This window comes from Enhydra lutris, unplaced genomic scaffold (assembly GCF_002288905.1).
Source record: "Enhydra lutris kenyoni isolate GAN:26980312 unplaced genomic scaffold, ASM228890v2 scaffoldscaffold1, whole genome shotgun sequence".
In the NCBI taxonomy this organism is placed as follows: domain Eukaryota; kingdom Metazoa; phylum Chordata; class Mammalia; order Carnivora; family Mustelidae; genus Enhydra; species Enhydra lutris.
Window position 1 is genome coordinate 79,473,259 of NW_019154085.1, and position 71,103 is coordinate 79,544,361.

General features: G+C 36.6%; 1 pseudogene; it reads right to left on the reverse strand.

Moving 5' to 3' along the window:
• Window positions 1–18,487: 18,487 nt before the first annotated feature.
• Window positions 18,488–19,115, reverse strand: LOC111145639 (annotated as a pseudogene).
• Between the last annotated feature and the right edge of the window lie 51,988 nt (window positions 19,116–71,103).

Here is a 71,103-nt window from a genome sequence, read left to right on the forward strand (position 1 = left end):
TGTTCTTTTTTTTGTGGTGAATTTTTCCACCTTGTCATTTTGTCTGGATAAAAGTATATGAAGGAGCAAGTAAAATACTAGAAGGGTGGCAACAACCCCAGGAAAATATGCTTTAACCAAATCAGAAGAGATCCCAAATCATGAGCGGGGAGAAAGGGGATAAAAAGAGGTTCAGAAAGAAGAAAAAAAAAGATGAAACAATCAAAAGAAGAAAACGAATAAAGAAAAAATATAAAAAAGAAAAAAATTATATATTTAATAAACTAGTTAAAAACGTTAAAAAAGTAAAGGGTAAAAGTTAAAAATATTTAGCAGAAGAAGAGAAAAAAATTGAAAAAGAAAAAATATTAAATTAACTGCAAGGCTAAAGAATCATGGGGAGAACGCTATGAGCTCCATGCTTTGCTTTCTCCTCCTCTGGAATTCCGCTGCTCTCCTTGGTATTAAAACTGCACTCCTTGGTAGGTGAACTTGGTCCTGGCTGGATTTCTTGTTGGTCTTCTGGGGGAGGGGCCTGTTGTAGTGATTCTCAAGTGTCTTTGCCCCAGGTGGAGTTGCACCGCCCTTACTAGGGGCCGGGCTGAGTAATCCACTCGGGTTTGCTTTTGGGAGCTTTTGTTCCCTGAGCGCTTTCCATAGAGTTCTGGAGGACAGGAGTGAAGATTATGGCCTCCCAGTCTCTGGCCCGAAGGAGCCAAGAGCCCAGAGCCCCACTCCTCAGTGCGCCCTCAGAGAATAGCGCCCAATTATTCCTGTCACCCTGGCCTTCGGCCGTGTTCCGAGCTGACCGAGCCTGCGACTGGTTCAAGGTAACCCTGAGTTTAGAGCTCACTCCTCGGCTCTGTCTCTGTAGCTGGCTTCCCTGTTCTAATACCTGTAAGCTCTGCGACACTCAGACACCCCCGAACCTTCTGTGACTCTGCAGGACCTGAGACCACGCTGACCCCGTGTGGGCTTCTCCCCAGTTAAGCCTCTGGAGCGATATCCCTCAGCAGAACAGACTTTTAAATGTCCTGATTTTGTGCTCTGTTGCTCTGCCGCTTGCCGGGAGCCAGCCCCTCCCCCCGTGGTCTATCTTCCCGTCGCTTTGGATTCACTTCTCCGCCAGTCCTACCTTTCAGAAAGTGGTTGATTTTCTGTTTCTAGAATTGTTGTTCTTCTTCTCTTTGATCTCCCGTTGGATTTGTAGGTGTTTGCAATCTTTAGATAAGCTATCTAGCTGATCTTCCGCTACCTGAAGTAGTTTCAGCCTGCTACTTCTCTGCCATCTTGACTCCTCTCCTTTGGGGTCTCTTCTGATTTGGTTAGTGCACATTTTTCTGTGGTCTTTGCCAGCCTTTTAGTATTTTGCTCGCTTGTTCATATATTCTTATCTGGATAAAAGGCAGAAAAACTCACCACAAAAAAGAACAAGAGGCAGTACCAGCTGCTAGGGACCTAATCAATATGGTCATTGGTAATATTGCAGATCGAGAGTTCAGAATATTGATTCTCAAGGTGCTAGCTGGTCTCGAAAAAGGCATGGAAGGTATTAGAGAAACACTGTCTGGAGAAATAAAAGCCCTTTATGGAGAAATAAAAGAACTAAAATCTAACCAAGCTGACATCAAAAAAGGTATTAATGAGGTGCAATCAAGAATGGAGGCTCTTACCACTAGGAGAAATGAGGCAGAAGAGAGAATTAGTGATATAGAAGACCAAATGATGGGGAATAAAGAAGTTGAGCAAAAGAGAGACAAACAACTACTCCACCATGAGGGAAGAATTCGAGAGATAAGTGATACCATAAGACAAAACAATATTAGAATAATTGAGATTCCAGAAGAATAAGAAAGAGAGAGGGGAGCAGAAGGTATATTGGAGCAATTTATTGTAGAGAATTTCCCTAATATCGCAAAGGGAACAAGCATCAAAATCCAGGAGGCACAGAGAACCTGCCTCAAAATCAATAAGAATAAGCCCACACCCCGTCATCTAATAGTAAAACTTACAAGTCTTAGCGACAAAGAGAAAATCCTGAAAGCAACTTGGGATAAGATGTTGGTAATATGCACTGATAGAAATATTAGATTGGCAGTAGACTTATCCACAGAGACCTGCCAAGACAGGAAGAGTGGGCATGATGTATTCAGAGCACTAATGAGAAAAATGTGCAGCCAAGAATACTATATCCAGCTAGGCTAACATTGAAAATAGAAGGAGAGATAAAAAGCTGCCAGGGCAAAGAAAAATTAAAAGAAATTCCAAACACCAAAAAAGCCCTACAGGAAATATTGAAAGGGGTCCTCTAAGCAAAGAGAGACCCTAAAAGTAGTAGAGATATAACAGAGACATTTTACAGTAAGTGTCATGTTACAGACAACACTATGGCACTAAAATTCATATCTTTCAATAGTTACCCTGAATGTGAATGGACTAAATCCCCCAATCAAAAGACACAGGGTATCAGAATGGATAAAAACAAACAAACAAAACAAAAAGAAAAACAAAAACAAAACCCATCATTATATTGCCTACAAGAAACTCATTTTAGACCCAAAGACACCTCCAGATTTAAAGTGAGGGGGTGGAAAACAATTTGCCATGCTGATGGACATCAAAAGAAAGCTGGGGTGGCAATCCTTATATCAGATCAATTAGATTTTAAGCCAAAGACTATAATAAGAGATGAGGAAGGACACTATATCATACTCAAAGGGTATGTCCAACAAGAAGCTCTAATAATTTTAAATATCTATGACCCTAACATGGGAGCAGCCAACTATATAAACCAGTTAATAACAAAATCAAAGATACACATTAACAATAATACAATAATAGTAGGGGACTTTAACACTCCCCTCACTGAAATGGAGAGATAATCCAAGCAAAAGATCAACAAGGAAATAAAGGCCTTAAATGACACACTAGACCAGTTGGACATCACAGATATATTCAGAACTTTCCATTCCAAAGGAACAGAATACACATTCTTCTCTATTGCACATGGAACATACTCTAGAATAAATCCCATCGTGGGTCATAATCAGGTCTCAACTGGTACCCAAAGATTGGGATTATTCCCTGCATATTTCAGACCACAGTGCTCTGAAGCTAGAACTCAATCACAAGAGGAAACTTAGAAAACACTCAAATACATGGAGGCCAAAGAGCATCCTACTCATGAATGAAAGGGTCAACCAGGAAATTAGAAAGAGTTGAAAAAAAAATCATGGAAACAAATGATAATGAAAACACAACTGTTCAAAGTCTGTGGGACACAGCAAAGGTGATCCTGAGAGGAAAATATATAGCGATACAAGCATTTCTTAAGAAACAAAAAGGACTCAAGTACACAACCTAACTCTATACCTAAAGGAGCTGAAAAAAGAACAGCAAAGAAATCCTAAAACCAGAAGGAAATGATAAATAATAAAGATCGGAGCAGAAATCAATGAATTAGAAACCAAAAGAACAGTAGAACAAATCAATGAAACTAGGAGCTGGTTCTTTGAAAGAATTAATAAGATTGATAACCTCTGGCCAGACTTATCAAAAATAAAAGAGAAGACACCCAAATAAATAAAATCATGACTGAAAGAGGAGAGATCACAACCAACACCAAAGAAATACAAACAATTATAAGAACGTATTATGAGCAACTATATGCCAGCAAATTTGACAATCTGGAAGAAATGGAGCATTCCTAGAGACTTATGAGCTACCAAAACTGAATGAGAAAGAAATAGAAAACCTGAACAAGACCTGTAACCAGTAAGTAGATTGAAGCAGTCATCAAAAATCTCCCAACAAACAAGAGCCCAGGGCCAGATGGCTTTCCAGGGGTATTCTACCAAACATTTAAAGAAGAATTAATTCCTATTCTCCTGAAACTGTTCCAAAAAATAGAAATGGAAGGAAAACTGCCAAACTCATTTTATGAGGCCAGTATCACCTTGATTCCCAAACCAGACAAGGATCCCATCAAAAAAGAGGATTACAGACCAATATCCTTGATGAACACAGATGTAAAAATTCTCACCAAAATACTAGCCAATAGGATCCAACAGTACATTAAAAGGATTATTCACCATGACCAAGTGGGATTTTTTCCTGAGCTGCAAGGTTGGTTCAACATCTGTAAATCAATGTGATACAAAACATTAATAAAAGAAAGAACAAGAACCATATGATACTCTCAATAGATGCTAAAAAACATTTGACAAAGTACAGTATCCTTTTGTGATCAAAGTTCTTCAAAGTGTAGGATAGAAGGTACGTACCTCAATGTCATCAAAGCATTTATTAAAAAAACACATGAATATCATTCTCAATGGGGAAAAACTGAGAGCTTTTTCTCTAAGATCAGGAACATCACTAAGATCTTTCGCTAAGATCAGGAACATGGCAGGGCTGTCCACTATCACCACTGCTATTCAACATAGTACTAGAAGTCCTAGCCTTGGCAATCAGACAACAAAAAGAAATAAAAGGCATCCGAATTGGCAAAGAAGTCAAACTCTCACTCTTAGCACATGATATGATACTTTATGTGGAAAACCTGAAAGACTCCACTCCAAAACTGGTAGAACTTTTATAGGAATTCAGTAAAGTGTGAGGATATAAAATCAATGCACAGAAGTCAGTTGCATTTCTATACACCAACAACAACACAGAAAAAAGAGAAATTGCGGAGTCTGTCCCATTTACAATTACACCCAAAACCATAAGATACCTAGGAATAAACCTAACCAAAGAGGCAAAGAATCCGTACTCAGAAAACTATAAGGTACTCATGAAGGAAATTAACAAGACACAAAAAATGAAAAAAATATTCCATGCTCATGGATTAGAAGAACAAATATTGTGAAAATGTCTATGTTACCTAAAGCAATCTACCCATTTAATGCAACCCCATCAAAATATCTTTTTTTTTTTTTTTCAAAGAAATGGAACAAATAACCCTAAAATTTATATGGAACCAGAAAAGACCCCAAATAGCCTCAGGAATGTTGAAAAAGAAAGCCAAAGTTGGTGCCATCACAATTCCAGACTTCAAGCTCTATTACAAAGCTGTCTTCATCAAGACAGTATGGTACTGGCACAATAACACACCCATAGATCAATGGAACAGAATAGAGAGCCCAGAAATAGACCCTCAACTCTATGGTCAACTAATCTCTGACAAAGCAGGAAAGAATGTCAAAAGGAAAAAAGACAATCTCTTGGGATTGGGAAAATCAGATAACCACATGCAGAAAAATGAAACTGGACCATTTCCTTACACCACACACAAAAAACAGACTCAAAATGGAGAAAGACCTCAATGTGAGAAAGGAATCCATCAAAATCCTTGAGGACAACATAATAGCAACCTCTTCTAATTTGTTGCAGCAACTTCTTCCTAGGAATATCACCAAAGGCAAGGGAAGCAAGGGCAAAAATGAACTATTGGGACTTCATCAAAATCAAAAGCTTTAGCACAGCAAAGGAAACAGTTAACAAAACTAAAAGACAACTGATAGAATGGGAGAAGATATATGCAAACGACTTATCAGATAAAAGGCTAGTATCCAAAATCTATAAAGAACTTACCAAACTCAACACCCAAGGAACAAATAATCCAATCAAGAAATGGGCAGAGGACACGAATAGACATTTCTGCAAAGAAGACCTCTAGATGGCCAACAGACACATGAAAAAGTGCTCAACATCACTCGGCATCAGGGAAATACAAATCAAAACCACAATGAGATATCACCTCACAACAGTTAGAATGGCTAAAATTAAGTGGTATGGAATTTACCGGTGTTGGTGAGGATGTTTAAAAAAATGGAACCCTCCTTCACTGTTGGTGGGAATGCAAGCTGGTGCAGCCACTCTGGAAAACAGTATGGAGATTCTTCAAAAAGTTGAAAATAGAGCTACCCTACAACCCAGCAGTTACACTACTGGGTATTTACCCTAAAGATACAAATGTAGTGATCTGAAGGGGCACATGCACCCGAATGTTTATAGCAGCAATGTCCACAATAGCCAAACTATGGAAAGAACCTAGACTTCCATCAACAGATGAATGGATAAAGACGATGTGAGATATATATATATATATATTTTTTTTTTTTTTAAAGATTTTATTTATTTATTTAACAGACAGAGATCACAAGTAGGCAGAGAGGCAAGCGGAGAGAGAGGGGGAGGCAGGCTCCCTGCTGAGCAGAGAGCCCGATGTGGGGCTCGATCCCAGGACCCTGAGACCATGACCTGAGCCGAAGGCAGAGGCTTTAACCCACTGAGCCACCAAGGTGCCCCGATGTGATATATATATGTCAGTCAGAGAAAGACAATTTTCATATGATCTCCCTGATATGAGGAATTTGAGAGGCAGAGTTGGGGGTTTGGGGGATGGGGGAAGGAAAAAATGAAACAAGATAGGATCGGGAGGGAGAAAAACCATAAGAGATCTTAATCTCATAAAACAAACTGAGGGTTGTTTGGGGAAAGGGGGTATGGAGAGGGTGGCTGGGTTACGGACATTGGGGAGGGTATGTGCTATGGTGAATGCTGTGAAGAGTGTAAACTTGACGATTGAGAGACCTGTACCCCTGGGGCAAATAATACATTATATGTTAATAAAAATAATTAATAAAGAAACCATGATCAACTTCATAATACTCACAGAAAGGCAAATTAAAATAAGAATGAGATAACATTTTATCTGGAAGATTGTTAATCTATTAAAATATTTGAAAACATAAATGTTGACAGACATTAGAAAAAATAATCTTACAAATCCGAATGTGAATTGGTATAACCGTTTTTGGAAGACAATCTGTTAGTATATATTATGATTTTTTTTTTTTAAATTTTATTTATGTGTCAGAGAGAGTGAGCACAGCAGACTAAGAGTGGCAGGCAGAGACAGAGGGAGAAGCAGACTCCCTGCTGAGCAAGGAGCCTGATGCGGGACTCGATCCCAGGATGCCGGGATCATGACCTGAGCCGAAAGCAGCCACTTAACCAACTGAGCCACCCAGGCGTCCCAGGATATATTATGATTTAAATGTCATAGTTTTTGACTCAAAATTGAGAAATTGCATCCACAGACTTACTTATATAAGAATGTATGCGCTCGTCTGCTTTTGCCATTTTCTTGATTCCTGATGGTTCATTCCTGCAAAGAATAGGTTTTGAGATGTTGGTGGTATGAGAAAAGGGTTAGGTCTAAGGATGGAAGTAGAGATCCTAGGGAGGGATTTATTTGGCCTTCTAATTTTACAGTTTATTAGGACACCTCTTTCAAGTAACACACATAGCTTTGTTTTGATGTATTTTTAGGGGGAGGGGATGTGTTCCAGAATGATCTTTCCACCACACCGGTAACTGCCAGTGCCCTAAGATCCGGAAGACAGGATAGCCAGTCTCAGAGACTCCCTTTGTAAATGGCAGGTTTCTTTTTAGATAACTTGTTTTTCCTTTCTGCACTCTGTTGTCCATCTTCCACTTTACCTGCTCATTGTTATGTAAGAGATCTTATAGGCCATAGTATTTGATTATGATTCTAAAAAAAACAAAAACAAAAATTACAACTATGAAAAAGATATATTTAAGAAAAGTCTTCTTGAAACAATACCTATTACCATTTATTCTATCCAGGATTTTCCTAGAGTTTCCAGTCAGTAAAGTGAGGCATGACAAAGGAATAAAAGTTTGTAACTTGAAGAAAATGAAAAACAAACAAACAAACAAACCTGTCATTATTTGTGTGTGACATGACTGCATATGTAAAAATTTCAAAAAACTATAGCAAAACTATAGCCATTATTGATGTATTAAGTGTACAAAGATATATAAAACTCATATTCTTAAGTAGGGCCAACAAAGTATAAGAAATGAGAAGGTATCTTTTGCCATAGCATCAAAATATATAAAATACCTAAGAATAAAAATAATTAAACATAGGCAATACCTCTAACCTGAAAACTACAAAATACTATTTATTTATTTAAAGATTTTGTTTTATTTTATTTTACTTTTAAAGATGTTATTTATTTATTTGACAGAGAGATCACAAGTAGGCAGAGAGGCAGGCAGAGAGAGAGGAGGAAGTAGGCTCCCTGCTAAGCAGAGAGCCCGATGTGGGGCTCGATCCCAGGACCCCGAGATCATGACCTGAGCTGAAGGCAGAGGTTTAACCCACTGAGCCACCCAGGTGCCCCAAGGATTTTATTTTTTTGACAGAGAGAACCACAGCAAGAGAGAGAACACAAGCAGGAGGAGCTAGAGAGAGAGACGCAGGCTTCCCTCTGAGCAGGGAGCCCAATGCAGGGCTTACTCCCAGGACCTTGGGATTAGGGTCTGAGCCAAAGGCAGATGCTTAATGACTGAGCCACCCAGGTGCCCCTAGAAAACATTTTTTTAAGGAGTAAATATAGGAAAGTATCTTGATGATCTTCGGATTAAAAAATATATATTTCTTAAATAGAACAGAGAATCAGTAACCCTGGAGGAAAAGAAAATTATAATCTGCATGAAAATTCTAAACTTAACACTTATTGGAAGGTACTTAAAAAGTGGAAAGGCAAGCAAGGGAGTAAAGGAAAATATATATAACACATAGATCCAGTGAGGGAGGTCTTATATCCAATGGAGAAAGTATAGATTGCTCCCACATGTAATTTTAAAAAGACAACCCAGTAGAAAAAGCTTTAATAGCATGTAAGATGATGTGGGGAGCACTTTTACTGTACACCAAAGTATGATCATTGTTTCAAGGAAAAATCCTCATCTGATGAGTTGTGAGCTGAGCCAGATACTTTCTCCATGAAACACCATCTCATTTGAAAAATGACAAACTGTAATTATTTTGGTTTGGATATTTGGTATTACTTTTCTTGAAAAAATTTTATTGTCAATCATAGAATTCAAACTTTCAAGACTAAATGAAAATTTTGGTAAAATTGCCTCTGCCACTATTAGCTTAAAAGCTCATGCTATTTTAGAGATATCTAATGAGATACTAACAAACATGTGGTTTTTTTTTTTTTTTTAATGTTATATAATACATGTGCCAAAATTTGGAAGATCTAGCCGACTCAGTAAACTGGAAATTGGAGAGCTGTGAAATGAAGAGAGAATCTGAGGGGCGTACCGTGGAGTCCTGAGACATTGGAAACTGACAGAGAGAAACAAGAGTTCTGAGGCTGGCAAAACACTGGGATGCTGGGCTTTTTGGTCTTGTTTATATTTGAGTGCCAGGACAGATTTCCATGACTGACTGCTCACTGCAGAGAACCTTTCCATATGTTTCACAAGCAATGATAAGTAAAAAAGCAATGATCATTTATTTAAAGCAACCAACAACTGCTCTAAACATGGAATCATGCTCCTTTCCCACCTGAATCTCTTCAGTGGCTCCTTGGTCACTGCTTAATACCAGATTTCCTGGGGTGGCACAAGGGCTCCTTTTTGTCTGTTCAGTCACATCTGCTTCCACTGCCCCTTTACATGTTATTTTTCACCAATTTATTTCTGTTACTCAAATACTTTTCACTTTATCATGTGTTCTTTAGTATCCTTTTTCTTCTGCTTGAACTTTCATTCATGTTTTTTTTTTCAATGAAAAGCCCAGATTCACCTGAAGCATCTCTTCTTTCTCTGTTATCTTTGCATATTATGTATTCCTCCAACATAACATTTACCTTAATAAATCTTATTTATCTTTACCTGTGGACTATAAGAATCTCACAGGGGTAGTTCATTTTTTATTATCACTCCTAGCATTTAACATTATTCTTGGTATCTGTAAGGAATAAACATAAATGAATAAGCTGGTTGTCGCAGATAAAAGGAGGAACATAATTACATTAAGCTTTGGGATTCACTGTTGTCCAAAGAGTCTACTAAGGAATGCGGTATGGAGAGTTGGGATAGAAATTATAAGTTGAATTTTATCACCTTTCTACACATATTCAACAACATCTAGTGGAATCAGGGATAATGAAATACTTGATTTAACAACATCTAGTAGAATCAGGGATAATGAAATACTTGATTTAACAGAGAGATCCTGCTGTCAAGTTAAGATAACAGAGCAAATTGAATAAAGGAGGGAAAATTGGCATGCTATTAACAAACTGTTCCATCTGAATTACAAAGTCAGATGAGTCTGCAAAAAGTAATACAGAGGTTATCAAAGTCTCTTCTCTAGAATTTAAGTTTATTTGGTATCTCCCCCCAACCCCCACTCCATGGAATTTTCATTTTAAGTATTCATAAAACTAAATTATATTTTTTAAATGCTTAGATGTAATTTTATACTATTTCTCTGATTTGTGATTTGTTTTTACGTTTTTCTCTCACTAAATTCCCTCTACCCCTTTCTTGATCTTTGCTTTTTCCTATTATAGGCCTCTATGACATTTTTATTCTTATACGAACCTTCTTTTTGGCTACTTCCCTAGCTCTTTTCCGTTTGATACCTTTGGCAATCTCAAGATTCCACCAATGGAGATGTAATTGGTATGGAACTAGGCATTATCATCTCTCATCCAGAGTTCTGTAGTAAGTTTCTAAATAATCCCCCTTCTTTTTCTCTCCCATATTTTGGAGAATTATATTTTGATTCCAAATATTTGCATGCCTTTCTTTTGGATTTGCCCCTAGTTGTGGGAGGTCTTGATGTCAGATTTGACTCCATGACTTGCTGTGGTCAATAAAATGTGATTAGAAGTAACACAGGACACTTTTGTGTGGAAACTTTGAGTCCGCTCCTGGTCCAGCCTGTCTTTTTTCCTTTGATGTGAGACCAGCATTGTCTTAGATAGCACTGTCCTATCAGAAAAAAAGGTAACATGGAACAGAGCCACAGCTGACCCACAATGGCTTTGTGATGTGAGGGGAAAAAACCCTTATTTTTCTTTGCTTTTTAAGTGTCTGAAATTTTAGTGTTGCCTGCTACCATAGTGGAATTTAGTCAACACTTATTCATGGTTTTTCCCTGTACCCAGTCTCAACACAGTAGCCAGAGTGAGTTTTTAAAATTGTAATTCAGTTTGCCCAATTTACCTCATTTGAACTCAGAAATGCTTCTCCATTCCATAGGAGTAAGAGTTCTGCAATGACTGAAGAGACCTGGCTGGATGGGCCACCTCACTTCCACCTTAGCTTTGTGAATGCAACATTGACTAATCCCTTCTTGATCATGGAGCATCAAATATTCAGGCCCTCTTGTTACTCCTTGAATAAGCTCCTATATCAGGAATTTTGCATAGAATACTTCCTCTTCCTTCTGGCTCATTCACTTACCTGCTTCCTGTCTTTGCTCAGACGTTACTTTCTCAATGAGGCCTACTGTGTGTGATCACGCAATTTAAAATAGCAACCTGTTAATTAACCCCTCCCCCCACCCACGGCACATGCCATATCTGCTTTAGCCTGATTTACGTTCTTTTTCCCTATTACATTTATTATTTATTGTCTGTTACCACTCTATAGAACCTAAGCTTTGTGAGGTCAGGAATCTTGTTCTGTCTTGTTCACATCATAGTGAACTATGATAGTACCTGATCTATTCAGTAGGCACTTTTTGGTGATAAGCATTGGGACAGAAAAGAAGAAGTCTAGTTATTTACTACTTATTTCATGTTTATCTCAGCTGATCTGGGAAGTGCTAATCTATGCATCTTTATTAAAACCAATTTGCCAGAGAGGAGACTGTGTATAAAGCCAGAATATATGACACACACATATATTTTATATTCAGCGACCTGAAGCCTGCTGTTAAGACAAGAGCCCTAGAAAAAAATGTTGAGACAAGTGAAATTTGTATTTGGTTTTTCATCTCCTTCTTGGGACTCTTTATTTTTATTTGAATAAAAAAGGGAAGAGTTATAATTATTGAGGTGATGAAATATGATATTTTTATTTGTTTTATATATGACAGAATAAAGGGACCAGAAACACTAAGTGACTTTCATCTTGTTCTTTCCTTCCATCTTTCCTTCGCTCTAACCCAAAGTTCAGCAAAATGAGTCAGGGAGAAGGGTGAGAAGAACAGACTGTGGAAACAGTGGAAATCCAATCATGCCCCTTCTCATATTAAGATTTCCCATCCTAACATAGGCTGAAGCGGAGAAAGCAAGAAAGTTTAGAAGTAAATGAAAAATTAAGCCTTGATATTAGGCCAGACTGAATTTTTATTTCTAGAAAAAAATAATTTGGCAGATCTAGATTAAAGTCTGTGGTTAAAAAAAAAAAAGATCAAATTATTGTCCTTGAATGCTGTTGATTCCAGCATTCACTAATTTAATTATATTATTTAAAAAATTATTTAAAAATTTACTCTATTTTATTTAATGATGACTTTCTAATTGGTCTTTGCAAGTTAATCTCTCATTGAATCTTCCTTTTACAGACCATTTTAGTAACAAATGTATCTGTAGAGGCTGCTTTTAGGCAACCAACTTGAACACTGGAAACGTGAGTGGGGTAGAAGTGCCCACAGTGCCCCCACCCCACCTGGCTGAATGCAAACCAACCCATTAGGTGACTCACTTCAAATATCCATAAGCCCTAGGTGACCAATAGTTTACTTCCTCTCAGACACAGTTATCAGGAAAAGAAAATTCCATGTTTCCATACTTTCTCACCTTCCCCCTTAACTATAGGCCCCCCTACCACTGTTCCTAGTAGACAGCCTCTCCTAGGCTGACCTACCTGCTGGTTCCTTGAAATGTATTCAATAAACTTCTATCTCCTTTGTTTTGCCTCAGGTAATTCTTTTACTGCCATGTCACTGGCTTTTACCTGATAGGGTCATGCCACAGTATCCTGTTTTAATTAAAACCTCCTATAATTATAGGGTTGTATTAATTTTGCTTGACTTTTGATAATCCTATGGGAATCATTAATATGATTCCTGGCTGAGAGGAAGTGGAGGTGCAGCTGTCTTCAGTCATCCTGAATCTGGGTTCATCCGACATCATCTGCCTCTACTATGCTTCCCAAGTTCAAACCCAATGAGATCGAAGTGTATACCTGAGATGCACTGGTGACCAAGTCAGTGCCACGTCTACCCTGGCCCTGGAGAGTGGCCAGCTGGGTCTGTCTTCAAAAAGGTTTGCTTATGACTTCACCAAGGTGACCAGTGATTGGAACGGTCTGAGGATTACAGTGAAACTGACTATTCAGGACAGGTCCAGATTGAAGTGTTCTTTCTGCCTCTGCCCAGATTATCAAAGCCCTCAAGGAACTGCCAAGAGACAGGAGGAAACAGAAAACGTTAAGCACAGTGGAAATACCACTTTCGATGAGCTTTTCAACATTGCCTGACAGATGTGGCGCCACTCTTCAGTCAGAGAACTCTCTGGCACCATTAAAGAGATCCTGGGGACTCCCAGTCTATGGGCTGCAATATTGATGGCCGCCAACCTCATGACATCATAGATGGCATCAGTAGTGGTGCAGTTAGTTAAGAATTATAAAGCAAAATATTTCAATAAAGGATCATTTGACAATCAAAAAAAAAGAAAATATCTAAATTTTCTTTCTTTTATCGTGTTGCATCCTGTTCATTTTACTGTTACTTTTGGTGAGTAATCTCTCAGATTATTTTAAAATCCTGGAGCTTGTTATGTGTTAGACTTTCCTTCATACAGATGTATTTCACAGTATCAATTGCCACAGTAGCTCCCAATGTCTCTAAGATCATTTTTTAAGATTAAGGAAATGTCTCTGAAAAAATAAAGTTTGACTTAAAAAGATGAATGTGCAATTATAAAATTATAGGGGCATCAGGGTGACTTAATCAGTTAAGCACCTGACTCTTGATTTTGGCTCAGGTCATGATCTCAGGGTGTGAGATCAAGCTCTGAGATGGTATCTATGCTCAGCAGGGAGTTTGCTTGAGATCCACTCCTTCTCCCTCAGCCCCTCTCTCCCTACTCTCATGGGCTCTTTCTCTCAAATAAATAAATAAATAAATAAACATTAAAAAAATTATAAAGGTTTCTGACCGGATGTAGAAAGACAGTGTTATTTAGCTAGTTTCATTTAGGTCTTTCTGCAGTGTCCATCCAGGTCCTAGGGAAAAACCTAGTCATAGAGGATATAAAAATTTAGAAATCTAGTATTTTTGTTTAAGGGAAGCTAAGGAATTAGTTCTCCAAGACTGATTTTGAATGAAATCAGGAACTCTTCACATTTAAACATTTTTTATTTTATTTAAAATAGGAAGGTTCTTAGTATGGTTAATGTTAAGCTATATATTTGTCAAGAACTTTGTGATGGAAGGAACAGGTTTAGATTTGTTACTGTGATTTGTTTCATGCAACCAGATAGAAAATGGTTGTTTTGAAATTTACCTAAGGTGTAACAGGAACTCAGACTTTTATTTGGCCACACTTTACTACTTTCTTACCATCGGAAAGGAAAGTGGTGATCCTGTGTCCTACATCTAGGGAAAAAAACCCACAAAATTTTGCTCTATCAACTATGAAATTTGAGTGCATCTTAAAGATTATAGTACAACCTATTTTGCTTCAGAAATCCTGCCATCTAATATCAGGTCAAAGGATAAAACATGATTTGAATAGTACAACTACCTTAGGCTGTTGGCTGATACAACAGGTTGAACTGTATTTGATTTCCAAAATGTCTTTCACACAGAGTCATCTGTTTAGGTCTTTCCTTCCATAAAAAGTTATAATTTAGATGAAATTTGTCTTTAGTGTGTTCAGTCTTCCTTTTTAATTCATTTATATTCTAGTTAGATAAATATTTTTTTAAGATTGCTATTTTTTATTTATTTATTTGACAGACAGAAATCACAAATAGGCAGAGAGGCAGGCACATAGAGAGGGGGAGGCAGGCTTCCTGCCAAGCAGAGAGCCCAACACGGGGCTCAATCCCCAGACCCTGGGATCATGACCTGAGCCGAAGGAAGAAGCTTTAACCCACTGAGCCACCCAGGTGCCCCTAAGATTGCTATTTTATTCATTTCCTTTTTCTGCATAAAAACTTACTCTCTTGCAAGATTTGACAAAAATATTAAAAATAATATGTAAAAGTCTAACGAGACTTTGGTCCCAGTGGTTTGTTGAGGGCAGTCTGGAAGTTCAGAAACAATAAAGCAAAAGAATTTAGAAAGATCAAAGATCAAGACAGAACACATACATGTACGTATTATAAAAGACCATATATGGCAGTTATATAATTGACTCAACAATTGGTTCTCTCTTCCCTGTAATATTACACATCTTTACTCATTGACTTTGCTTTGCATGTAATGCTAAAACAAATTAAAAAAAAAAACAAGAAATAAACTAAGCATTAATTAAGAAAGCTTGGTTGAAGAATTTTTGATAAATATATAACATGGCATATCATGCAGCTAGTTTTAATGAAAACTAGATTTAATTAGATTTAATGAAAATCAGATTAGACATATTTCCATGAAGAGATGTCATTCACGTATTTTATGTGGAAGGAGAACACATCTTAGATGAAAGTGGATAATAGAGTTTACTTTATAGAAAAGAGTAAAAAATCATGATATATTTATATAGATAAATATTTCAAAGAACAGACACCATTGGACACTGATTACTTCAGAAATAGATTGGAGGAGGAAAGTTAAGGTTATTAATATTTTCTTTTCATAACTTTGCAGTTCACATTCTTAACACCGTTTCTTTCTATAATTAAAAATTCAGTAAAAAACAGGAATATACAAAAATAGTAACTTGAAAATTTTTATATTAAGATGACATTTGCTGACTGACATGAACAGGATCGGGGGAGCAAATATAAGCAGATACTGGCTATGACCAGTCACTTCTTCCCAGGTAGTTCCCAAGGAAAGCATTTGGGAAAATCTGGCAGTTCTCTCCCTGCCTATCAGAGAATTCTGTTCTGACCTAATTTCTCCCACCCAGTTCTCCAAGGGAAATCCTTGTTTGCCAAAACAGCTCTTTGTTCTGTCAGTTAAATTAGAAAAAAGAAAAAAGAAAAGGGTAGCATAGGATTAAAGGTGGTCAGTTAGGGTGAAGTATGTGGGTTTGCAGGAAAAATATTTGGTTTAAGAAGTGTTAAGGCCAGCTGTATGATGCATGGAACGAAGATAGAAAAGAGAGAGGACGTTATTAAAATCCTTGTGTTGATTAATAATATCAACCTCAAGCTGTTGGAGATATGCAAATAAAGATCCATGGTTAATTTGATTCTTTGGCTTTTAGACTTATTTTTTTTTTCCTTTAATACTGTGATAGTACTCTGAAAAGAGACTATGTGAGTCATGGCTCTAATGTTTGAAAATAACATTTTTCTTAGTTTTGTGTCTGGTCCAAAACCATAATGCATAATAACTTGTGTACAATGTTGTTTTAGTGAGTTTTGCATGATAAACCTGCCTAACGAACAGCCCAGCAATCCCAGTGATTTACAATGAGAGATGGTCTTGGTGTCTGGGAGGTTGCTGGGGTGGCTGTTCTTCATTCAGCAAGTCAGCTTCACATCTGCTCCACAGATCTTTCATTCTGAGACCCAGGCAAGATCTTCTGATGACAGATGGCAGAAGCACAAGAGCACAAGCCAACCCATGCAAGCTGGTTTCAAGCCTCTGATTAGAGACACACACGTTATACTCACTTACATGGCCCTGGTGAAAACAAATCATATAGATAAGCCTGAAGCTGGAGTGGCAGGGGAATACACACACCCCAAGAGCCAGGCACTGCAAAGGCAGATGGAAAGGTTAGGAAGGTATAATTCTATTATAGGCTGAGAGTGGAGAGCTGATAGCAGTAATCCAAGATGGGACTGGATCACATGGAGCATTCTTTTTTCTTAAGCTAGTTAGGCTTAAAAAGCTTCAGTCCTGGGGTGCCTGGGTGGCTCAGTGGGTTAAGCCTCTGCCTTCAGCTCAGGTCATAATCTCAGGGTCCTGGGATCAAGCCCCACATTGGGCTCTCTGCTCAGCAGGGAGCCTGCCTCCCCACTGCTCTCTCTCTGCCTGCTTCTCTGCCTACTTGTGATTTCTGTCTGTCAAATAAATAAATAAAATTAAAAAAAAAAAAGCTTCAGTCCTAACTCTGTGATAAAGATTGCTCCTTTTTACAAACTCTCCTTCCTCTACATCATCAAAACCTTTTTTTGGCTCTTAGCATGATGGTTTAAGGTGGCACAGGAGAAATGGAACAGAGAAACATTATTAGAAATCCTGAGAAATCTGGGTCTTCCTGGACCTTCTGCCATTTACTATTTCTATCCCATGGACAGAGAGAGTGAGAGAGGGAATTAGAGAGAGGACCTCATCCATGTAACATGTAGTACCACATTGTGATTCTACCCGCCCTTTGAATATGCTCCTGCTAATGTACTAGAAGATAATCCATAACAACTCTTTCTAGGGATAAATTGGAAGATAAAGGAAAGAGGCCCCAAACTTCTCTCTCTGCTTAAACAGTGCATTGGAGGACATCTGTCATTTTTTGGCATGCCCAGCACTTATTTTCACATCTTCTGGCAAAACCATTATTTCCCCATTTGTATTCTGTGTGTTTTGAGTGAGATTGAGTCAAACCCTGTGGCCATGTGACCCAGGCTTGAGCAATTAAGACATGGTATCCTTATGATTAATTCAGGGGCAAGAAGGTGATTCAGTCAGAGCCCTGGAGACTATATTCTAGGACTTTTGTTGGAACTATTGGAAAGAAAGCATCCTCTACCTGACCCACTGGGGTTGGTTTTAGGATGGTACATAAGGTGAGAAGTGTAGGCAGCCATCTTTCCATTGTGTGGAGGCGAGTTGGAATTTAACCAGACACAGCAATACAGAAAATGTGATGGCAAAAGCAGAGAGTCCTTGGATTGTTATTTTATTCTTTGTATCCAGACATGCCTGAAAGTACTCCAAGACTTTCAGGTTACATGAGTCAAGAAATTCATAGTTCTGGTCAATTGATTTTGTTGCTTTTTTTTTTTTTTTTTTTTTCCCTGTCATTTTGTTACCAAGTGATTTCCTAATTAGTTACTATTAGTATCTACATTTTATGTAGTTACAAGTAGCTTCTGGTAAAACATTTTAAAGCATATGCCTATAATTTAAAAAATGAAGGTGCACACAAATGGAGAAGAATTCCCTACAAAGCTGATTTTTTAAAACAATACAATTTTATCCTGATTCTAAATGAAAAGAAATGGGAATGACAGTAACAAACAAGATTTCACCAATGGATACTGTGATGTGACTATAGTAGTCTTGTATTTGAAATTTAGGAAGGATACTACTGCACTTCAAAACAGCTAAATATGCAGGTCCAAAAAACGGAGGTGCTTTTGAAACTGCCACATTCACTCCAAAGGCCATTCATCTCTTTCAGCATCCCAAAGATTAAGCACATATTCTGTTTTGCTATACAATAAAGTTACCAAGGTGGTGTACCACTGACATCACAGGACAGTTGCCTATAAATCTAGACTTCTGACAGTGGGCTCCAGCTGTACTTTCTTATAGGTCATCATCTTCATCTGGGAGAACATTTGTCTGAGCAACCTCTAGATCCTGCTCATACTGTGTTGCCAAAGCTGGGTCCAGGCAGCCTCTGGTAGGGCAATAGCTGTCACGACAACAGACTCCAAGTTAGGGTCTTCAAATAGTTTTCAAGCAAGAGAGAGGAAGGTCTTTTCAAAGTTGTAGTCGCTTTTGGCAGAAATATCCTAGTACTGAAGGTTTTTCTTTAGTGGAAGACAATAGATTTGGCCTTAACTTTCCTGTCCTTGCTGTCTACTTTGTTGCTACGCAGCACAATGGGGATGTTTTCACATACTCATACCAGATCTCTGTGTCAGTTATACACATTCTTGTAAGAAACCCTTGCTCTTACATCAAACCTTATAATGGCATGCTGGACTTGGATGTAGTACCATCTCTCAGCCTACCAATTTTCTCCTGACCAGCCATATCCCCTACATTGAACTTAGTAGGTCCTCTGTTGTAATGGACCTCAATACCCAAGAGCACCATACTTCTCAAATTAACCAGTCAGAATAACATTTCACAAATGTAGTTTTTCCAATACCACCGTCACCAGCCAGTACAAATTTGAACTGGACTTGGGTTCTCCTTGGGCAGCCATTGTGATGTTGCTTTCAGAAGCATCTCCTGCTCCTCTGAGCCAACACTGATTATTTCTTTGAGAGTTTTTTTCTGTAATTAACTCCCACCCTCCTCTTGCCACCCAGCGTAATTTGAGTTTTTGAAGTTTCTTACAACAATGGAAAGTTCATGAGGGCCACTAATTAGGTGCAAAAAATGATTCAAATACAAACCACTGTCCCAAGTTGTAAAATTATTTTCTTTATAGCTGTAGGACGCTGAATATTTATACTAATTTTTTGAGATAATATGTAAATGTGATTATATAGCAAATATTTTCTGTGATTGAAAGTTATTAAAGCATTTTCATTTTTCTCAAAGAGGGATTGACAATTTACCTATAGATTTAGACCCTCAGAGAGCCTGAGTTCTAGCCTAATCCTATGCTTTGCAACTTTGGAGAAAATCACCTAGCTTGTTGGCTAACAGCATCAACTACAAAATAAAAGGGCCAAATTAAAGCACCTCTAAAGATATTTCTATTTTTAAAATGCTGTAAGTTCTGCCATATTGCTTATATTAGTTTCACTTTAAATATTATGCTTTCCTAAATAAATAGAATATTACCTTCATATTTTTATGAATTCTTATATATCTATAGAACAAAATCTGTCCTTGATTTTACTTTTGCAGAAGTGACTGCATTCTTAGGCAGATAGAACTGAGTAAGGGAATCAACACATGACAAAGTGGTTTAATTTACGTAATCTCAACTTTGTCTCCTAAGCAGAACAGAGTGAAGATAATGCTGACCAACTCACTATGCATAATGCATTGTGTAACACTGTGGCTCATGCTGACACATTTATAACATTTATCTGAGAGAAAAAAAAAAACTTATGTAATGTGTCGATGCCTTGATAACTATATTCTAAAACATTTTAAGTGCTTAATTATAGTTTAAACACTGAAATCATGTTACAGAGAGGGGACTTACTCTGGGACCAATGCAAACTTGAATTATTATTGAATAAATTGGAGAGGTTTGAAACTGGATTACCAAGAGATTTCTTAAGAACTAATTTTTTGTACTGGATTAGTGAAAGTTCTTATGGTTTATTAATTTGTATCCCCTTTAGAAATCTTTTTATTTATCTTATTTCTTACATTTGCTTGAAAAAATCCTTATGAGTATTTGAGTTAAAAGAAGAATGAAAGGGCTTTTAACATTTTTCTTGTTGCCTAATTCAATAGAAATTGCAGATAAGGAAAATTCTATTAAAATAGTTTTAAGTGTATCTTTATTCCTGTACAAACTGAATGAGTATTAAAATTCACACATGCAGATACACACACATCATTAAAGGATTTAGATAAAAATAGATAAAATAGGAACAAAGTTTCCTTTAAAAACATTAAGTTTGATAATGTAAACATTACTAATTTATACTTACTTGTTTAACAAAGGAGTTGAAGCTACTTAAAATATGGGTACCATGAAAATGGTTAAAGTAAACAGTTGAGAAATTAGGTAAAGGAAAAATAAGGTTAGAATACAATAAAAGCAGGGATTCAAAGAACACAGGTAGAAATGTGTATCATAGGTCTTATGTATCAGAGGTGGGGCACACATTTAGCCCTATTTTACTTAAAGCAAGATAAAAGTACCAATTATGTTGTTAGCAAGACAAATTTAAACCTAGTGTTAATGAGAAGTGTTTCTGCAGCTGAAACTTGAAATCCATTTCTTTATGAAATCTTCTGGACAATGCATAAATTAAAAATATGCTTTGTGATATAATGGGCAATAAACTCAATTGAAGCCTTAAAATAATTATAATCATGCATTTTGGTTTTGTTTTTGCTTTTTTTGAGGGAGAGAGGGAGTGTGAGCAGAGGGAGGAAAGGCAGAGGGAGAGGGAGAGAGAGAATCTTAAGATTAATCTTAAGAATCACTGAGCTTGGAGCCCAACATGGGGCTTGATCCGTGATACTGAGATCCTGACCTGAGCCAAAATCGAGAGTCAGATGCTTAACTGACTGAGCTACTCAAGTGTCCCAATACATTAAGGCATCTAACTCTTTTTAAGATAGTGTTCTTTTGGATTGACTGATGACAAGACACTGTGGGGAAGTCCAGATGAGTGATTTTATGTTAAGCTGAATTACAGCAGCCTGTTTGTATTGATATCAAGCTATTAAACACTATATATCAATGTATTATGACTTGCTTTGGACAAAGAGTTGTATTTTTATAGATAATAAGTCAAACAGCATTCTGCTTCCTTAGTTGTAGTGCGTACAGTTTGATTTGTACCACTGGGTAAGCTGGATGCTATCTTGTATATAATTAATTTCATAAGACTCAAAACTTGCTAAACTTCTCTATTACGTCGTTGATTACAAAGAAGGAAACTCTTCTTTGACTGTAAATTAAATTATAAACACACACGCGCACACACACACAATCTAATAATAATATCTTTGAAAGATTTAGATAAAAATGGAGACATGAAGTTTCTTCTGCAGGATAAATTAACTGAAGTATACCATGAAATACAGTGTTTCTTGTAAGCTTCACAGAGGTAAGAAGCAGAAATGTCAGCAGACATGATGACATATGATAACTGATCTATGAATTTGTCTCATTGAAAATATAAGTGCTTAGAAGGAGTTGAAAAGAAGTGGGCTGACAATGTTTGCAGTCATTTGCAGGATTTTGGGATTTGGACTATTTTTGTTATTTTTTATTTACATTGTTTTTTTTCCCCTATTCTATAAATTTTTGAGTTTTCTATTATGAACATGTATTCTGCAATCAGGAAAGTTAATTATGTCTATTATTTCAAATTGATCATACTGAAAAATATTCACAACAACCAGATTTAGTGAGGTCACTATTAAATTTATGATTGTCTTCAGATCTTTTAGCTAGAATGATATAGAACTTAAATCAAATCTCTGGTTTTCTAAGTTGAAAGTAATGAAGTAAAAGAAGTAGTTCTATTACTCATTTAACGAGAGTTCAATGCAGTCCAAGCCATAATATTGGTTAATGGATCTATTTCTGATTCTCTTACACTGATGAGGAAGGAAGAATCCATAATGTTTGGTGAGGAATGTTAAATTCATGAGAAGTAGAACTTTTATTAGGCCCAGGAAAATAGGTTAGAATTTAAAATCATTCCCAACCTCTGCCTTACCTTTGGGAGCAGAAGCCCATTTATGATCTAAGTGTCAAGTCTCTATTTCTATGTTGGCACAGTCTGCATTTCACCTGAGATAACTTAATTAGGGACAATATTTAGTGACTTCATTAGTTCTGATGGTGGTGTTCCAAGATGGTGCTCAAACTCTGTTTCTGTTGTATTATCACAATAGGGATGAGACATGATAAATAAGTGTCATTAACTAAATATGGTACTGCCATATAATTCTTTCATATGTTTATATTGATCATTACATATGAAATTTTCATTTTAATTTTGTGTGATTAGAACCTAGTTAAGTTAAACAGTCCATGTTATGGTAAATTTTTTTTAAACTATTTATTTTTATTTTAAATAATTTAATTAATTATTTAATTTAATCATATAAATAATAATTTACTCATTAATAATTAATAAAATAATTTACTTTTAATTTAATTTAATTTTAATTTTAAATGTATTATTTTATTTTATTATTTTAAAATATTTATTTTTCTGAGTCTACCTAATTACCATCTCTGAAATTTATTATTTTTTTAATATTTTATTTATTTATTAGAGAGAGAGTACAAGCAGGGGGAGCGGCAGACAGAGGGAGAGGGAGAAACATACTCCAGGGACTTGATCCCAGGATCATGACCTGAGCTGAAGGCAGATGCTTTAACCAGCTTAGTTACCCAGGTGCCCCTGTTTGTTTGTTTGTTTGTTTTTTCTTTTCTCTTTAAGATTTGTTTATTTTATTTTGGAAGAGAGGGAGAGAGAAAAGGAAAGAGAGCAGGGAGAGAGGCAGAGGGAAAGAATCTCTAGCAGACTCCCTGCTGAGTGCACAGTCCAATGCAGGTCTCTATCCCATGACCCTGAGATCATGATCTGAGCTGAAATCAAGAGCCACTTAACCAACTGAACCACCCAGGCACACTGAAATCTATTACTTTAAAGCCATGAAACAGCCAGGTGTGTTTTCTTCAGATAGCTCATGCTCTAAGTGGCCAGTCTGTTTGTTTATAATTGTTGCTATTTCACAGGGGAGAAGTCACTGTGCCAAAAATGCAACATAAAACCCATCAGTGATTTTAATCAGAAATTTAGATTGTCCAGGGTTAAGCATCCAACTCTTGATTTCAGCTCAGGTCAGGATCTCAGGGTCCTAAGACTGAAACCTGCATGTGGCTCTGCACTCAGTAGGGAGTCCGCACGGGAATTTTGTCTCTCTCTGTCCCTCACTACCCCCTAAAATAAATAAATAATCTTCAAAACAAAATAAAGAAATGTAGATTTTCTAGAAGTCATTAGGAAGAGAACTTTGGGGTTTACTTGAAGTGCTCCATTTGAATAGGCAGTGAGAATCAGGAGGCTTCTTATCATACTAGGTTTCTCTTAGCCAGAGATTCTGTTTAGATCTTTAATGACATTTATTAGAACCCTGGTGCCTCTAACTTAGGCTATGAGAGGTTTTTTTTGTTTGTTTGTTTTTGTTTTTGGAAAATAATGTGAACCAGAAGAAAAGAAAAAGTAGAAATACTCTCCATATTTGTAATTAAAATTTCCATGCTATAGATAAGGCATATTTCATAATTATATAGCTGCATTTCATACCACCTACTGGCTAATTATATAGAGTTTATTAATTCTTAGATCTTAGATTTGATGTTTGAGATTTGATGCAGAATTGATGAAAAAAAATGGTTTGGCAAATCTCTATTTTATGTAGTGTGATACAGCAAAGGGAAAGATCTTCATACTGTCAAGTATGTTTTTCAAAACCTTGCTTCAGTACAAATGCTACCAGATGGACCTCACTTCTGCCTGTGCTTAATTCATTGACAATGTAAGCTTGGGAGATTTACATATACCTTAGGCAGCGTATTTAATAAACAAGTATGAGATGAGGATGCAAATGAATTCTATCTGGAAATCATGGGGCAAACTAAGCTCTCTGGACATCTTTTTATATAAAAGCAATGGATGTGAAAAACAAGAAATCCCTAATGCTCATCAAGATTCACATTATGGAGACCATTTTTGACGTATGTTAATTGCCCTATCTTTTTCTATCTCCATACTTAATGATTTATGGAAAAGTTTTATTTTTAGTGATTGTTTTTAATATCTAAGAGATTTGTAAAATTTTTTTACATTGAACTGATTGCAGTCAACTCTGAATTATACTACTACCACTTCTCTTGTCTTTATGCTCTCTATCTCTTTAAACATTTTGTTTTCTTCAGGATCACAGATAAGTAGCAAATTGAGATGCATTGAATTTTTAGTGTCCAGGTTACACCTATATAGGGAATTATAATAAAACAAAGAAGAGACTTTGTTCTCTTTTCAAAAACTCATTATCTGTTGGGAACGATGGGACAAAAACAATTAGGAAACATAAACCATTCATGAGGATAATGGACAGAAACTTATATGAAACTCAGGAGGCTAGATTCTCAAATTTCCCACTAATTAGAGACGCATAATGAAACAAGTCAATAAACTTTCTGATTCTTAGTTTCCTCCTCTGAAAGATAACAAAAATATTATTTTAGTGGTTCCTTTCATCTCTATAAATTTTATGATTTTATTGTAATTACTATCTGTTCATGTTTTCTGATTCGAAGTATACTTGTGAATATCTAGAGTTTTATGATAAGGTTCTTAAAATTATAGAAAGAAGAAACACTTAAAATCTTAAATATTTTAAATTATTTTTCTCAATAATATTCTAAAAACACAATACATATTCATTTCAAAAACTTGGATTCATTCAAAGGGCAGCAAAACCCAGTGAAGCATTGCTAGACTCTGGGTGTAACTATGTGATAAATAAATATGGTTTTAGACTGTAGCATTTTCCTTCTTTAGTTCATCTAAAGTATTTTAGTCAAAAATTTATCCTGATGCTTGAGACAATGAGAAAATTCTGTGAATTTTAAAATTCAATGACTACATTCTAGGATGCAATACCAAAAATGATGTAAAAATAAACAACTGTGAGCCGACACCTTAAATAAATACAATAATTCCATCAGGGAAAAGCAGTAGAGGACATCACTAACCTTTTACATACACTTATAAGCCAGACAAATAAAATACTAGAGAACAAAGGTAAGGTAATAGAATTAGCAACCGTGTTCTTAGAAAAAAGTGAACTTCTTTACCCTGGGCCAGGGACTATTTTCCTCATACTTTTAAAGAAATTATATAGTTATAAACTGTATTATGGTATATAGTCACCAAAAGAAGTCCTTGAAGAAACTCCAACTCAAAGAACTATAGACCCTAAGAGAATTTTAAAGTTGTTAATGAGCCAAGATAGCAGAATTTCTTGATCAATTTCCAATGTATTAGTTTCAGACCACATTTACCAAAAATATTTATCTTGCTCAGACCAAAGAATACTTCTAAGTAGCTATTATTATTAATCATGAGCAAACACTGTGGAATAAGAAAATGCTTACAAAGAAAATGATAACATTACCTTTGCTCATATGCCATTGGTTCCAGACAGTTGTCATGGGAACTATGTTAAGGGGTAATGTTGGCTTTATTGCATTATGGAGAAATTTTTCAAAGGAGACTATTCCCTTCCTGTGTAGGACAAGGACAAGGTTCCATGGAGATGGTTGTCAATAAATCTGAATGTTCTCAGAATTGTGTATTACCTCCTGGGTGTGGGAAGTCAATGGAGGAACATCTGTTTTCCTCTCCTTTACCCAGTAATTTTTAATACCTGAAAGAGAAGCCTACATGGAGTAAGGGAACTAAATGCTCTTTGCCCCAAGTAAGTGAGGAGGACCTCTGGGAAAGAAAAGAGAATTTGAGAGAAACCTGATTAGGAGTCATATCAGTGATTTCTAGAGTTAAAAACAGTATTCTTAATGTCCCCATCTATTATTTTAAGCATATCTAATTTCACATGCCTTTATTAATATTTGTTATTTCGCATTCTCTCATGTTTTCATTCTTGATGGTACCTGCTGAAGTTTAGCTATCATATAGGTATTCTACATCCCCTCCAAAAAAGAGAGCTATTTGATTTTCAGAGGAATCGGAAGATTTAATTGTCTTAGGCACATGCACCCAAATGTTACCAGATCTGATTCTACTGCCATTCCTATCAGGGCCCTGGATTTAGCACTGGAAAGCGGCTGGGCTGTATATTCACAGCCTCTTCAGTCAGTTTCTGTTGTAGCACTACTACCATGAAATAAAATTCTGTGTCTGTTTTCAGCAAAGCTACCCTGTTATTGCAGAAGGCAAGAGTTCTTTAGTTATTACCATTAAGGTTTTCTGGCTTTCAACACCATGCCCTGAATTTGTAATTGGGTCACCTGTCTGTTATTCTCTTCTACAAGGCTTCTGAAGCCACTCCCCCAACTCCGCATTCTTTGTAATTACTTCTCCACCCATATATTTTAAGTCAGTGCATCTCTATCCTCCCTATACTTCACCCAACCCACTAGCAGTGTAACTCTTGTTAATTGGGTTGTTAGATTTCATGAGAGGTTATCATCACCTTAGTTCTGTTAACAACTGTCTCATTTTGGGTTCCACTAAGATCAGATCCCAAGACAAGGAGTCAGTACTGAGAAGTTTATTTGGGAAGTGATCCCAGGGAGTCCAAGCAGTGTATGAGCTAACTCACACAGGGAAAGAGGTAAATTCAATAAAGAATGTACTAAGAAATAGCTTACCATAGTGAGCAACAGGAGCTGAGTCCTGCTGGTAATCCCATGAGGAACCTCAGGATCATCCCACAGGGGAATGAAAAGTTGGGCATATTTATCCACAAAATCCAGTCCCACATTTTTGAAGGTCATCCCTGGAAACATGAAATCCTCTGCTGTTTGGGGCTTCCCTGGATACAGTCTGAACAAGCTCCAGTGGTACTAGAGAAAAACTTCAGGGACAGAGGAGAAAGATCCAAGCACTTGATAAGGGAAAGAAGTAATCAGGTGTAAGAACTGTCCCCTTTAGCTTCAGGAAAACTTAGAGGTGGTCCAAAATGAGAGGAAGCGGGAACATCAACAGCATCAGCCATAATGTGTCATTTATTTTTAATATACTTCTAGTATATAGTACATACCTGATTTTTATTTACACTTTTAAAATAAGTGAATTATGTCCATACATATTTACTGTTTTCCCTTCTTACCCTTTATTGAATTTACTTTTCATTTCCCGCATGGGTTGGAAGGTATGCATTATTTCTCTCTAAGTGTTCTTAAGTTATATACCTTGCATCTAGTTTTTTGTTGCTTGTCCTTAAATAGATAGCATACTTAATTAACATTTTTCCCAAACAACTTAGAATTAACCAATGTTTATAATCATCCACTTCTGCAAATATGAGAAAACAGCTTTGCATGTTTTGATCCCATATTTGTTATCACTTGAAAGTTTATTTATGGGCTGATATTAAAAATTGATGATCAAAACTTGTTCTTATATTTTATTAACTTATTTGATTACATGGGAATTTTACAATGTCTCTTAAATTCATTTTTTATTTGACAGGTTATATCCAATAGTGGTTTTTCAGAAGAGATCTTTGAAAAAAATTTTGAATAACTAAATGTTTTAATTTGCTCTATCCCTTGAATGCCATTTTGGGTAAATATAAAATTCTGGGCTGAAACACATTTTTCTTCATGCATGTGCATATGTGTGCATATATTTGTAGATATTTGTGTATTAGCTCTTGGAATGAACTGTCAGTCTGAGCCCTTTTGTCTGTCTTCAATTGTAGGAAATTTTTTTGATGATTTTTTTTTTTTTTTTTTATTAACTTGCATTCATTCTCCCTATTTTCTCCTTCGGACTTTCTTTTGGATATATTTAGAAACTTTCAGGTATGTCCTCCTTCATAGTTCTTTTTTTAAGGTTATTTATTTATTTATTTGACAGAGAGACACACCAAGAGGGGGAACAGAAGCATGGGGAGTGGGAGAGGGAAAAGCAGGCTTCCCACTGAGCAGGCAGCCAGATGCGGGGCTCAATCCAGGACTCCAGGATCATGACCTGAGCGGAATGCAGCCACTTAATGACTGAGGCACTCAGGCACCCCTGTCCTTCATAATTCTTAATGTTCCTTTGTACCTTCTATCTCTTCTGTGTTTTTCATTCTCAGAGAATTCTCTGGCTTTGTTCTTCTCTATGGATTTGGTTCTGCTGCTGTTTATTCTATCACTAGAGGGTTGTCTTTTCTTTTTTAATTTCAGTGATTATTTTCTTAATATTATGAATTCTAGTTGATTCACATTTTTAAATTCATTTTTCCACATAATTGTATTAATCTAGCTTTTTGTTTCTATCTTCTATGTTAAATATTTGCCCCACAAGTACTAGTTCTGCTTCTTGAATTGTTTCCCCCCAGTAGTCCTGAATTTCTGTAAATATTTTCTGATTTTTGATTTGGGGCTCTACTTGTATTTAACATTTCTTATTATATTTTTCACCCTTTATCTTTGTCACTGTTGTTTGTGGAGATAAATGAAGTGCACTTTTAGTGCCATTGCCTTTTTTTTTCTTCAGATTTTATTTATTTATTAGAGAGAGAGTGAGCACATGCATGAACAGGGGGAAGGTCAAAGGGAGAGGACAGGCAGACTCCCTGCTGAGCTGGGAGCCCGATGATGATGATGATGATGATGATGATGATGATGATGATGATGTGGGGCTCAATCCCAGGACACTGAGGTCATGACCTGAGCCAAAGGCAGTCGCTTAACCAACTGAGCCTTCCAGGCACCCCATTGCTCCCTTTCTTAAATCAGAATGAAAGGTATGCAGAAATTTGTGTAACCTTGCCTGTGTTATTCCCCTCCTACCTCCCCAACTGTTGTCTTAGGGCATACAATTAGCTTACTTGACAAAGCCTGAGAAGAGAGGGATGAGATAAAATACAACCATCTGTATACTTTTACTGTTGTATCTTGACAGTCCCCTGGAGGCTACTTCTGGTTACTTTCCTATCCCTGGCATGTACCGTCTCTCAGGAACACAACATTGTGGTATAGATAATACCTTATATATGTGTCCCCACATGTTGGTACCCCTAGGGAGTTTTATCCAATCATATTTTCTTTTTTTCTTTAATCCCTCTTTTTTCTGGGCAGATTTAGCAAATATACTATAAAGATTAAATTGTTAAATATACTAAATATTAAATGCTAAAAGCAATTCTTTTGTGTAGGTATGTCCTAAATAATCCAAGGAACTTGCTTATACTAAAGACATTTTTTGTTTATCTGCCTGGGCATCCTTCTCTTATCTGGCAACTCTGTACATATTTTTTGTTTAACTGAACATGATTTTTCTCACTTTCAGCATATTTATGCATCTAGTCAGCTTTACTTTTTTTCCTGTCATTTCTAGGCATTTGAAATATGTTTGTGGCAGAGTGTGTATGTGTGTGTGTGAGAGAGAGAGAGAGAGAGAGAGAGAGGGAGAGATTACTCAAAGTTTTGAAATTGTACCTTCATTTTTAATGTTTAGGTATTAACTTTACATGAAATTAATTTGTATGCTATGAGACAAGGATTTATGTTAATTTTGTTTCCAAAGGGATAGCTAATTTTTCTTTTTTAAATCATTTTTTAAATTAAGCTTTTTATTTCACTTCCTGTGTAGTTAATATACAATATGTTATCTTAGTTTCAAGCGTACAATGTAGTGATTCAACAGTTCTGTACCATACTCAGTGCTCATCATGGTAAGTGTATTCTTAATCCCCTTCACATATTTCACCCATTTCCCCACCTACCTCTCTCTGCTAATCATCAATTTCTTTTCTACAGTTCGGAGTCTTTTATTTGGTTTCTTTCTTTTCCCTTTGTTTATTTTATTTTTAAAATTCCATGTATGAGTGAAATCCTATGATATTTATCTTTCTCTGACTGACCTACTTCACTTAGCATTATACTCTCTATACCCATCCATGTTGTTGCAAGTGGCAAGATTTCATTCTTTTTATGGCTGAATAATATTCCATTGTGTGTGTGTGTGTGTGTGTGTTTACACACACATATCCACCACTTCTTAAAACTTCTTCTTTATCCATTTATCTATCGATGGATACCTAGGCTGCTTCCTTAATTTGGCTATTATAAGTAATGCTGCAATAAAAATAGGGGTGTATACATCTTTTTGAATTTGTGTTTTTACTTTCTTTGGCTTAGTACCCAGTAGTGGAATTACTGGATCAAATCATAATTCTATTTTTAATTTTTTGAGAAACCGCTATATTATTTTCCACCAGTTTGCATTCCCAAAAATGGTGCACAAGGGTTCCTTTTTCTCCACATTATCACCCACACTGGCTTCTTGTGTTTTTGATTTTAGCCATTCTGACAGGTATGAGATGATATCTCATTGTGGCTTTGATTTGCATTTCTCTGATGATGAATGATATTGAACATCTTTTCATTTGTCTGTTGACCATCTGCATATCTTTTTTGGATAAATGTCTGTTCATGTCTTGTCCCCATTTTTAACTGGATGATGATGATGATGATGATAATTATCATTACTATTTTTTCTTTTTTGCTGTTGAGTTGTGTAAGTTCTTGATAATACTGTGGATACTAACCCCTTATCTGATATGTCATTTGCAAATATCTTCTCCTATATGGTAGTTTGTCCTATACTTTTGTCGATTGTTTCCTTTGGTGTGCAGAAGCTTTTTATTCTGATGTAGTCCCAATAGTTTATTTTTGCTTTTGTTTCCCTTGCCTTAGGAGACACATCTAGAAAAATGTTGCTAAAGTCAATGTTAGAGAAATTACTACTTATGCTCTCTTCTAGGATTTACATGGTTTCAAGTCTTACATTTAGGTCTTTAATTCATATTAAGTTTGTTATTGTGTGTGTTATTAGAAAATGGTCCAGTTTCATTATTTTGAACATTGCTGTCCAGTTTTCCCAACACAGTTTGTTGAAGAGACTGTCTTTTTTCCATTGGGTGGTCTTTCCAGCTTCACTGGAGATTAATTGGCCATATGCTTGTGGGTTCATTTCTGTGTTTTTTATTCTGTTCTATTAATCTGTGTGTCTATTTTTGTGCCAGTGCCATGCAGTTTTGATGACTACAGCTTTGCAATATAACTTGAAGTCCAGAATTGTGATGCTTCCCTCTTTGCTTTTATTTTTCAAGATTGCTTTGGCTATTTGGAGTCTTTTGTGGTTCCATACAGATTTGAGGATTATTTGTTCCAGTTCTGTGAGAAATGCTTTTGGCATTTTGGTAGAGATTGCTTTCAATCTGTAGATTGCTTTGGGTAGTATGGACATTTTAACAATATTGGGCCTTCCAATCCATAAGCATGAAATATGTTTACATTTGTTTGTGTTCTCAATTTCTTTCATCAGCATTTTATAATTTTCAGAGTACAGGTCTTTCACATCTCCCTGGTTAAGTTTATTTCTAGATATTTCATTACTCTTTGTGTGATAGTAAGTGGGATTGTTTTCTTAAGTTCTCTTTCTGCTTCATTATTAGTTCATAGATAAACAATGGATTTCTATATATTGATTTTTGTATCTTGCAAACTTACTGAATTCATTTATCAGTTCTGGAGCTTTTTGGTAGAGTCTTTTGGGATTTCTATACATAGTATCATGTCATGTGCAAATAGTGAAAGCTTTACTTCTTCCTTACAATTTGGATGCCTTTTATTTCCTTTTGTTTTCTGATACCTGTGGCTAGGACCTCTATTGTTTCCTTATGTCTACTGATTTTGGGTTTTGTCTGTTCTTCTTTTTCTAGCTTTTTTAGGTGTAAGTTTTAATTGTTTATTTAAGATTTTTTCCGCTTCTTGAAGTAGGCCTTTATTGCTGTAAACTTCCTTCTTAGAATAGCTTTGGTGGCCTCCCAGAGATTTTAGAGCATTATTTTATTCATTATCATTTATCTCCTTGTATTTTTTTTTAAGATTTTTAAAAATTATTTGACAGATAGAGATCACAAGTAGGCAGAGAGGCAGGGAGAGAGAGAGAAGGGGAAGCAGGCTCCCCGCCAAGCAGAGAACCCAATGCGGGGCTCAACACCATGACCCTGGGATCACGACCTGAGCTAAAGGCAGAGGCTTTAACCCATTGAGCCACCCAGGTGCCCCATTTTTTTTAATTTCCTCTTTGATTTCTTGGTTGACCAATTGACTGTTTAGTAGCATATTTAACCTCCATGTATTTGCGTTCTTTCCAGACTTTTTCTTGACATTTGTTTCTAGTTTGATAATGCTGTGGTCAGAAAAGAGTATGACTCTTCAATCTTTTTGAATTTTTTGAGAATTACTTTGTGGCCTAATATGGTATCTATTCTGGAGAATATTTGATATGCACTCAAAATGAACATGTAGTCTTCTGTTTTAAGATGGCATGTTCTGAATATATATGTGAGATCCAACTGGTCTAATGTATCATTCAAAGCCAGTATTTCATTGTTGATTTTGTTTGGATCATCTATCCATTGATGTAATCGGGGTGTTAAAGTCTTCTATGATGATTGTATTACTATTAATTACTTTCTTTATGTTTGTTATTAGCTGCTTTATATATTTGGGTACTCATATGTTGAGTAGCATACATATTTGTAATTGTTTTATCTTCTTGTTGACTTTTTCCTTGTATGATTATATAATGTCCTTCCTTGTCTCTCGTTACAGTCTTTGGTTTAAAGTCTGTTTTGTCGGGACGCCTGGGTGGCTCAGTTGGTTAAGCAGCTGCCTTCGGCTCAGGTCATGATCCCAGCGTCCTGGGATCGAGTCCCACATCGGGCTCCTTGCTCGGCAGGGAGCCTGCTTCTCCCTCTGCCTCTGCCTGCCATTCTGTCTGCCTGTGCTCGCTCTCTCTCCCTCTCTCTCTCTCTGATAAATAAAAAAAAATCTTAAAAAAAAAAAAAAATAAAGTCTGTTTTGTCTGATGTAAATATTGCTACCACAGCTTTCTTTTCACTTTCATTTGCATGATAAATGCTTTTCCATCCCTTCATTTTCTTTCTTTTTTTTTTTTTTTTAAAGATTTTATTTATTTGCCAGAGAGAGAGAGAGAGAGAGAGAAAGAGCAAGAGCAAGTGAGTACACACAAGCAGGCAGAGAGGCAGGCAGAGGCAGTGAGAGAAGCAGGTTCCCTGCCGAGCAAGGAGCCCGATGTGGGACTCGATCCCATGACCCTGGGATCATGACCTGAGCCGAAGGCAGTGGCTTAACCCACTGAGCCACCCAGGCATCCCAGCCATCCCTTCATTTTCTATCTGCATGTGTCTGCTTTAGGTCTGAAATGAATGAGTCTCTTGTAGGAAGCATATAGATGGAGCTTACTTTCCTATCCATTCTGTTACCCTACATCTTTTGATTGAAACATTTATTCCACTTACATTCAAAGTAATTATTGGTAGCTATGTCCTTATTTTCGTTTTCTTACTTGTTTTATGGTTGTTTTTGTACTTCTCTGTTTCTTTCTTCTCTTGCTTTCTTATGTCATGGTTTGCTGACTTTCTGTAGTGATATACTTGGATTCCTTTCTCTTTATTTTTTACATAACAATTACCAATTTTTGATTTGTAGTTGCCATTTGGTTTATATATAACATAGTATGCATGTAGCAGTCTATGTGAAGTTGTTGGTTGCTTAAGTTTGAACCCATTCTCTACTCCTCTCCCCACCACGTTTTAGGTATATGGTGTCATAGTATACAGTCTTTATTTTGTGAATCCCTTGATTGATATTTATTGATATACTTAATTGTATCGCTTTTGTTCTTCCTACTTATTCTTGCTTATGTTCTTTTCTTTCTGCTCAAAAAGTCCCCTTTAACATTTCTTGTAGGGCTGATTTAGTGGTCATGAATTCCTTGAACTCCCTTTTGTTTGGGAAACTTTTTATCTCTCCTTCTATTCAGAATGATAGCCTTGCCAAATAAAGCATTCTTGGCTGGAAGTTTTTTTCCCCAGGACTTGAATATATCATGCCAGTCCCTTCTGGCCTGCAAAAGGCCAGTTTCTGCTTAAAATTAGCTGAAAGCCATATGGGGTTTCCTTGTCTGTAGCTATTTTCTCTTCTCTTACTGCTTTTAAAATTCTCTTTGTCACTAATTTTTGCAATTTTAATTACTATGTGTCTTGGTGTGGATCTCCTTGGGTTTCTTTTGTTAGGGGCTCTCTGTGCCTTTTGGATCTGGATATCTGTTTCCTTCCCCATATTCAGGAAGTTTTCTGCTATTATTTCCTCAAATAAATTTCCTGCCCCCTTTTCTCTCTTCTCCTTCTGGTGTCCTTATAATGCAAGTGTTATTATGCTTGATGGTATCACTGAGTTCCCTAAGTCTATCCTCATTTTGTATTACATTTTTTTTTACTTTTACCTGTTTAGTTTGATTGCTTTCCATTATGCTATGCTCCAGGTTGCTGATCTGTTCTGCTTTCTCTAGCATACTTTTATTCCATCTAGTGTATTTTTAATTTCAGTAATTGAGTTTTTCATCTCTGATTTATCCTTTTTTTATGTTTTCTTTCTCTTTGTTGAGAGTCTCACTGAGGTCTTCCAATCTTTTCTCAAGCCCAGAGAGTATCTTTATGACCATTTCTTTAAATTCTGTATCAGCTGTATTACTTAGTTTTGTTCCATTTAGCTCTCTTGCTATGATTTTGTCCTGTTCTTTCATTTGGGACATATTCCTCTGTTTCCTCACTTTGTCAAACTCTCTGTGTCTGTTTGTGCTAGGAAAGTCAGTTATGTATACTGCTTTTAAAAATAGTAGCATTATGAAGAAGTCCTTAGTGACCTGTACAAAACCTGTCTTCTCCAGAACTTGGTACTTCAGGGGTGTCTCCTATGTGCGTTGCGTTTGTCCTACTGTTGTAGCTGAGTTGCGTTTGTCTTCAGTCCAGTAGTCTGCAATGGCTTTCTTTGCCTCTTGTGGGGGCAGTATTTGGTCCATGTGTTGTTAGTGGGCTAGGCTGGGACTGCCTTGGCCTTGAGGTGGATCAGAGCAGGCATTTGCCAAAGATGCAGTAACACTAAACTGCAGCACAATTTCCCTGTGTTGTCCCCTGAGAAGCTTTCATTGGTTAGCAGGAACTGCAGTCATACTTGATGTCTGCCCCAGCCTACTGAGACGGCCCCAGCCCAGTGAGACTGGTATGTGTGGTTATCTTTCCCCTGCTCAGGGAAGGAGTCACGTTGGAGTGGTGCTGGCCCTTGTCAGGGCTGCTTGCACACTGTTGGGTTTGTGGCACATCTCTGGATGAGCTGACCAAATGCATTACTGGAGGGGGCCTGCCTGTAGGAGAACTCCAGGGCAGAGGGGGCTGGGCTTGTAGCAAGTTAGTTGGAGAATGTTGGAGCTGAGCTGGTTCCTGCATGTATCTGTGTCTATTCTGGGGGCTGAGGGAGGAAAATGGCAACTTCCAGCTCCTTCATTTCTGGAGAAGTCTCCTAAAGATCCTTGTCCCTCTAGCACATGTTGTGAGCTTTATAAATAAATCTTCCTATATACTCCAGGAATTTTCAAATTGCTAATTCTATGCTGCATCTCATTGGGGCTGTATATTGTGCTGTCTCTTTAAGGGTAGGGACTCAGTTTTTTATCCCCCTCCTGGCTGTCCCAGAGCTAAGCCCACTGATTTTTAAAGTTCCAGATGTGGGGGAGGAGTCAAGATGGTGGAGAAGTAGCAGGCTGAGACTACTTCAGGTAGCAGGAGATCAGCTAGATAGCTTATCTAAAGATTGCAAACACCTACAAATCTAACGGGAGATCAAAGAGAAGAAGAACAGCAACTCTAGAAACAGAAAATCAACCACTTTCTGAAAGGTAGGATTGGCGGAGAAGTGAATCCAAAGCGATGGGAAGATAGACTACGGGGGAAGGGGCCAGCTCCCGGCAAGTGGCGGAGGAACGGAGCACAAAATCAGGACTTTTAAAAGTCTGTTCCGCTGAGGGACATCGCTCCAGAGGCTTAACCGGGGTGAAGCCCACGCAGGGTCAGCGTGGCCTCAGCTCCCACAGGGTCACAGAAGGATCGGGGGTGTCTGAGTGTCTCAGAGCTTACAGGTATTAGAACGGAGAAGCCGGCTACAGAGACGGAGCTGAGGAGTGAGCTCTAAGCTCGGGGTTACCTTGAACCGGTCACAGGCTTGGTCATCTCGGAGCGCGGCTGGAGGCAGGGTGACGGGAGTAATTGGGTGCTGTTCTCTGAGGGCGCACTGAGGAGTGGGGCCCCGGGCTCTCGGCTCCTCCGGGCCGGAGACTGGGAGGCCGCCATCTTCATTCCCGCCCTCAGGAACTCTACGGAAAGCACTCAGGGAACAAAAGCTCCCGAAAGCAAACCCGATCCGATTACTCAGACTGGTCCTGGGTAAGGGGGGTGCAACTCCGCCTGGCGCAAAGACACTTGAGAATCACTACAACAGGCCCCTCCCCCAGAAGATCAACAAGAAACCCAGACAGGACAAAGCTCACCTACCAAGGAGTGCAGTTTCAATAACAAGGAGAGCAGCGGAATTCCAGAGGAGGAGAAAGAAAAACACAGAACTCATGGCTTTCTCCCCATGATTCTTTAGCCTTGCAGTTAATTTAATTTTTTTTCTTTTTCAATTTATTTTTCTTCTTCTGCTAAATTTTTTTAACTTTTACCCTTTTCTTTTTTAATGGAATTCTACCAAACATTTAAAGAAGAACTAATTCCTATTCTCCTGAAACTGTTCCCAAAAATAGAAATGGAAGGAAAACTTCCACACTCATTTTATGAGGCCAGCACCACCTTGATCCCAAAACCAGACAAGGATCCCATCAAAAAAGAGAACTACATAAGGGGGTAGGAGAAGAGTAAATGAAACAAGATGAGATTGGGAGGGAGACAAACCATAAGTGACCCTTAATCTCACAAAACAAACTGAGGGTTAATGGGGGGAGGAGAGTTGGGAGGTGGGGGTGGGATTATGGACATTGGGGAGGGTATGTGCTATGGTGAGTGCAGTGAAGTGTGTAAACCTGGCGATTCACAGACCTGTACCCCTGGGGATAAAAATATATTATATGTTTATAAAAAATAAAATTAAAAAAAAAAAGAACTACAGACCAATATCCTTGATGAACACAGATACAAAAATTCTCGCCAAAATACTAGCCAATAGGATTCAACAGTACATTAAAAGGATTGTTCACCACGACCAAGTGGGATTTATTCCAGGTCTGCAAAGTTGGTTCAACATCCGCAAATCAATCAATGTGATACAACACATTAATAAAAGAAAGAACAAGAACCATGTGATACTCTCCATAGATGCTGAAAAAGCATTTGACAAAGTGCAGCATCCCTTCCTGATCAAAACTCTTCAAAGTGTAGGGATAGAGGGCACATACCTCAATATTATCAAAGCCATCTATGAAAAACCCACCGCAAATATCATTCTCAATGGAGAAAAACTGAAAGCTTTTCCGCTAAGGTCAGGAACACGGCAGGGATGTCCGTTATCACCACTGCTATTCAACATAGTACTAGAAGTCCTAGCCTCAGCAATCAGACAACAAAAGGAAATTAAAGGCATCCAAATCGGCAAAGAAGAAGTCAAACTATCACTCTTTGCAGATGATATGATACTATATGTGGAAAACCCAAAAGACTCCACTCCAAAACTGCTAGAACTTGTACAGGAATTCAGTAAAGTGTCAGGATATAAAATCAATGCACAGAAATCAGTTGCATTTCTCTACACCAACAACAAGACAGAAGAAAGAGAAATTAAGGAGTCAATCCCATTTACAATTGCACCCAAAACTATAAGATACCTAGGAATAAACCTAACCAAAGAGACTAAGAATCTATACACAGAAAACTATAAAGTACTCATGAAAGAAATTGAGGAAGACACAAAGAAATGGAAAAATGTTCCATGCTCCTGGATTGGAAGAATAAATATTGTGAAAATGTCTATGCTACCTAAAGCAATCTACACATTTAATGCAATTCCTATCAGAATACCATCCATTTTTTTCAAAGAAATGGAACAAATAATCCTAAAATTTATATGGAACCAGAAAAGACCTCGAATAGCCAAAGCAATATTGGAAAAGAAAGCCAAAGTTTGTGGCATCACAATTCCGGACTTCAAGCTCTATTACAAAGCTGTCATCATCAAGACAGCATGGTACTGGCACAAAAACAGACACATAGATCAATGGAACAGAATAGAGAGCCCAGAAATACACCCTCAACTCTATGGTCAACTAATCTTCGACAAAGCAGGAAAGAATATCCAATGGAAAAAAGACAGCCTCTTCAATAAATGGTGTTGGGAAAATTGGACAGCCACGTGCAGAAAAATGAAATTGGATCATTTCCTTACACCACACACGAAAATAGACTCAAAATGGATGAAGGATCTCAATGTGAGAAAGGAATCCATCAAAATCCTTGAGGAGAACACAGGCAGCAACCTCTTCGACCTCAGCCGCAGCAACATCTTCCTAGGAACATCGCCAAAGGCAAGAGAAGCAAGGGCAAAAATGAACTATTGGGATTTCATCAATATCAAAAGCTTTTGCACAGCAAAGGAAACAGTTAACAAAACCAAAAGACAACTGACAGAATGGGAGAAGATATTTACAAACAACATATCAGATAAAGGGCTAGTGTCCAAAATCTATAAAGAACTTAGCAAACTCAACACCCAAAGAACAAATAATCCAATCAAGAAATGGGCAGAGGACATGAACAGACATTTCTGCAAAGAAGACATCCAGATGGCCTACAGACAAATGAAAAAGTGCTCCACATCACTCGGCATCAGGGAAATACAAATCAAAACCACAATGAGATACCACCTCACACCAGTCAGAATGGCTAAAATTAACAAGTCATGAAATGACAGATGCTGGGGAGGATGCGGAGAACGGGGAACCCTCCTATACTGTTGGTGGGAATGCAAGCTGGTGCAACCACTCTTTAAAACAGCATGGAGGTTCCTCAAAATGTTGAAAATAGAACTACCCTATGACCCAGCAATTGCACTGCTGGGTATTTACCCTAAAGGTACAAACGTAGTGATCCGAAGGGGCACGTGCACCCGAATGTTTATAGCAGCAATGTCTACAATAGCCAAACTATGGAAAGAACCTAGATGTCCATCAACAGATGAATGGATAAGGAAGAGGTGGTATATATACACAATGGAATACTATGCAGCCATCAAAAGAAATGAAATCTGGCCATTTGCGACGATGTGGATGGAACTAGAGGTTATCATGCTTAGCGAAATAAGTCAATCGGAGAAAGACAACTATCATATGATCTCCCTGATATAAGGGAGAGGAGATGCAACATGGGGGTTAAGGGGGTAGGAGAAGAATAAATGAAACAAGATGGGATTGGGAGGGAGACAAACCATAAGTGACTCTTAATCTCACAAAACAAACTGAGGGTTGATGGGGGGAGGGGGGTTGGGAGAGGGTCGGTGGGGTTATGGACATTGGGGAGGTTATGTGCTACAGTGAGTGCTGTGAAGTGTGTAAACCTGGCGACTCACAGACCTGTACCCCTGGGGATAAAAATATATGTTTATAAAAAATAAAATTTAAAAAAAAAAAAGAAAGAAAAGAAAAAAAAAAAGAAAAACAAAAAAAGTTCCTGATGTTAAACCCTGTTTATTATAAGAACTTGAAAATTTGGGGTGCCTGGGTGGCTCAGGCTCTGCCTTCAGCTCAGGTCATGATCCCAGGGTCCTGGGATCAAGCCCCACATTGGTCTCTATGCTCAGCAGGGAGCCTGTTTCCCTTCCTCTCTCTCTGCCTGCCTCTCTGTCTACTTGTGATCCCTGTCTGTCAAATAAATAAATAAAATCTTTAAAAAAAACAAAAGAGGACTCACAAAATTTAGCCCTTCTGGTTTTCAAAGCCTAATGTGGGTCCCCCATGCCTGGGTTGCTTGGTGTGAGGTCTGTTTCTTTTCCCTGTCCACATCCACAGCTCGTCGACAGTCCTGTGGGTCCACTTAGCTCTGGACCATATCTCTGCCCTTTTTTGTTGTTACCTCTTCACTATATTTAGCTATGGAGAATCAGTTCTGCCAGTCTTTGGGTCATTTTCTGGGTTATTTACACTGCTGTTGGTATTATCTAGTTGTATCTGTGGGACAGGTTGAGCTTTGGATCTTCCTATTCCTCCATCTTCCCCAAAAGTTTGAGATAGCTAATTATTCTTATACCACTGGGTGAATAATCTTTCATGTCCTCTTTGATTTGCATTTTTCAGTTAAAAATATTGACATTATCTTTGAGATTCCTCTTTTTGTTATCTCTTCATCCCATTAATCACAAAGCCCTGTAGAATGTAAACTTTGACTTGAAAGGGTAACAAAGTTTTTTTCACAGTACCTCCCCTCTCTGCTCCTGAAAGAGCTTTCTTATACTTCATGAATGAGTTTTGATCAAGGGCAAGTACAGACAGATTGAGCTCGATTGTTTAAGAAATAGAACTTTCAAAAGAGATAGAGTTTAATGTGCACTGGGCAGAGTCTTTCATCTCTGTCTTCCATCTAAGCGGCAAGAGTGGTAAATTGATTCTGTATCTTATTTTAGAGGGGCCAAGCTGGACTCCTATTCTCTTAAGTGTCATGGAATGGCCATTAGGGCGAATGCATTCTCTCTTGCTCATCATTCTGTCCTTTGGCACTCTGGATATTGCTTTCAAGTTGTACATTTGTATATTCTTAATTTCAAGGTTGAAATTAGTGCTCAGGAGTCCACTTAGGTTAGGGTAGTACTCCAAATGTCCTCTTGTATGGACACTGTGATGGATTGCCTGTGTCTTCCTTTAGAAATCAAGGAGTTGGGGTTCCTGAGTGGCTCAGTGGGTTAAAGCCTCTGCCTTCAGCTCAGGTCATGATCCCAGGGTCCTGGGATTGAGCCCCACATTGGGCTCTCTGCTCTGCAGGGAGCCTGTTTCCTCCTCTCTCTATCTCTCTCTGCCTGCCTCTCTGCCTACTTGTGATCTCTGTGTGTCAAATAAATAAATAAAATCTTTAAAAAAAAAAAGAAATCAAGGAGTTATTACTCCGTTTCCTGGGAGTATTGCTGGCAGATAGCCCTCAGCTATTAGCCCCCTTGGGTCATTGATTCAGCTTTGTTCAATATCCTGCCTGGTTCCTGGGATGGTCCATTCCCAGTGGATAGTCAGTATAGGGTTATAATGAATTGGCTGTCTCCACTTAACTCAGGAGAGCGCTGAGAGGTTACCACATCTTAAAATTCCCCATATGGTTAGTTGTCCTAACCTGAGAATGAATCACAGTCAAGTTCTTCATCTGTCCAATCCTCCTCCTTTCCTTCTCTTTCTCTTCCTTCCTTTTGTGTTGCTTCCCCTGGTTTTAATCCTGAGAGGATTTCCTAACAAATCTCTTTAATGTGATCTCTGTCTCAGAGGCGGCTGCTTAGAGATCCCAACCTGCAAAAGTGTAGTAGAGTATTGCTTTGGGGACATTAAGCCAGGACCACTAATTATAATAAAGTGATACATCGCTGTACTGATTATTTACCTGCGTATGTACCTCTCTTGGGTACCTCTATGGACGTGTTGATATAGAGTAGAATTAGTATATAATTGGCCCTAGGATAATATCCTATCTTCTAAAATTATAGTTCTGCTTTCTATTATTAATTTTTAATATTCTTAAAATTACAGAAACAATTTTGATATATTATGGAAACTTAGAAAACAGACAAAATAGCAAAATGAAATGAGACTATCATATTGCCACAACTCATAGATGAGCACTGTTAACACTTGAAGTTACAGTCTTCTAGATCTTATCTGTGTATCTACATAAATATATGTGTGTTGTTTATTACGAAGATCACATATATATCTGCTTTTTTATAGCCTACCTTTTCAGGTAATGATCTCCACTGTTAACATGTTAAGTTGTCTTAGAATACCTAGTCTATATTCACATTTCCTCAGTTGCCAATATATCCTTTCATGTTGGTTTGACTAAGCCAGGACCATAACTTATATCTGGCTTTTTTTATTAACATATAATATATTGCTTCAGGGTACAGGTCTGTGATTCACAGATTACACATATTACACAATCATAATTGTGATTACATAATTCACAGCACTCACCATAACACATACCCTCCCCGTTGTCCACAACCCAGAACACCCCATCCCTTCTAGCCCCCTCCCCTCAAGCAACCCTGAGTTTTCTTCCTGAGATTAAGAGTCTCTTATGGTTTCTCTCCTTCTCTGGTTTCATCTGGTTTCATTTTCCCTCCTTTCCCATATAGTCCTCTGTCTTGTTTCTCAAATTCCTCATATCAGTGAGATCATATGATAATTATCTTTCTCTGATTGACTTATTTCACTTAGCATAATATCCTTTAGTTCCATCCATGTGATTGCAAATGGCAAGAATTTTTTGATGGCTGCATAGGATTCCATTTTTTATATTTACCACTTCTTCTTTATCCATTCATCTGTTGATGGATATCTAGGATCTTTCCATAGTTTGGCCATTGTGGACATTGCTGCTATAAACATTTGGTTTCATGTGCCCCTTTGGATCACTACATTGGTATCTTTAGGGTAAATACCCAGTAGTGTGATTGCTGGGTCAGCTCTATTTTCAACTTTTTGAGGAACCTCCATATTGTTTTCCAGAGTGGCTGCGCCAACTTACATTCCCACCAACAGTGAAGGAGGGTTCCTTTTTCTCCACATCCTTGCCAACACCTGTCATTTCCTAACTTGTTAATTTTATTTATTTATTTTTTTATTATTTTTTAATCATTTTTTTAAATTTATTTTCAGCATAACAGTATTCATTGTTTATGTACCACACCCAGTGCTCCATGCAATCTGTGCCCTCTCTAATACCCACCACCTGGTTCCCCCAACCTCCCACCCCCCCACCTCTTCAAACCCTTCAGATTGTTTTTCAGAGTCCATAGTCTCTCATTATTCACCTCCCTTTCCAATTTCTCCCAACTCCCTTCTCCTAACTCCCCATGTCCTCCATGCTATTTGTTACGCTCCCCAAATAAGTAAAACCATATGATAATTGACTCTCTCTGCTTGACTTATTTCACTCAGCATAATCTCTTCGAGTCCCGTCCATGTTGCTACAAAAGTTGGGTATTCATCCTTTCTGATGGAGGCACAATACTTTATAGTGTATTTGGACCACAACTTCCTTACCCATTCGTCTGTTGAAGGGCATCTTGGTTCTTTCCACAGTTTGGCAACCGTGGCCATTGCTGCTATAAACATTGGGGTACAGATGGCCCTTCTTTTCACTACATCTGTATCTTTGGAGTAAATACCCAGTAGTGCAATTGCAGGATCATAGGGAAGTTCTATTTTTAATTTCTTGAGAAATCTCCACACTGTTCTCCAAAGAGGCTGCACCAACTTGCATTCCCACCAACAGTGTAAGAGGGTTCCCCTTTATCCACATCCCCTCCAACACATGTTGTTTCCTGTCTTGCTAATTTTGGCCATTCTAACTGGTGTAAGGTGATATCTCAATGTGGTTTTAATTTGAATCTCCCTGATGGCTAGTGATGATGAACATTTTTTCATGTGTCTGATAGCCATTTGTATGTCTTCATTGGAGAAATGTCTGTTCATATCTTCTGCCCATTTTTTGAAATGATTATCTGTTTTGTGTGTGTTGAGTTTGAGGAGTTCTTTATAGATCCTGGATATCAACCTTTTGTCTGTATTGTCATTTGCAAATATCTTCTCCCATTCCGTGGGTTGCCTCTTTGTTTTGTTGACTGTGTCCTTTGCTGTGCAGAAGCTTTTGATTTTGATGAAGTCCCAAAAGTTTATTTTGGCTTTTGTTTCCATTGCCTTTGGAGACATATCTTGAAAGAAGTTGCTATGGCTGATATCGAAGAGATTACTGCCTATGTTCTCCTCTAGGATTCTGATGGATTCCTGTCTCACGTTGAGGTCTTTTATCCTTTCCGAGTTTATCTTTGTGAACAGTGTAAGAAAATGGTCGAGTTTCATTCTTCTACATATAGCTGTCCAATTTTCCCAGCACCATTTATTGAAGAGACTGTCTTTTTTCCACTGTATATTTTTTCCTGTTTTGTCGAAGATTAACTGACCACAGAGTTGAGGGTCCATATCTGGACTGTCTACTCTGTTCCACTGGCCTATGTGTCTGTTTTTATGCCAGTACCATGCTGTCTTGGTGATCACAGCTTTGTAGTAAAGCTTGAAATCAGGTAACATGATGCCCCCAGTTTTATTTTTGTTTTTCAACATTTCCTTAGCGATTCGGGGTCTCTTCTGGTTCCATACAAATTTTAGGATTATTTGCTCCAGCTCTTTGAAGAATACCGGTGGAATTTTGATTGGAATGGCATTAAAAGTATAGATTGCCCTAGGCAGTATAGACATTTTAACAATGTTTATTATTCTGATCCAAGAGCATGGAATGGTCTTCCATCTTTTTGGTCTTCTTCAATTTCTTTCATGAGTGTTCTGTAGTTCCTCGAGTACAGATCCTTTACCTCTTTGGTTAGGTTTATTCCCAAGTATCTTATGGTTCTTGGTGCTATAGTAAATGGAATCGATTCTCTAATTTCCCTTTCTGTATTTTCATTGTTAGTGTATAAGAAAGCCACTGATTTCTGTACATTGACTTTGTATCCTGCCACGTTACTGAATTGCTGTATGAGTTCTAGTAGTTTGGGGGTGGAGTCTTTTGGGTTTTCCATATAAAGAATCATGTCATCTGCAAAGAGAGAGAGTTTGACTTCTTCATTGCCAATTTGGATACCTTTTATTTCTCTTTGTTGTCTGATTGCTGTTGCTAGGACTTCTAATACTATGTTGAACAAGAGTGGTGAGAGTGGGCATCCTTGTCGTGTTCCTCATCTCAACGGGAAGGCTGCAAGCTTTTTCCCATTGAGGATGATATTTGCTGTGGGTTTTTCATAGATAGATTTGATGAAGTTCAGGAATGTTCCCTCTATCCCTATACTTTGAAGCGTTTTAATCAGGATGGATGCTGGATTTTGTCAAATGCTTTTTCTGCATCAATTGAGAGGACCATGTGGTTCTTCTCTCTTTTCTTATTAATTTGTTCTATCACATTGATTGATTTGCAAATGTTGAACCATCCTTATAGACCAGGGATGAGTCCCACCTGGTCATGGTGGATAATCTTTTTAATGTGCTGTTTTATCCTGTTTGCTACGATCTTGTTGAGAATCTTAGCATCCATATTCATCAGTGATATTGGTCTGAAATTCTCCTTTTTGGTAGGGTCTTTGCCTGGTTTGGGGATCAGGGTAATGCTGGCTTCATAGAAAGAGTCTGGAAGTTTTCCTTCTGCTTCAATTTTTTGAAACAGCTTCAGGAGAATAGGTGTTATTTCTTCTTTGAATGTTTGGTAGAATTCCCCAGAGAATCCGTCAGGTACTGGGCTCTTGTTTTTTGGGAGGTTTTTGATCACTGCTTCAATCTCGTTAGTAGACATTGGTCTATTTAGGTTGTCGATTTCTTCCTGGTTCCATTTTGGGGGTTTATAGTTTTCCAGGAATGCATCAATTTCATCTAGGTTGCTTAGCTTATTGGCATATAACTCTTGATAATAACTTCTGATGATTGTTTCTACTTCCTTGGTGTTAGTTAATTTTAGCCATTCTGACTGGTGTGACGTGGTATCTCACTGTGGTTTTGATTTGTATTTCCCTGATGCCGAGTAATGTTGAGCACTTTTTCATGTGTCTCTTGGCCATTTGGCTGTCTTCTTTGCAGAAATCTCTGTGCATGTCTTCTGCCCATTTCTTGATTGGAATTATTTGTTCTTTGGGTGTTCAGTTTTCTATGTTCTTTATAGATTTTGGATACTAACCCTTTATCTGATATGTTCTTTGCAAATATCTTCTCCCATTCTGTCAATTTTCTTTTGGTTTTGTTGACTGTTTCCTTTGCTGTGCTTGATCTTGATGAAGTCCCAATAGTTCATTTTTGCCCTTGCTACCCTCACCTTTGGCAGTGTTTCTAGGAGAAAGTTGCTGTGGCTGAGGTCAAAGAGGTTGCTGCCTGTGTTCTCAAGGGTTTTGATGGATTTCTGTCTCACACTGAAGTCTTTCAATCATTTGGAGTCTTTTTTTCTTGTGTGTGGTGTAAGGAAATGGTCCAGTTTTATTCTTCTGTATGTGGCTGGCCAATTTTCCCAACACCATTTGTTGAAGAGACTGTCTTTTTTCCATTGGACATTCTTTCCTGTTTTGTCAAAGATTAGTTGACCATAGAGTTGAGGGTCTATTTCTGGGCTCTCTATTCTGTTCCATTGATCTATATGTCTGTTTTTGTGCCAGTACCATACTGTCTTAATGATTACAGCTTTGTAACAGAGCTTGAAGTCTGGAATTATGATGCCACCAACTCTGGCTTTCTTTTTCAACGTTCCTCTGACTACTTGGGATCTTTTTTGGTTCCATATAAATTTTAGGATTATTTGTTCCATTCCTTTGAAAAAAATTGATGGTATTTTGATAGGGATTACATTAGATGTCTAGACTGCTTTAAGTAGCATGACATTTTCACAATATTTGTTCCTCCAATCCATGAGCATGGAACTTTTTCCAATTGAGGAAGACAATTGAGTAACTTATAGTTTTCCGAGTCCAGATTCTTTGCCTCTTTGGTTAGGTTTATTCCTAGGTATCTTATGGTTTTGAGTGCAGTTGTAAATGAGATCAACTCATCTTTCTTTTGTGTTGTTGTGTAGAAATGCAACTGATTTCTGTGCATTGATTTCATATCCTGATACTTTACTGAATTTCTGTATGAGCCTAGCAGTTTTGGAGTGGAGTCTTTTGGGTTTTCCACTTAAAGTATCATATCATCTGCAAAAAGTGAGAGTTTTACTTCTTTGCTGGTTTGGATACCTTTTATTTCTTTTTGTTGTCTGATTGCTGAGGTTAAGACTTCCAGTACTCTGTTGAATAGCAGTGGTGATAGTGGACATCCCTGCCATATTCCTGACCTTAGGGGAAAAGCTCTCAGTTTTTCTCCATTGAGAATGATATTTGTTTGGGTTTTTCATAGGTTGCTTTGATGATATTGAGGTATGTACCCTCTATCCGTACACTGAAGAGTTTTGATCAAGGATCAAGGATCAAGGATCAAGGATGCATTTTCAGCATGCTTTCTACTGATAAGCAAATGCTTTTTCAGCATCTATTGAGAGTATCATATGGTTCTTGTTCTTTCTTTTATTAATGTATTATATCACATTGATTGATTTGCAGATGTTGAACCAACCTTGCCAACAAGGAATAAATCCCACTTGATCATGGTGGATAGTCCTTTTAGTGTACTGTTGGATACTACTGGCTAGTATTTTTTTTTTAAGATTTTATTTATTTATTTGACAGACAGAGATCACAAGTAGACAGAGAGGCAGGCAGAGAGAGAAGGGGGAAAACAGTCTCCCTGTGAGCAGAGAGGCTGATGCAGGACTCGATCCCAGGACCCTGGGATCATGACCTGAGCTGAAAGCAGGGGCTTAACCCACTGAGCCACCCAGGCGCCCCCTGGCTAGTATTTTTGTGAGAATTTTTGCATCTTGTTCATCAGGGATATTGGTCTGTAATTTTCCTTGTTGATTGAGTCTTTGTCTGATTTTGGGGTCAAGGTAATGCTGGCCTCATAAAAGTTTGGAAGTTTTCCTTCAATTTCTATTTTTTTTGGAACAGTTTCAGGAGAATAGGTATTAATTCTTCTTTAAATGTTTGGTAGAATTCCCCTGGGAAGCCATCTGGCCGTGGGCTCTTGTTTTTTGGGAGATTTTTGATGACTGCTTCAATCTCCTTACTGGTTATGGGTCTGTTCAGGCTTTCTGTTTCTTCCTGGTTCAGTTTTGGTAGTTAATATGTCTCTAGGAATTCATCCATTTCTTCCACATTGTCAAATTTGCTGGTGTATAGTTGCTCGTAATATATTCTTATTATTGTTTGTATTTCTTTGGTGTTGGTTGTGATCTCTCCTCTTTTGTCATGATTTTATTTATTTGGGTGTTTTCTCTTTTTTTTTTGGTAATTCTGGCCAGGGGTTTTTCAATCTTATTAATTCTTTCAAAGAACCAACTCTTAGTTTTGTTGCTCTGTTCTACTGCTCTTTTGGTTTCTATTTCATTGATTTATGCTCTGATCTTTATAATTTCTCTGCTCCTGCTGGGTTAGGCTATATTTGCTGTTCTTTCTCCAGCTCCTTTAGGTGTAGGGTTAGGTTATGTATTTGACACCTTTCTTGTTTCTTGAGAAAGGCATGCATTGCTACATAATTTCCTCTCAGGACTGCCTTTGCTGCATCCCAAAGTTTTTGAATAGTTCTGTTTTCATTTTCATTTGGTTCCATGAATTTTTTTAAATTCTTTTTTAATTTCCTGGTTGACCCATTCATTCTTTAGTAGGATGCTCTTTAGCCTCCATATATTGGAGTTCTTTCCAATTGTCCTCTTGTAGTTGAGTTCTAGTTTCAAAGCATTGTAGACTGAAAATATGCAGGGAATTATCCCAACCTTTGGGTACCAGTTAATATCTGATTTGTGACCCAGGATGTGATATATTCTGGAGAATATTCCATGTGCACTAGAGAAGAATGTGTATTCTGCTGCCTTGGGATGGAATGTTCTGAATATATTTGTGATGTCGATCTGGCCCAGTGAGTCAATCAAAGCCTTTATTTCCTTGTTGATCTTTTGCTTAGATGACCTGTCTATTTCAGTGAATTGGGGGTGGGTGGGTGTGTGTTAAATTCTCCTACTATTATAGTATTATTGTCAATGTGTTTCTTTGATTTTGTTATTATATCTGGCTGTTTTAGCTCTCAATATTTTAAAAAGAGATTTGGCAAGGTTCTCCCTCTTCTCATCCAATTATAGTCCTAATTTATCTATCTCAAAACAGTGCATAACATATAGTCATTGTTCAACTAATATTAAGTATTAGTACCTTTACTATAATTATTAACTTCATCAACCCTCAGTACTAGCTCGTAAATAGCTCTGTAGTCTCTCCATTGTGTAATCTCACTATCAGTGCTTACTTCTCTAATGGAGGCAATAACACTTGCTTCAAAAGTGAAAATCTTATCTAGTCGTTTCCTCTTCCAAACAGATTGCCATTGTGGCCAGAATGATTTTATTAGCAGTGTTGTGATAAAAACATTTGCATGGCTTAAAATCTTATCAGTGGATTTTACTGAAATCTCTACAATCCAAATTCTGTATGGTATATTATTTGACTACTAATGATTTAATCCTTCCATATTTCTAACATCTCTTCACTGCGTTCTCAAAACTTTTCAAGTTCCATAGGTATTTCTGTACTCTCTCTCTCTCACTTTTGGGCCGTATAGGTGCTTCCTTTCTTTTTTACTCATCTTTGCCTGAATAATATCTCTAGTCTCAGCTAGGATGTTAGTACCATTATAATACTTTCTCTTATTATGCTCAATTGGCTGTGTCTACAGTGCTCTGCATTGAATCTTCTTTCTATGTCAGATTCTTCTTTTTTACATCATAATTGATTATACCTGGTCAATAATAACTTGTCTTAAACTACTTTTTAAAGGGTAGTGGAAATATATCTGTCTTACCCTTCATTGTTTCCCCAATGTCTATGATAATTCCAAGGCACAGTATATGCTCCCTAAGTACTCATAATATAAATGGTTGAATAAGTTAGTTTAATTGATTTTTCGTTGTCTTTTTAGTTTCTATTTCAATTATTTCTTCTCTAATCTTTGGGCATGATGTATTCTTGTTTTTCTGTTTTCTTGAGGTATAAGATCAGTGCTTATTTGAGATTTTTCTTTCCTTATTTTTTCTTTTTCTTTTCTTTTCTTTTTTTTTTTTTTTTTATTTTAAGCTTTTACCTTAAATTTGATTGGGAGGAAATATTTGCAAACTATATGTTTGATGAGGGGTTAATATCCAAAATATGAGGAATTAAAACAAACAAAAAAAAGTTATATAAAGGGTAGCAGGTCTGAGTATCCAAGTAGGTATTTTCCTGTCTGAATACACATGGTAAACCAGCACATGAAAAGGTATTCAGCATCACTAGTCATCAGGGAAATGTCAATCAAAACCATGATGAGAAACCACCTCACATTTGTTAGAATGCCTATTATCAAAAGTGAAATAAACCAGAGACAGATACTCTATGATATCCCTTTTATGTGGAATATTTTTTAAAAAGCTTATCTTACAGAAACAGAGAGTAGAATGGTGGTTGTCAGAGGCTGAGTGGTGGAAGTTAATAGGGAGGTATAGGCCAAAGGGTACAAACTCAGTTTTAAGATGAATGACTTCTGAGGATCTAATGTATAGCTTGATGATTATAGTTAATACAATATTTTATACTTGTTATTTGCTAAGAGTATATTTTAAGCATTTCTTAACCACTACCCCCAATAACTATGTAAGGTGATAGATATGTTAATTAACTTGATCTTGGTAATCATTTCACAGTGCATATGTATATTAAATCATCACCTTGTATGTTTTATTTTTTTTATTTTGTATATTTTTAAAGATTTTATTTATTTTATATTTGGAAGAGAGTGCTCACTCAAGAGAGAGCACGAGCAGGGTGAGGGGCAGAGGAGCGGGGAAATGCAGACTCCCCACTGAGCAGGGACCCTGACCCAAGTCTTGATCCCTGGACCCTGGAATCATGACCTGACTCAAAGGCAGAAGCTGAACCGACTGAGCCACCCAGGTGCCCCTCCTTGTATTTTTAAATATATATAATTTTGTCAATTATTTGTCAGTAAAGCTGAAAAAAATAAAACACATATTGCCAGGACAGACCCCCCCCCATTTGTTTTAATTTTTAAATTAATTTTTGCTTTTATAATTACCTTTTAAAACTAATATCTTTAATATTTCTGGCACAAGCTTAGGTGTATTATGACAATAGTAGTCTATTATTTCTGTCCACTACTTAGCCCTGTTAGTACAACTTTTTCAATCTAGACTTCTCAATAATTATGAACATAATAATTGCTTTAAAATTTTTAAAAAGATTTTATATTTTTATCAGTATAGTACCATGGAGTTGCCCAATTAAGCCATAAAATTGAATTTTGGTAATATTCTTGGTAATTATTTGAATCTGTATTCAGATAACAAGATAAATTGGAAATATTTTAACTCTCCTAAGTTTATTTCATGTAAAATTTTATAGAAAGTTCTTTGACATAATCATGGAATGGAATTTACAGTTCTCTCTGTATACATCTTTATACTTTATTGAGGGAAATCTGAAAAGTCTCCTACCAGAAAGACAGAAAGGAAGAGAGAAAGCAGGAATAATATACATTTGTAAATTTAAATTTGAATCTTAAAGAAAGGGGCTTCACTACCTTGTTAATTTTCATTCAAATACTGGGAAGATTCTGATAAGACATCACCCACATGCAATGGTAATTTTACTCCATGCATTTTTAAAGAGGCTACATATATATAGTTGGTGGTCTAGAGGCTATGTACCAGTGTCTCTCTCCTTCTGTAGGGTAATTACTACTGTCAGATGAAGTGATCAGATTTTTCCAGTTTTAAACAGTTATCTTCAGGGAGATAGAAACCTGAAGGTAACTGCATTTGTGTTTTTAGAATGTATAAATAAGTAAAGAATCTCTGAAGTATAGAAAAAAATGCCTTTAATTATTTTGAGTGCTGCTCTAGAGAGTCTTGTTACTTTGATGAGGTCTGGTTTTCATTTTTCTTTGCAATATCATAATGTAGTTGGTTTAATTATTCTCATCCTCAGCTTTCTTAAGGAAATTTAATTCTGTTTTGTACACTCTACTTGTTGGCATTTGAGTTTTATGTCAGGATTAACAAACAAATCTCTACCTTTCCCCAAAAAGTAGAATTAAATGGCTAAATTAATTGAAAGAAAAATGAAGAAGTTAAGATATCCATTAGCCTAGAAAGAGAAAGAAATGATCATTAAAAAATTATAGTCATAAGGGACCATTCTTGGAAAGAAGATTAAAAGCCAGCCACCCATCTGCTAGCTTATTCCTTTATCTCAGTCCTATGAAATGGTTGCCCAGTCCCTGTTCTTCCATGGCAGAAAACTCTTCATTCATTGTGTAATAATTTATCAAATTGTTATAGCCCTGAGTTTTATAAGCTTTTCCATCTCGAGCTGAAATTCTTCTGTATGTGGTTCTTAAACACTTGACAAATTTCTGACCCACAGTCTCTGCTGATAATCTGCTCTGGTCCTTTAAGATACTATGGTATAATGGAGAAGGCAGATGAATATGTGCCAATAATGTCTATCTTATGTGAGAAACAAGAGAGATGGAGAGTGCTATGTGGGATTTCTCTTCATTGGAGACCTCTTCACTCTTTTTCACATACTAGGGGATGGCATCATTTTTCTGCCTACATGTTGGCCAAATGTTTGTTTGTTTGTTTGTTTGTTTTTTCTTTCTTTCTTTCAGATTTTATTTATTTATTTTGAGAGAGAGAGAGAGAGAGCAGAGTGCATGAGCAGGGGTGGGGTAGAGGGAGAAGGAGAAGAAGATTCCCCGCTGGAGAGGGAACCTGGGCTCAATCCCACGACCCTGAATTCATGACTTGAGCCGAAGGCAGATGCTTAACTGACAGAGCTACCCAGGCACACTGAACAAGTGTTTTTCAATAGGCCTTTACTACTGCACTTGTAGCTTGAGATTTACCTTTCAATTTTGAGATTTTAGGGAATCAATAATAAGCATCTATCTCTCCTACTGACTTCAGAACCGGATGAAACTCCGCCAACTGACCATCAATATGCCAGCTTTATTGCTAACAAAGCTAACTTCTAGGGTTGGGGGGATACATAGTTTTAACTCTGTAGCTAACAACCTTGTCAGTTTAGGACGTCATACAGACCACCTAAAGTAAAAATTTGGGTTAAGGATTACGGCACATAGCAGTCCTGCCGACAGGATGGGAAGCAAAGATGGCACATCTCTAAATGCTTAAAGACTGAGAAATGTGGTTAGTCCACAGTTGAGAAATGTAGACAGTCTACTCTGTCAGAAGTAAGAGTGAGAAAATAAGTGGGCAAGAGCTTAGACATGTTATTCCATGGAAATATAAATGGTGAGGTTCTTGCTATTCCCCAATGTCAAAAGGGTATGGTTTTAGGCATCTTATTTTAATAGGAATTTCATTATTCTTGTGGATGTGTGTCAATAGTTCTTTTATTTAAAACTTTGAAAGTTACTTATGATCACTTGCTAAAAGGAAACTTTTTATTCACTAATTCTGTAATAAGAGTATGTGATGACTACAAGATAAATGTGTCAAGAAGATTCAGCCACTGTCTGTTGTTTGTCATCTGGGTGCCAGACACCATGCATATTGCTTTCAGATTTAATTTAACTATCATAATTTGGAGACATAGGTATGATTTAGAAACTATTTCAGATAAGAGCTAACCATTTTTTTCTCCTGAAGGTCACACAAATATTAAAACCAGGATTTGAACAGATAATATTGGGCATATTTTCTCATATTCACTCATCTCTTTTCCTTTCCTGTTTATAAAAGGTTTAACAGCTAATATCCTGCTGTCTCCAAGGACTGAAATAATTGTTCCTGTTTGTATTTTTGTTTGTATTTTAACTATTGATGAGCAAAAGGCCAAGTTTAACTTAGTATCCAGATTCACTCCTAAGATTATTTCTGAAATACTGCCAAGACAACTCTTTGTCCTTCCAACTGCTATAATTTAATGCTCTAAAATGTGTAAAGCGAGGTCACCCATCTACTTGACTTAGGGATAACTTTCAGGGTAAACAACAATTCTATATTTTTAAATAGTGAGTGCAGGCTTCCAGAAATTCTTTGCAAAAGTGCTTTAGACTTAATCTTAACATGTTGTATACATATACTTTGGGTTCTTTTATGGAATGTATTTAAAATGAAGTTCTCATAGAGCACTTTATAATTCAAATGAAAAGATGCTGTAGATACTTTGTAAATTCAGTTCAGTGCAATCCCCTAAAACATTTAGCTGTCTTTAAAGAAAATCAGTCTTTCTGTTGGGCTTTGGCAGCTAAGTTATAGTCTGCTGAGATGGCGGTATTAACATCCTGCATCCTGCTCAGAAGCAGACATTAAGCTTTGGCTGTGACCATGGAATCCCATTTTAAACTCTTGCCTCTATATGTGTCAGTTATGACTTGGCAGCTGGCTGGAACGAGCACTTAAATCTTTAGATCTGTGGATTTAATCAAAGTACTCTATAGTGAAATGAAACCCTGGATTCCATTGTTTGTAAATATTCACTTAAAGACGAATAATTGCAAACATTTAAAATGTTGGGAAGTAAATTTCTTTTGCTGTTCTGAATTGGGATTAGAGTGTTTTTTTATTGTAAAAACCTAACAGAAATTTGTATGGTACTTAATACTCAAAGTGTCATAAGTGGCCTACAGCTTTCTTTCGTAAGGTCATTTGGTAGAGAACAAATGTGCAGCTCAGGAGAACTAATTCACAGCTCTCTCTCCCACCTGGACAGAGAGTTATAGCTCAGCCCTTTTGCTGCTTGCTGGCTGGTCAGCTTTGACCTCTCACATTCTTCCAGTCTCTTAGAAATCACTCTCACAAGAGTGGAATAAAAATTAGCTGTTTTGCAGTTTAAGGAACCAGGTACTTTGTGACCTCATGCCTTCAGGAGCTCGCTTTTCTAAAGGTGCTGTAGACTTAGTAGGAGTTCACAAAAGGCCCTGTTGGGACATTCTAGAAAAATGTCTTGGAAAAGATCCTTCTGTGGTGTCAGTTTTTGTGGAAAATGGCTATTCTTGCTTAATTTTGGAACTATAGAATGTCAAATAGGGACAGATGCAAGAGCTCCTCTATCTTTGAGGAAGCAAGAAAAAGAAGAAAAGCTACCTGCTACGTAACGACAAAACTGCTTTCAGGATCCAGCTCTTCAATCCCTAGTCCAGTTCCTCACCAACTCAGAGCTCAGTGCATTCAGAAAGAATAACTATTATTTTAAAAACAACTTTGTTTTTTGTTTTAGATGACTGGGGGGCAGTATTTCCATGTCCTTTTGACTCACCTTGATTTTGTGTTTTTTACAAAATTTATTGGATACCAATGAAGGTAATTTTCCAGTATTCACATTTCAATATATAAATATGGCACAATGCAGAAGAAAGGACTGGGCTTTAGTTGTAGTACCTAAATGACAAAAAAGTGGTTAAGAATATGGACTATAGGGCTAGGTTTCCAAGGTTTGAAATCTTAGTTTGCCACTTTTCCAGTTTGGGACCTGGGGCACATCACCTAACTTTATGGAGCTGTTTCCTCTGTGTGAAATGGGAAAAGTAATAGTAGCTACCTCATAGGATTGTTTAAGATTAAATTAATATATGGTAAGTGTTTGGAATAGTAAATTCCAAGTAAATAAATAGTAATTTCCAAGTAAATAGTAATTTCCAAGTTAATAACTTTATTCCAAATAAACTTTATTCCAAAAGTTAATAGTAAATTCCAAGTAAATAAATAGTAAATTCCAAATTCCAAATTGACACAAGGTAAATTCATATTAGGATTAGTTATTACTAAGTGGACAAACCTAGATATATTACTTAATATTGCTGGTACTCAGTTATTTGACTTGTAAACCATTGGTGTTATCTTTTAGAGTTTTTATTATCATTTAAGTTATATATAATATAAATAATTATATATAATGCACACAACCTGGCAAAATGGTTGGCAAAAACCAAGTAAATGGATAATTGGATAAATGGATAATCAATAAATATTAATTCACTCTCAGTAAAGGGATATATGCATATCTAATATATGATATATATAAATTATATTTATATAAACTACTTTTCACTTTTGAATAGGTAATGAACTTATATAGGTCAAGAATCATAGTTCCAAGGCTACACAGTAAGAAATCTAGTACCTTAACTTCTTCCTTACATATAGTTTCTGTTACCCACTATTATGGTTAATGATTTTTATTGGTTGCATAGATGTTCTTCTGGTGTTGTTTTATGCAAATATAAATACTTGGTTTTATTTTCTTCCTTACTTACATATATAGCATATTACATTAACTGTTGTGTACTTTTTTCACTTAATGTGTTTTGAAGAGTTTAACATTTCTATATTTCTCATGACATCACAAAAAATTTAGTGTCATCAAACAAAATGACTGCTGTATTCACAAAGACATCCCATAGTTCTTAGAGGAACACTTCTATTCCTATTTTTTTTTTTTCAAAATAAAAAACAGCATTATCGAATGGGTACTATATTGTGGGCACTATATAAAATTTTGGCACACAGACTCTAATTTCTTACAACAATACTGCCATCATTACTATTTCATAAGCAGGGGAATTGCAGTATTTAATTTTAAAATTAGAAATACAAAGAATCTTCCCCCAAGCTCCATATGTACTATTGATGGAGCCAGATTTTGAACCCACTAGTCCAAATCCAGGGTCTGAGGGTAACATCTATGCTATAGTGCCTTTCTCCTGACCTTTATGAGGGCTCATTATTCTAAGACAACTACTGACCAGAAAGGATGTAGAACTCAAGAGTAAAGAAAAAGATCTCATGCATTGTCTGATTCCTTAAACATTAACATTCAACGGCACGCTACTCTGTTTCCCATTGCTTTCATGCTAAAATCACTTGGAATTCAGTAGAGCTCTTATTACCTCTTATTACCTGAAAACCCCCTGAAGAGTGGCCTAGTGGCATGTTGATTACCAGTGTGCAGTAACAACCAAATGTATTTCTAGATTTTAGGCCTACCCATAGTGGTCAGAGGTACATGACGTTGTTTTCACTATAGAGCTGCAAAGATCCAGGAACATACACACACTGTTACAGAAAATGGCTGAGTCATAAAGACAGATTTTAATTACACTTACCCTAACTAACAAGGTTAGATTGTCCATTGCTCCTCTGCCTACAGTACAGTTTAAACACCCCCTTCCCCATTCTGTCTCTTGTCCCGACAGGTAAGTGCGTATATTCACATAATATTCTGAATTGTGTGGTGGAAAAACACTAGACTGAAGTATAGGAAGCTGGAATTTTCAGGCTTGGCCCACCTCCAGTGAACTGACACTTATTTTTTTTGCCCATAAAAATGAATGCCATGGCACAGATGGTAAAAGTCCCTAAATTCTGTCCTATTAAATCAGTGATAAATGATATGGTAGAAGAAGGAGAGAGACCAAAAACATAACATTAGTAAGTATGGGTTAATTGGAAGTTTGTTGAAAAAAATAGCTACTTTTTTTTTTTAATGTTTCTGGTATAATTGCTGAAACCAAAACCAGATAATTCTGTTCTGGAATTTTAATTGCTTTTGCTTCGTGTTTTGATTTTTTCATGAAATTCAGCAATTCATTAATTGTATACTCTTATATATTGTTACATATAGACATGGGAGAAAGTAAAATTTAGCTTGGACTCAGAAGGTAAAAGTCTACCCAACTACTCACCAGGCTGGAATAACAGACACAGATAAAGTTAACAGATTTAGGATTCAGTATTTCTCCCAAGGACACACTGCAGCTAGAAGGTGTCATAATGACTCCCTTCATTTTTTTTAACTGCTTTTTCACTCACTGAAAAATTTTGTTCTTTAAAATTACAGTCAGGTTTCCTGTTTGAAATCATATGAAGAAAGGAAGCTTGATATCCAGTCCAGTCATAGAACCTCAGATATGGGGTTTCTGAACACAGTATTGTACATTTATTATAGTTTCATTGTTTTCAGGAAAACAGGACTTGGAATCTACTTTGTAGGCCATACATGTTTATACATACCTTTGCTTTATGCCTGTTAGAATTCTGCTTCATTTAAATTTCTCTATAACTCTACCTTTTCCCTCAGTCTTATAATACTCTATGTTTTCCTTTATTTGATGAAATACCTCAGATTTCTCTTGGTGTGTGGTCTTCTCTTTGCAACTGCTCAGCAAGCCAAATTTGTGGTGGTTATGGACTGATTAGGCTGGGACAGGTGGTTAAAGATACTTGAAAAAGCCTCTTTTTGTATATCAGGGAAAGGAGTGGTAGGATAGGCATAAGGGGTTCAACTCATGTGAAAAATGTATACACAATTAATTCACAAAATATGTGGCATGTTACCCTCACATTTTCTACAGGTTGGCAGCACACTTAGCACACTAAGCATATAAGCAGCAAAGAGAAAAACAATCATTTTCAAAGCTGTAGTTATAGTCGCTCAATTAAAAAGAAGCCAGTTGTCTGGGAAAAGTAAAAACTTTCCTACCACTGGGGCTTGTAAGAAATGTGTCCTCATGAAGCAAGACTGTGATGAAACAAACTATAGTCGCAACTGTATCTCTAACTTCACAGAACAGTAAACAATGTAATCAAATATTCATTTTGGCCCCTGTAGTCCAACTTGAAAGACAAACAACAATTCTGTTTTATAAATTATTTCAAATACATAGATTCAATTTAAGGTTCTTATTTACTTAGATTTTCCTTTTCTTTTTAATGAAATGTCATCAGAACTCATAAAGGACAGAGACCTTTTGTTTCAATGTAGGGGGCTTGAATCAATTTAATTATTTTAGTTCCATTCTTTGTTTTTTTTTACTGGGGCCTAGATTTCACACTGTTTTAATAGAATTAGTTTCTCTGTGTGCTATGTTTATATTTTTATGGTTTGTGTAATTTTAATTAAAAAAGTATTTAGTTGCTATTATGGAGTACTACATCTAAATTAATTAAGGATTATAATGTGAACAGTATACCCATACCATATTCACTTGAGACCAAGGGATATTCAGAAGTAGTAATGTTTTCCTAATAAATAGGAATTATTCTCTAGCTACTTGAAATACCCAGCTTCCCCAGACCCCTTTTTTGTTCCTGGAATGGCAAATAGGGTTTATGAATTGAATTCAGAAACTGTGACTTGAGAAAGCAGAGAGCACTATTCTTAAGGCTGCTAAATTTCAAATTATCCTCAATCTCAGCCGCTAAAGATCTTCTGGCCGAGTTTCAGAGGGAACAGTTTATCTGGATTATACTTTTTCACACAAGTCAAAAATGTTTAGGAGCTCTAGGAAAAGGTTCTTCTTAAATTGTCTTTACCTCGCAGAGTGATAAGCGCTTATATTACTTGGTATTGATTAAATGTTTGTTTAAATAGCTAAAGAGAAAAAGGGAGAGAGATTGATTGTGTCTTGTGGTGTTAAAACCTCTAAATTATTTGCCATGAAAAAAATGCAGTAATTTTGAGGAAAACTGTCTCTAGAGTTTATCTCTAGAACACAAACACACACATACATAGAGATACATACACACCCAAGGGATGTTTATTTACCTCTTACTTATATAAACTCTGAGGAATCTGTAGACTCATTACATTATAAAGATATAAAAGTACTCTTCCCTAGTGTGTTTACAGTGTTAAAAACAGTGTTGATAGTAAAACAGTGTGAACATTCAGTTGACATTTTAAAGAGGGTAAACCTTGGCACAGAACTATTGATTATAATAAACATTTTTTACATAAAATTTTCTGTTTCTTTCAAAATTTTTTTTCATTTTATCAAACAGTTTTCAAGGAAGAGTTCAGGGCATCTTGGACATATTGATATTCAAGACATAAATTCAGATAATTACACTTAAAATGCTCAAATTTTAAATTCATAATAATTAAAAATATTTAAACTGACAGCTTTCTAATTAATATATCCTTACCTCTATACTAAATATGCTATTTCAGATATAATAAAATAATAATTTGGGCTCAGCCCATGGGGAAAAATGAGCAAATTGAAGATTTGGGTTATATTTAGGTGACAAAACTCTGCCTCAGTGAAATACAGGGCTCTCTGAAAAAATCTATAGACTTGAATGGCTTAGGAAAGCACATCTTACTATAAGTAGCTTTGTCTTACAGATGGCTATTTTATTTTATTTTATTTTATATTTGTCAGAGAGAGAGAGAGGGAAAGAAAGCATGAGCAGGCAGAGGGAGAAGCAGGCTCTTTGCTGAGCAAGGAGCCTGAGGCAGGGCTCAATCCCAGGGCCCTGGGATCATGACCTGAGCTGAAAGTGGACCTTAAACCATCTGAACCACCCAGGTATCCCTCTTTCAATTCATTTTAAATAACAAAATATACTATGCTTGGGTTTATATTTAAATTTTATTTATTTTTTTATTATAATCATAGTAAAATTGCAAGTAACTCAACCTGGTGGACTTCCTGGATTATAGGAATTTCCTGATTTTCTTTATAGGGGAAAATTAATCATAACATTTCATTAACAGATTAACTATTGGCCATTCATACTGCATGAACATAGTGATTTGCCACCCAGATGCCCTCTCCAGAAAGCCACCTTCCTCACTCAGTTTTCATCCAATAATGAGTTGATGTAGGGGTGTAAAGGTTTAATCTGCTCCCCCCAACTCAGGACAATTCTGAACGGTTATCACACTCTGTAACTCCTTGAGGGGTTGGCTGAGACTAGCATAGCACAGTTTAAGACTCTCCATCTGCCCAATCTTGCTTCTTTCTCTTTTTCTTCCATGGGAGTTGATCCTTGAACAGTCTCTAGTAACTTCGCCTTTTGCTAACCTCCATAAGATTAAGCTTCCCAGGGAATACAATCTCCTACACACCGAAATGTTATGGTTCCGTCTACTCTCAGGTATGTCCATATATTTCTTACCAGTTAATTATGTGTAATTACCAAGTGTCAGGTATGTTTTTGCTAATAAGTTTATTGTAATTATTTTTACATTTATATAATTTGATTGAAATATGAATGTGAAAAACCTCTTTTCTGAATATTGTTTTCCATTGAAAAAGTTTGTAATGGAATCAAGTATATGTGAAATAACTATAAAAATTTTTAATTGAAAAAATTTATAAAATTTTTACCAACATGCTTCATTAACTTAAATAAATTTTTAAGTTCTCTTTCCATTTATAATAAAAACAAAACTAAAGTTATAGTCACTGTATTCTGTATGTATTTTAAGATAAATGAAAAACTCTTGTCAAAACACCCATACTCAAAGAAAAGATCTTAATTCTAAAAGATTCAAGATTGTTAAAATGCATATTCATTTGTAATTTTATATTAAAATAAAATATTTAAATTAGGTTTATGGGTCATTTTTACATTTTTTTCTACATAGCTAATAAACTCTTTGTCTCAAATGCATCAGATAACAAAATGTAACTGTACTGAGTAATAAAAACAAGTGAAATAGTATGCAGCCATTGGTTTTATTACATTTTTAAAAACAAGGTTGAACATAAGAGAAGAATTTATCATAAGAGGTTTTAAAGCTATTCAAAGCAAGAACCCTACAAAGAAAGAACAAATAGAAAATTCAGATCTAGCTTAGTACCTCTTACACTGTCCTATGTGTACAAAGAACATGGCGAATTTGGTGAAATGCACATTTGGATTTAGCGTGTCTGTGCAAGGGCTGGAACTTCAGCATCTCTAACTAGTCTGCAGGCAATGCAGATGTTCCTGCTCCTAGAAGCAGCAAGCTTTAGACACTAGCTCAGTCAACTCAGTATTGTTATTTTTTTTTTCTTGGTTCTGCTTCAAATATGTACCTTACCTTTAATAACTGGTAAATTATAATGGCTATTATTTGTTTCTTGTTTGTTATGCACTAGTTTTTTAAATCGTAGTTGTACTCTGATTTTCCTACCCTGTGTTTCCTTGTAAAGATCTGCTAATGAATTTATGGATTTGTATTATGTTTACTATTAAGTCTATGCATAGTGTGGTTAAAGTATAATTCTAAACCGATTTCTGATAACATCTGATGGGATAAATGTTCCTTTATTCCTATAGTTTCTGTCACTGGCAGTAAGTCCTATTGCAGAAATGAATAGCTAATAGTGCTGAGAAGTGGAATAGAGGTATTTGATGGAATAGAATGAGGGGAAGTGCTGGACACCAAGATCTGGTTGCAATGGGAAAACACATTTTAGCCTACTGTAGATAATCACAGATCAAATGGTCTTTTTCAGGTAGGTAACATTGGATGTATGTGTCTGACAGAAAATGATTATAGAGCTAATATTGCATCTTGGTTGGAAAGGAGTCCCTGTCTTGTTTGTGACTTTTTTTTTTTCACATGTTACAAAGCTGGCAATACAGGTATGATGTAAAGTCTGTCCTATTTTGAGGACATTTAGCATTTTTAAAGTTATGGGCATATATATTGGCTTATGGCATAGTATGTTGTGAAATTTTGCACATGCTCATTCAACAAACTTTTTCTTATAACCAAAGAGTGATTTCAGGATTTTTGTTCAAAAATCAGGTTTTGGGAGGGCTCCTCATGGCTCAGTCAGTTAAGCATCTGCCTTCAGCTCAGGTCATGATCTCAGGGTCCTGGGGTTGAGCCCATATCAGGATCCCTGCTCGGCAGGGAGCCTGCTTCTCCCTCTCCCTCTGCCTGCCGCTACCCTTGGTTGTACTCTCTCTCTGTCAAATAAATAAATAAAATCTTTAAAAAAATTTTTTTAAGTTGGCCAAAACAGTCTAAATGCAACATTTCCCCTATTAATAGCATTTGTTAATAATGATAGGTTTGGTGTTTTTTTGTTTTGTTTTGTTTTGTTTTGGGTTTGCGAAAAACAAAGTGTAATTACTTTTATATTTTCTTTAACCTTGTCCCACATTTTTAACTTCTTAAAAAACTCAAGAAAAATTTATAACTCTAATTAAACAGCAACAGTATTATAAAGTTATCAGGGGAAATAATTGGAAAGTTTTAAAATATATTTTAAAATTAAAAAATAGAATTTTTATGAAATAAATGACAGAAAGGACATGAAACCATTATTATCCAAATGACTTATTTTGTTCAATATTTAAAAAAAATTTATTATAGATGAAACACAAAGGATACAAGATTAATTAATCATTGTCTTAAAGAATTATTCATTAGTCTCCTGTTCACCAGATATTACTAGTACTTCTTTGAAGGGACCCAATGCTTCTAGTTGACTATATTATGCAGAAGTAATCTAGAATTTTAGGACGGTATCTTGTCTTCATTTATAATACAGCATCGTATATGTTTTGACTTAAATAATACACCAAAGTTGACAACATCAAACAGCAATATTTCAGGTTGAAAAATAATTTATTAAAAAAAAAAACCCTTTTACCATGTAAGAAGTCATATAGCTTCAACATAATTCATATAATTCATATATAATATATATAATTATATATACCATAATTCATATAATTCAATATGTGATTTAGAGAATAGTTTTGAGACTATAAATTTACCCAAAGACAAAATTAGAGTCTAACAAATTGACTGCATACACATTAAAGATATCTTTATGGAAAAATTTTTTTTTCTTAAAGTAAGATCCAGGCCCAGTGTGGAGCCCAGTGCTGAACTTGAACTCATGACCCTGAGATCAAGACCTGAGCTGAGATCAAGAGTGGGATGCTTAACTGAGTGAAACACTCAGGAGCCCTAGGGGGGAAAAATTCATAGAGTCAAAAAATAAAAACAGATATTTTTAAGCTACAATTCTTTTACTCAATAAAATATCTCTTTACAAAACTCAAGAGTTTTTTTTTTACCATATTAACATTTTCTGTGATTTTTTTCAAAGAAAAAAAAGAAAATAAAATATGGATGCGATACCATAGTTTATCATGTCATTTGTTGTCCAATATGTCTAATAACTTATACCCTGATGGTTAAGTTTGCTTAAAGAAAACAGGAGAGGTATCCTGCATGGGTAGGTTATACTTATGGCCTTTAAATATAAGATCATGTAGCCTTTCTTTCTCAAGTAGCCACTAAGACTTGTGGCTAAATATATGTGTTTGATTCAAGGCAGTAAAACTGAACCTTTCCTTGATACCTATAAATAACTAAGAACATCATATTCATAATGTTGACCTTAAAAACAAAGGAGTCAATTATTTTATCAGCAAAATGAGTTCAGGAATAGCAGAGAGATTGCAACTCAAGATAAGCAAACTGTGACAAACCATAGACATATTCTGGCAAAATGGGAGAGGGGCTTGCTTTTATAGGGGAAAGAAAGTAACTGGGAGGGGCTCTTTTGCTGAGTTCTCATTGGCTAGGCTGTTGTTGGGCAAAGAGAAATTCTTCCTCCTGCTGGGGTATATAAACTTCTTTCTTTTGGCAATGCATTTATGTGAGTTGTAGTTTATGAGCATCCCCCCCCACCCTTTCAGGGCTTCCCAATACCATTTCATATGATCTTGTCTTTATTTATTTTTATAGCAGTAGTATGGGGGAAAAAAGGAATTTCACATTCTGAGATAAACTAAAAATATGTAACATCCTATCTAGAGTAGTTTCCAAATAAATGAAGATTTGAGCCCATTTCTGTTAAGTTGCTAAATTCCTAACATAGACAATGTTATCTCTGACTTTTGCAACACTGACATCTACAGCTATGTAACTGTCCTTACAGATAAGATACAAATGTGATCATGTTGTGAAAAAAACTGTTGCTTCCCCCTCCTGTGAACTGATTGACAATACTTATGGTTTTATTTTTTTTAATATCTGTTGTACCTTTTTGTCAAGGAGTCAGTTCTTCTGAAATCTGGATTCTTTCAAACCATTTGCAGTTATATATAATTTTTATTTTCTTGTGATTTTATCTATAGGTTTTCCATCCAAAATTGGAGGTCCCACCAGAATGCTCAGATAGAATTAACCACTAGTGCTTAGTAGGCAAATATCATCCAAGATCTCTAGCTCTTGTGCCACTCACACCCAGGTCAGCCTTTTCCAGCTCCAGGAGGCTTAAATCTTATCATTCCAAGATGAAAGTTTCTCTCTTGATGTCCGTGTTACTGTTTCAGATTCTAATTCTGTTTCTATTTCTGGAGTATGTCTCCTTCTTGATTCTCTTTTTTAAATTTTTTTATTAAAGATTTTATTTATTTATTTGACAAAGAGGGAGATCACAACTAGAGAGGGGGTGGGAAACAGGCTCCCTGCTGAGCAGAGAGCCAGATGAAATGGTCTCCATCCCAGGACCTTGAGATCATGATGTAAGCCGAAAGCAGAGGCTTAACCCACTGAGCCAGCCAGGTACGCCTTGATTCTCTTTTGTAGCTAGTTGCCAAATTATGACTTCTGCTAGTGATAAAACACTGGGAGCCTTGTTTTGATTATAGAATCTGTTTAACTGGTCTTTGTAATTTAATAAATGACAGAGGAGATTTTTCTTGGTATAGTCATTTACATTAGTCTCTTGTCTTGGTAATTCTATCATCTCTCCTTTGAAATGCCCATGTCTTTGCCACTAGGTTACAAGGCATTACAGGACATTAGTTTGTAGGACCAATTATGTACCCATTATATCACATTTTTAAGTGTTCTTAATGCACACACACACAAAGTAACTATGTGAAGAGATGGAAGTGTTAATTAACTTGATTATAATACGACTTTCACAATGTATATTAAATAAACATGAATATATGTTAAATGTATATACTCTTAATTTGTCAGTTATACCTCAGTAGGGCTGGAAAAAGCATGTACACACATTCTAGGATCTTCTTCCCCTTAAGAAGTAAATCTTCATAAAAAGCTTTTGCATAGTAAAGGAAACAGTCAACAAAACCAAAAGACAGCTGACAGAAATGACATATCAGGTAAAGTATACAAAATCTATAAAGAACTTATCAAACTCAATACCCAAAGAACAAATAATCCAATCAAGAAATGGGCAGAAGACATGAACAGACAGTTCTGCAAAGAAGAAATCCAAATAGGCAACAGACACATGAAAAAGTTCTCAGCTTCAATCAGCATCAGGGAAATACAAATCAAAACCACAGTGAGCTACCACCTCACACCAGTCAGAATGCCTAAAATTAACAAGTCAGGAAATGGCAGATACTGGTGAGGATGTGGAGAAAGGGAAACCCTCCTACACTATTGGTGGGAATGCAAGTTGGTGCAGCCACTCTGGAAAACAGTATGGAGATTCCTCAAAAAGTTGAAAATAGAACTATCCTACAACCCAGCAATTGTACTACTGTGTATTTACCCTAAAGGTACCAATGTAGTGATCTGAAGGGGCACATGAAACCAAATGTTTATAGCAGCAATGTCCACAATAGCCAAACTATAGAAAGAACCTAGATGTCCATCAACAGATGAATGGATAAAGAAGAAGTGGTATATATATACAATGGAATACTATGCAGCCATCAAAAGAAATGAAATCTTGCCATTTGCAACGACGTGGATGGAACTAGAGGGTATTATGCTGAGTGAAATAAGTCAACCAGAGAAAGACAGTTATCATATTATCTCTCTGATATGAGGAATTTGAGAGGCAGGGTGGGGGTCATGGGGGGTATGGAGGGAAAAAAATGAAATAAGATGGTATTGGGGAGGGAGACTCAATCTCAGGAAACAAACTGAGGGTTGCTGGGGGTGAGAGGGTAGGGAAAAACTGAGGGTGTCTGGGCTATGGACATTATGTACGTGAGTGCTATGAATTGTGTAAGACTGAGGATTCACAGTCCTGTATCCCTGAAACAAATAATACATTATATGTTAATAAAAAAAAAGAAGTAAATTTTTATTCTCTTTTCCCTAAAACATAAGTTGGATTTAGTTTCTAAAGAACAGAATATGGAAAAAATGATGGAATATTACATCTGGGACTAGGATCTACAAAGGCTGTGGCTCTGTCTTGAACATGCTTACTTTTCTATGGCTATTTACCCTGGGGAAACCAACTGACATATTACATGAGTAGCCGTACAGAGGGGCCACTCCTAATAAATGTTTGTTGTTTGAAGCTGCTAAATTTGGGGACAACTTGCTATACAACAACAGATAACTAATACACAGATTTATTTTTTTTCACCTTAAGAAATATACAAGTGATGTGTAGTTTGGCCATCTGGAATGGTTACCTCTAAGAGGTGTGGGCCATGGGCATAAATGTTTTGTAGGTCTCCTTATCATACAAACAATTTAATTAAAAAATGAATTATAAAATTCATGGCCCCTGTGAGGTGCAATATATTGTAATTTATCAACAAAGACTTAGACTAATGGAGAAAATGCATTTAAATATTTCCTGATTGTGGGGGTGAAGATTTTCAGATTATTCATGCACCATCTCTTCCTCTTCAGATCCGGAAATCATCTCTTCATGTTCTTTATCAACTGTGCATTCCTAGCTAATTTCCTATCTCCCATCAAACAAAAACAGTAGCAGTATGGTTGTTACTTACAAGGCAGTGATTTGTGGGAAACTTTGTAGTGAAATAACATAGATCTTTCCACCTCAGTTCTCCAATACCATTTACTTAAACCTGGTTCCATCATTACTCATGATGCTGCATCATCCATCATCCATTGTGCCTCCCATTAACTCTGTCTTCCAATCACTCTCTCTGATTGTCATTGTGCTTCATTAATAATAACCATGAATGCAACACTTGCCTAGAGAATGCAGTAAAATGTGAATCAATTTTGTTTTCTCATCATGTTAAATTTATCATTCAGAATTTTATGGTATAAATGTGGATTGGCATATTATTCAATCATGACTTTTCTTGACCCCTTTAGGCTATAAATGTTGCATTACCAGGATGTGGTCTTTTTACTCCTGATTGTACAAACACCCTTACCTTCTGCATACTACTGCCCTTGAGAGTGTTAGGCAAGGGGCCATGGGTGGAACAAGGATAGTATCATTCATGCAAAGAATGATTATCCCTGGGGCGCCTGGGTGGCTCAGTGGGTTAAAGCCTCTGCCTTCGGCTCAGGTCATGATCTCAGAGTCCTGGGATCGAGCCCCACATGGGGATCTCTGCTCAGCAGGGAGACTGCTTCCTCCTCTCTCTCTGCCTTCCTCTCTGCCTACTTGTAATCTCTGTCAAATAGATAAATAAAAAATCTAAAAAAAAAAAAAAAAAAAAGAATGATTATTCCTCCTCAGGTTTGGGTTAAGACCAGCCTTGGAGAGTACAACATTACTATTTGAATAAAGGCAAAAAGAGAACATCAACTGGAAGAACCCATGGCATTGCAGAACAACGATCTCAGAAGTTCTTAAGCCCTTGATAGAAATGGGTGCAGCCACCTCTGGAGGAGAACTTGACATGTGGAGGAGAGCCATGGAGGGGGTCAAATGACTAATCTGAGCACCAGGGAAATGAGCAGGGTAGACACACAGGGTAAAAGACACTTCCCATCACCCTTGCTGCTCTTGGCATCACAGTGGAAACACTGACAAGTAGACTCATATATGTGGCTTGATGTCAAGATTTGACAGTGGAATGTGTGTCTCCTGGAATAATGAAGTTGTACCATGAACCATGATAGTGAGAATTATCCCAGACACTATTATCAATAATGTCATTACCATTCTGGTGATCCAGTCTTGTGTGCTTCTATGACAGAAATGCTGTACGGGGCTATGGTAGGGAATCTACTGCCAGGGCCAAGCCACAAAGCTTAGAGAGAATACCATACAATCATGTTCCAGGGATCTGGAATCCATGCATGGAGTAGGGGGTATGAGAGTGCTCTGAAGGGGGGAAACAGACTGGATCCTGTGCAGGAGCAGATAGAATCTTGGGTTGTCTTGTCTTCTTGTCTGCTGAGTCCAGGCAGAGGGTGGTAGGCACTTCAAAATGGGGCTGAGGGGGTGTCCTGAGGTCTAGGGCACAGAGCAGGGGTCTGAGAGTAGTAGCATACTAGGGTTGAAAGTGTACCAGATTCAGTCATATCAAAATAATGGGCACAATTTTGTCTACATATTAAGCAGAATGTTAGACATTTAATATGATTATTTCCAAACAGTATAGGTATTGTCTTGTATATTAAGGTTAATATATTTCAGGGGCGCCTGGGTGGCTCAGTGGGTTGAAGCCTCTGCCTTTGGCTCGGGTCATGATCCCAGGGTCCTGGGATCAGGCCCTGCATCAGGCTCTCTGCTCAGCGGGGAGCCTGCTTCCTCCTCTCTCTCTGCCTGCCTCTCTGCCTACTTGTGATCTCTGTCAAGTAAATAAATAAAATCTTTAAAAACAAAAGATTAATATATTTCAAACAATTTATTCACCTAGTAATATGTGTATATGCAATACATAGGCTAATTAAGCTATAAATCAAAGAAAATTTATAAATGATAAAAGGGTTTAGAAAAAATTATCTTTGAATATACAATGTTTGTGTTTAAAAATTTTTTTCTATTAACATATAATGTATTATTTGTTTCAGGTCTGTGACTCATCAGTCTTACATAATTCATGGCAGTCACAATAGCACATACCCTCCCCAATATCCATTAATGTTCTTAACAAAACTAAGTTAAATATTGAGGTCTATCTGTACACAGCATAATATTGTAGATATAGACATAGGTCTGTGTCTCAGGCTTTCCTTTTTTTTGGGAGAAGGGAGGCTAAGGCAAATATTATACAAAGTGTCTTTGTTGAGTTACTTTACTTTTGATGGTAATGTAGGTATTTACATACATTCAGTAAGAATCTGTTCTCTTTCTCAACAAGATATAACTGGACAAATCAAATTTGTAACCATGGCCATGAAGAGATGTCACATTTAAGTGCATGTATCATTCAATTAGGTACAATAAGCCTGTTATTAAGGAAGAAGGATTACACAAACTGTTCCAGAAAAATGGCCTCAAACCTGTTGTATGGCTTATAAAATCCAAGCCTTATAAGCTGCGTGTGGGGAAAGAATTACCCTCAGGGTATAGCCTCTTGGAAGATAGCTTCAAATTAGGAAAACACTGTAAAAAACACATGTCATGAGTAATTAGCATTGTATTATATGTTTCATCAATTTTTTAGTATGGTATCTTTTATATATTTTTGTAAGTATGAAACATTTATAAAAATATTTTTATAAGAATATTAATTTCACTATTTATTATAACAATAATCTTGATATAACCCAAATATTCATCATTTTACAAACCTGGTTTTATCTGTATACCTCATGTATATTTTATGTATGCAGATATATGTACATTTCATAAATGTGTAGGTATATATGTGAAATATATATGAAATTGAGTTACATATGCATATACTTTCACAACTTAGATCTAACTTCTAGTATTATTCATCTCTAAGGTATGTAAAAATATGAAGGTATTGTTGTCACTACCTATAAGGTGTAAAAAATAGCTCAAAATAGTGTGTGTGTGTGTGTGTGTAGTTTGTATTAAAAGTAACTGAATTATGTAAATGTATAAAAAGGTTTTGAAGAAAACAGATGACAAGGTTACATGCATAAGGTGTATACTTTTTTATTTTGTCTTTCCTTATAGTCTATGGTGTACCATTTTTTTTTGCAACAATCACGTATAAATACCTTATTCTTATAAAAACCTGATAAAAGTAAGTTCAACAAAATATCAAACATAGCATTTTGGAGGTGTGTTTATAGAAAGACAATCTTGTTTCATTATCATGTGAATATAGAATGTTGTCTATCCCAGGCACTTACATAGCTTAGGAAAAAATAAAGACACAAAAAAAGTACATTTTCTGGATGATAAAATTTCTGCTAATCCATCCTTTATTTGTTTTCTAGTAGTGACAATGAGGTATTCTAATAATCATACTTTATTTTTTGTATCTTTTCTAGATACTTGTGTTACTTTTTGTATTATATCAAGAGCTATTTAACAAAATAACAAAACAGTTTATTGATCTTGAAGTTTTGATTTTACAGTCTTGTTCTGTGTTTTACC